Genomic DNA, 60,948 nt, shown 5'->3' with positions numbered 1-60,948 from the left:
GTTGTCCTCAAGAAGTGTCCTTGGCAGCCATCGGTATCGTATGTACCTTCCAAGCTAAACAAAAGATCATGCAGTTGAACTACTGCTGCAGGGGGGCATCACCCTTTTTACGTGGCATCGTTCACACAGGTAGCATGTGGTCACCAAGAAATAGTAGCTAAGAGTAAGGTGAAGGGAGAGAGAGAGAGAGAGAGAGAGAGAGAGAGAGAGAGAGAGAGAGAGTGCATCAAGGTTGATCCCTAATTATTATATCGTTCATGTAAAATGCCACTCCCTAATTATTACATAGGATTAAGCCTCCAATCTGTACACTTTATAAAAAGAAGCACAGTTTATTAGGAGGAGGTGCAGAGCTTATGCCATTATTTAATGTCAAAGACAAGCCACTTGTCCCTTGGATACAAACTCATCCCGGTCCCGGTGGCTATAATCCAGGAAAAATAACAAGTTGCAAAGAAGGAATCTTTCATGCTCCACCAGAGAATACGGAGGAGAGGATAAGAAGGCCCAGCAGATAGAATTTCTCGTCATATGTCAGGCATGCATGCCTGCCTGCCTTTGCCTTGGATCCTTCTCCATCACCTCAAATTTAATCTGCCTCATCAGATGCTTTCTTTCAGTCAATAAAAAATTCCAATCCGTATTCAACTTCATTTTAGTATCTCGTCCTCCAGACAAAGCCAATCATGCGTCATATATACATATATAACTCCTGTTTTAATGTTTTTGTTTTAATGACACCACCTGACTCCTTGGTCTCATCAGTGGTGTCTTTTCTTTCCTTTTTCTTTTCCTTTTTCGTTTTTCTACTTCCTTCTGAAAGCAACACGTACTTTCAGGGATGTCAGATTAATAATAATAAGAAGATAGATAAAGAGAAAAAGAAAATCCAATAGTCTCCACTCTCCAACATGATTAATGTGTGGGATGATATCTTATCGGGTCAAATTTCGGCTCGGTCACATCTGACAGAATTCTGGGATTCAACTAAACCAATAGGCTCGGAGTTCGTGGGTTGAAAACTGGCCAATTAGCTCCGAGCACGGAAAAAAGTCAATCGTCAAAAGAAGGCAGCGATCATGTCAAACAATTGTGTCACGTCACTCTTCCAGTCCAACGAAAGCTTCTTTGCTGGGAGTCAACACGTACAATCACCTCAAATCATTGCCATTACCATCCCACGTATCCACCGGACCATGTGATGTTAATTTGGTTTGGTTTGGTTCAGTGCAACCCAACCCGAAACCACTTATTGTCCTTTACTTGTTTGGTAGCTTCACCGCACCCGAACCAGACGAAGCACGCCAACCACCCAACCCAGCTCCGGGGGCACCATTTATGGCGGACAGACGACACGTGAGTCATCGATGCCGCATGCGGGCGTCGCTCTCAAACCTCATCTCCTGACCCGACCAATCACGAGTCACAAGTAATCAACGCAGTGGGAGCAGCGTTACTGCTCGGTAAATAGACTCGACCACGAGCCGCATCTCCCAAATCGTTTTCTCCCACCCGGACTTGTAGCCATCCCTCGTCAGACCGCGTAACGCAACCCAACAAAGAACAAGCACGTGGGTTGGCGGGCTCCTCACCCCCCTTTTCCTCACTCTCTTTCCTGGGAAGTTGTTTGCATGTAATCGATCGACTCCCCAACTCAACGAAATCATGACGCCTCTGACTATTATATATATATATATATATATATATATATATATATATATATATATATATATATATATATATATATAGAGAGAGAGAGAGAGAGAGAGAGAGAGAGGAAATTAAAAGAAAAAGGAGCCTGACTTGTTGAATTCAAGCCATGGTCACATCAACTTCCTGGTGGTAGCGAATTAAGGACGCTTACGAACCTGGAGCCCACGGGATTCCGCTACAGTCTCCGGCGGTGCTCCAGACTCTTCGGTGGCGGTCACGCAACCCCGTGACGCCGTCGCTCGACGCCCAGCTCACCCCTCCCTGGCAACCCTACCGCCCCTCTTAACTGAGCCGTGACGCGACAACACACAGCCCCGCCGCGTGTCGACCCCACAGCCGCCCGATTCCATCACGACGCTCTTCCGGCACGCCGCGTGGCCGAACCGAACCTGCCACCGGCGGCGGCGGCGGCGGGTCTGCCCCTCCGAACAGCCAGTTATTTCGCGGGAGTTACCTGACCCGTCCTCCCCACCATCGTCCCGCCATATCACCTATTTATCGTATATATCGCGATATATTCTAAACCGTCCGAGAACGGACTTGGCGGTCTCCTTCGATGATCTTACCAAAATAACCCTTCACGGGGTTCTGGAATCTGGGGTATAAATGTTATTTGGTAACGAGCTTGGCCTGGGAAACGCGGTTCCGTCAGGGCTGGCGTTTGGTGGAACCACCAACAACTACCGCTTTCTCGCTTTTTCAATGCGGTGTTACAAAATATTATATTGCTATTGGGAGCATTATTTTATGGGATAACTATAAATAGGCGTTCTTTTCATTGTTTCCGGTTTTCCAAGAACTCGCTTCCGTTTCCGCACTGTTCCGGTTCCGTTTTCCCCCACCTTCGTCCTCCGTCTCCTCTCCTCGCCGGAAACGTCCTGTTTCCCTCGCCGGGAAACCCATCCTCTCGCCGCCGTGTCTTTCCTCCCACCCGTCTTTCGGAGGCTGAGGGCTCGCATCCTCTTCGTGGATTCTCTCGGTGCGCGCGGTGGGGTGCCGTGCGATGCGACGAAAGGTTCGGATCTCGCCGCGATTCGGTCTCGGAGGGTAATGTGGGCTCTCTGATCCCTGCGGAGCGTTTCTCCCGCGGGGGATTTTTGGAATCCTTCGTCGGGTTTCTTGATTCCAGCGCCGGACGGTGGAGAGGACAGGACGGATCCGCGATCGGTATGAGATGGTAAGCGGCCGACAAACCTGGAATTCTTGGTTCCCCTTCCTGTCGCAATTGCCTGGGAAATTCGATGATAATTATTCCTTTCCTTTTCTTTCACCACGCGGGAGTTGTTTGGGGATCTTGATTTGCTTTTCTTTATTCTGGGAGGAGTCTTTTTCGCTAATTATAGGGTTAATGTTAAATTCACTGCCTTCTTCCTTTTTCTTTGCCCTTTCGGCTCTTCTGCTTGTACGAATGCGACCATATTGCGGTTTCCTTCTCTTTCGAAATGTTTTTTCCTTTCCTTTGAAACGTATTTTTCGTAATTGATTTCGTTACTATTTCGTATTTGCCTCCGTCGATTCTTGAAAGCAAGATTGTTGTCTCGTCTCCGCTAGCCGGAGCCACAACTTAGTGCTCTTGATTTGAGATGTCCTAATATATGTGAGAATACAGTAAAAGTGATCTAGATACAGATGTAGACTTCAGTGGTAGAGCTTGGTGCAGACAATAGGACGGCATTGCACTCAGATTTGCCGTCCTTTTGTGAACCCGGTAGGTCAAGATAGTTCTTGTCGAATCAGACGTCGATGACGAGGTTTTATTCCTTTTCTGGACTTGGATGTCATGAACTCCGGCCTTTTTGTTTTTGATCAGCAACAGGAGCAAATAGGAAAAGAACGGCCTAGATTGGAAAGGAAAGACTATTTTCTGATTCCAATCCGTTGAAGATGCTTGAAAACAATTTTCATGCTTCGACATTATATTGGTTTCTTGGTGTTTGGCACGTTGTATGACATTATATTGGTTCTCAGACGGACTGACCGGCAGTTTCACCAGAGTTGCATTTGACCGCTTCAACTTTCATTCTTTTTTAAATATGTCTTTTAAATACAACCTCCAACAGGCCCGTTGTGTCTTTGTGCTAACATTAATTCTTCATTTGAGTGTAAACTCCTTTTTCTGGTTTTAATTATCTAATTTTTCATTTTCAACCTTACTCTCAGCCATATTCTCCATATGATGTGACCGTTGAGTTCATCAGATGGGCATGCTGTGTGAAATGGACTCGGGATTTAATACTTTGTGCTTGTTTCCAGTTGAGCCCATTATCTTCCCATAGAATAATTGTGCCTTCCGTATGCCTGATGTTGCCTGGTTTTATCATAGCTGATGATACTTAACCTCGTTTTTCATTAACTGCAATTATACTTTCTTGTACTTCTATATGAAGATTGTTACAGTTTCTTGCCTGCTAAATTGTTTTCTTTTGTTCACTTATTCTACACAAAGTAAGAGATGTTTGTATGGTTTCAGCTCCATTTGTACTGATCAGTTATCATTGTCCATTTGTATCTTATCTTGTAACAGGTGGAAGGAAGGTCTTGCTTGTCTAGAGAGGTTAAAAATGGGTTAGAAATCTTGAAAAGAAAAAGGCTTCAGCAGACAAAGTCTGGCTTTATACCTGAAGCTATTAATGCAAGTAATACAATGTCCAGAAGTGGAGGGGATGCTCTAAGAACTTCAGCATCATGTGGTACTAGAATGCATAGGAATGTTGATGCATTTTCTCGTGTTAGTGTTTCTGTAGAGGATGCTTTTTCCAAGCACCAAGTGAAAAAGTTTGATATGTCTGACTTAGAATGGATCGAGAAGATCCCTGAATGTCCTGTGTTTAGTCCCTCGAAGGAGGAGTTCGAGAACCCCTTAGATTATCTTCAAAGGATTGCTCCTGTTGCTTCAAGATATGGTATGATGATTATTTTTAAGCAGTCATCTTTTGTGAAATGACACTATGCCTGCACCTGCTTTCTTTATTTAAATTTGTTACAGAATCTGTCAGTTCAAACCTGATGTAAAACAGTCATTGAAAGCTAATCCCATTCAAAAGTCTTGTCTGACCTATTCTTTGCACTGCTTAAGGTGGTGTTAATTTGATGAGCAAAATGAGAAAGCGTCTCCTCATTTTTTCTAGATGGTTTTCAAATTGTTTTCTTCATAAATTTCTCAATGCCCATATGGTCTGCATGAAAGCTGTGATATTGTGTGTGTGTTCTTTTACTTGTAAATGCTTTATGACCTCTTCCAGAAATGATTTGCAGTATGATGCCTTTACTGTCTAATTACAGTCCGCACTTGGTCTCAGAAGGCAGCCCTTTTGTATTGATAGGTTGTATCCTAATCTTGATTAAACGAAAGAAAGATTTGGCCATCTTTTCCTTAATGTGCTTTTGGAACAAAATTGGCCAATTTGACTGAAATCTAAATTCTGATGACCATAGCCAAGGTTTCAGAAACGTTAACACTAAATAGTCTCGGTTATTTCTATAGAAACATGTTTGAATTTCTAGTCTTATCAACAAAAGAAATGTAACTGACCCATTCAATGTGATCGGAGAATTGTAGCATGTGTATAGCTCTTCCATTTTTAATCAATCGTCATGTTTTAGGCACATGTAAGCCCATAAGTGTAACATCTTTCATTTTTGAATTGTTTATGATATTCATAATTTTTTTATAGTGTAAGATCCTTCATCTTTGTATTGTTTATGATATCCATGATTTTTTATTATTTTAATATGAGAAATTATTTAATATAAATAAATTATAAATAAATTATCATATTAAAATAATAAAAAATCATGGATATCATAAACAATTCAAAACTGAAGATTATTACAATAAGTGCTTCAGCAACTGTTCTCTTTTCAAGCAAATGCCCTCAATTTCCAAGCACAATGGACTCAAGCATGTAACCTGAGTTAATCGTGCTGTGCAAGAGGAGGAAATTATGTAATTCATATTATGGATTCATCTTTTATTCAATGTGGTTAGGTTATCTTAGCACACACATCATCATATTTATTGTACCCCAATGTGGTTTCTTGATGCATTGGTCACTTAAAATACTTTTGTTTATTTGTAACCTATTGACATGCTTCAGGCATATGTAAGATCATTTCCCCTATAAGTGCTTCAGTTCCTGCTGGTGTTGTTTTAATGAAGGAGCAAGCGGGATTTAAGTTTACTACCAGAGTGCAGCCTCTACGTCTTGCCGAGTGGGCTGCAGATGACAAGGTCACCTTTTTCTTGAGTGGAAGGTTAGTTAACTGTTGGTATATGATTCTTGAATTTTTAGCTTGCATGTATGCCAACAGTTGGTGGTTTCAGGAAGTATACATTTCGGGATTTTGAGAAGATGGCAAACAAGGTATTTTCTCGAAGGTATTCAAGTGCTGGATGTCTCCCTGCTAAGTTTATGGAAGAGCAATTCTGGCATGAGATTGCATTTGGCAAGACAGAGATGGTTGAGTATGCATGTGACATTGATGGAAGTGCCTTCTCATCATCTCCTAGAGATCAACTTGGACAAAGCAAGTGGAACTTGAAGGTGATTGTGATCTGCCCAGTCTCTCTCCTCCCATCCTCTCTTTCTCTCTGCCTCTCCCTTTCTCCAATTTTGGCTGTAGTCAGGCTATGCAGCAATAGTATTTTTATTCGTGATTATTCAGGGACCTGCATCTACCTTTCCCACCATCTACTGTGAGTGAGCAATATCAACATACCAGGAAGAGTGGCTTTCACTGCTTTATACTTGGAAATTTTGATATTTGATGTGGTTTAGTTTTTCATGTTGGTATCATGTACCGATTGCCTCTCTATATCTTTCATTACCTTTGTATTTTATTTACTACCTGAAAATTTTTATATGTTGCAGAGTTCTTTCTTACCGAATTATGTATTTCGGAAATTTCTATATCTTTCATACAGAATTCTCTGTTTTGTAACAGAGTTTCTGATGGAACCTTAAGACTTTCATGTAGCTCTGAATACTTATATGTAAATTGGTGAAGAACATTTACACTATAATATGCTGATTGTTATTTTAATAATGAATTCTGTACGATGCATAATATTTTAAAAGCATTAATTATTTTGAACTCTTCTGAATCTAGAAAATATTTTTTGCTTGGTTGTACTAAGACAGCCTTTTGTGTCCAGAGATTTTCTCGGCTACCAAAATCTGTACTTCGGCATCTGGCAAATGCAATTCCAGTAAGTACCAATTGTTTTTCGGTAGTCAAGCACTTATTATACATTTGATTTTTTGTAACTGGTTTCCGGTCCATTGTAGGGTGTAACAGATCCCATGCTTTACATTGGAATGCTTTTTAGTATGTTCGCTTGGCATGTCGAAGATCACTATTTGTATAGGTATTGGCTGGAACTGTCAGATCTTAGCTATCGGGTTCTTTTTCTCATGACATAAAAGAGTTGTCTGATATATGGTTTAAACTATCCTTCCAGCATTAATTATCATCATTGTGGAGCTTTCAAAACATGGTATGGTATCCCAGGCCATGCTGCTACAGATTTTGAAAAGGCGGTCTGGAATCATGTATATGATTCTGACATTTTGCAAGGTGAAGGAGAAGATGCAGCTTTCGATGTACTTTTGGGAAAGACCACAATGTTTCCTCCAAATATTCTACTAGAACATAATGTTCCTGTTTATAAAGCTGTACAAAGACCTGGAGAATTCATTATTACTTTTCCTCGGGCTTATCATGCAGGCTTCAGTCACGGTGGGGTGATTTTTGCAGCCTGTGGCTGTTCTTTTATTATTTTTGACGTGTGTTTGCTTTCTTTACCATGAGATGTTATACTGATTCAAGCTTTATCTGAAGTTTCTTGTTCTTGTTTGAATCTCCAGGATTCAATTGCGGTGAAGCAGTGAATTTTGCTGTTGGTGATTGGTTCCCACTGGGTACTGTGGCTAGCCAACGATATGCACTTCTGAACAGGATGCCATTGCTCCCTCATGAGGAACTTCTTTGTAGGGAAGCAGTGTTTTTTTCAAAGATATTGTTAAATCCTGATTCTAAAAGTCCTCGCCCTTCAACTGAAGACTTTCACTCGCAACGTTGCATTAAATTTTCTTTTGCGTACTTAATGCGCTTCCAGCACCGTGCTCGTTGGTCGCTCATGAAATCAGGAGCCTGTGCATTTATTAACACAGAGACTGTACTATGTAGCATCTGCAAACGTGACTGCTATATTTCTTATGTTAGGTGTAATTGCATCAAGGATCCAATCTGTCTCCGCCATGGTATGAAGTTGATCTGTATTACCTCTATTTGTTTTTATTATGGGATTCAGTACAATATGATTTGACTTATTTGATCTTCATTATACTGGCAAGAGAGAGAGCTTAGAAGCTGCCTTTGTGGCTTCGATCGTACTATATTCCTGAGAGGGGACATTCTGGAATTGGAGGCCATCTCACGGAAGTTTGAACAAGAGATTGATGTACTAGAGGAGGTTCTAAAGCAAATTCAACAAGGTGATGACTTTTATCTAGGGACAAGCCCGTTTTACAACGCTGAACATGATGGATATGTTCCATACTGTGAGATAAAATTTGAGTCAAGCCCCGATATTAGGGGTGACAATCCGGAGCGCTCAGGAGTTTGCATCTTAGAGGGCTCTAACAAGGATGTGGCATGGGAATCTCTATCTTCTCCTGGAACAATGACATCATCTGTGCGGTTAAGTGGAGGTTCCTTGCATATTGTACGTCATTTGGTTGGAGTCCTATTTACATGCTTTTATGTTCATATTTGGGTATAAGCATATTTTTGTTTCATTTATTGTTTTAATTATGTTCGGTATGTGTTTGCAGGGTTATGCAAAAACTAATATAGGAATAATATCTTGCTCCGGGTCGCCCAGTTCATGTCAATCTGCTGTCCTAATTCCAGAGAGGCGTGCAGCTGCATCTTCTTGTCAAGCTGGTTCTTCTGATACTTCAGTCATGCAAAACAGTGATGACTCTGACTCCGAAATATTCAGAGTCAAGCGCAGGTCTGCAATAAAATTAGGGAAAAGATCTACTGGTGATGTAGACTCAAACCTCCCGGAACACCAGGTTTGTTTTAATGGATCGTGATATCTAATGCCGGCTTGCAGTCTCTGGCATCACATGAAACATGATTTATTGGTTGATAAATGCATTTGTAGTTCCTTGGTTTTGCCAACATTAGCTTTTTTTTATTGCGTACATTCTTTTGGTTAGGATTAAAAAATTCACATCAGTTTGGTGCTGTCTTCTCTATAGCTTCTTACCTTGTCTACTGAAAAATATGCTTAAAAAGTGCTGCTGGCAATATCTGTACATTAGGATTTTGCAGTGGAGAAATGAAAGATATGTTTGTTGTTCTGTTGCAACAGAACTATCAGATTCGTTTATCACTTAAGCAGCAGTTTTAATTAGTGGAAAAAAGAAAGATATTTTTTGGTTGCATTTAATTCTTGATTTAAAATTGGCAGGGGCTAAAGCGGTTGAAGAAGCTCCATCGAGAAGGAAGACATCTGGCTACGGCAGACCATCCTGCTCCAGCTACTAGTGGTTATTTTCAAAAGAATTTTGAATCGGGTGTTAGCAGGACCTCCAGAGGCATGTTTCCAATGTCCTCCAAAATCAGACCCGACGGCGGCCAAGTTGGGGTGAAGCTAAAAGTGAATCTTCAATCCAACTTACCCGACACCATTGTGGCGGTGGAAGATCCACCGTCCAGTGAACTTAAAAGTTAAAGAGGGCCCTCTTTGTCATCAGATGGAGCAGCTGAGCTGTAAATTTCCTTCCTGAGCCTCCTAGCGTGTGCCATCAGACTGATTACTAATGTGAGGTTTTAACCGGGCGCTAACAATAGAGAGCGAGAGGGAGAGATTTGAGTTAGAGCAGGCTTTGATTCTTTGTGCAGGCCCTCAAATGAGGCGCTGGCTGGACACGATTCTTTCCAGCCGCCTGTTTCCATTTATTTATTTTTTTTAATGGCAGCCATGTTAATTGTATTTCATTACACTGTCATTTCAAAAAATTGTTCATTTTGCTAACATTTAAGTAACTTGTATAGATTATGATTCGGTCATACCTTGAACAGTTACCAAAGTAAGTGATTGCAGCAGTGTGTGTGTACTTTCGTAGTGTCAGTCAAGGAAGCTAAGCTTTCAAGAATTGCAAGTATCAAGTATGATGTGATCGAACATCTTAAAACTACGACTACATAAAGAAATGATGGTGGTAACAACTATGACCAGCAAACTTCAAAGTTGAAATGATGCATCCCTATCCCAAGGGCAAATGTTCTGCTGTTTTTACATCATGTAAGTTTGATTTCTCTTCTTATTCCATGAGTTCCATAACCCTATCAAGCTGTTTTTACATCATTCTACTTGCAGCTTCAAAAATTGGAAAATCTGACTCCAGCATAATGACATGCGAAATCTAACCTTGTGTTTCAGCCAATTTGTCTTCAATTATCTGCCTCGACTACTTCTTTATCTTTATCTGCTGGTGAAGAAGAAAAAGGTTATGCCAACAAACTTTGACATATTATCAGCTGTTATGCAAAAGCATTTAAAGAGATACCAAATCATTATCATCGTCGAACCCGCAAAAGCAAATAACCAACAAACGAATAAACTAAGTATGTAATATTTGAAAGATCCATATGCATATATCTAAATATCAATAGGAGCAAGTTTATCATATTAATATTATATGTGGAGAATATTTTGTTTGTTAAGAATGATCTTGATTTATTATATCAAAACAAAAAAAAATTCATGAAGAATTTTAAAATATTGATATGAATGAATTAAGATAAATATCAATATCTATCAATATCTTATGTTATTGATATTAAGATATTCAAGGATAGATTTGAATGATTATTATAACCATATTTATCAAATCTTAGAAAGATTTAATATGTAACTTTGTTCAGTAATTAAAAAATAAATATTTTAGTCAACATAATTATTTTTAAAATAACTTTAAAATAGATAAAAAAAAATTATTTAGTATATTACATGCTCAAACCTATATCAGACCAAATATCAATTTGTCAAAATACTTGATATATATTAAATTTATCTATGAAACCCTAAAGGGCTATAAAAATAATAATAAAATATCTTGAGGGGATGCTCACATATATGAAAGTAGATTTGCATAAAATTATAGTATTTTCATATTTTGATTTTATAAATTACCTTGATAATAAATAAAATCTACTTTTATATTTTTATTAGTTAGATGGATAATTTATTAAAAAATATTAAGCATTGTATTATTACATTATCAATAATAAAAGTATATTTTGTGGTATGCCTTGATGTCACTAATCGAACTTTATAATTATAAAATTTTATTTTAGGACTCAGTATGACCAAACTTAATTACTAAGTCACTGAAGATATTTTATAACATATCGTAGTAGTTTATTTTTCTAAAAATTATAAATACTCTAATAGTTTTATGTTATATGTATTATGATATAAAATACTTAATGATTATAGAAAGAGTCTAAAAATAATTAATGTTAATTAAGAATTTAAATTTCATTATATTGATTGTTGATCCATTCACTAAACCCTTACACCCTAAAATATTTGAAAGAATATGTTTTTATGATTAAGTTTGTAAGTAACCCATAAAAGATATAATGATACATGCTTCAGTGAATATTATAATTGATATTTTATTTACATAATTAAAGTTATTTATTTCTATTATCTTGTTCATATTTATGTATCTACTACAAAAGTCATTTTGTGATTGTCTAAAAAGCTAATAGTTTTATTATCTTATTATATATGACATAATGACATATAATTGCTATGACTCACATTGATAATCAAACTTAATATGATATTATTATGTTCATTAGATTTATTAGCTTATTTATAAAATTCTTATGCTAATATAAAATATTTTTTAAAATTTTATAATCTAATTAAATAATATTATTCTAAAAATAAAATTTTATTTTATTTATTTTAATTTTAAAAAATTTATATCTTACTAGACAAGTGAAAAAATATTAGATTATGTGACTCTATTTAATTAAATAAATAATATATATTATAAATATGATTGGATTCTTATTATGATTTCGATCAATAAAAAAAAAAATCTAATTATGATATAATTCATAACTATTACTTATCATAAATTCTCTATTTTAATTTATAAAAAAATAAGATCTCAAATAAAGACACGAAAACTGCCTAAAATTATCCTCAGTATCATAAAACTTGCTATCCATGTCCTTGCAAGAACACTCGACACCTGAGTCCAAAGAGAAGAGGGACGTTTACAATTTAGTCTATTTTTACAAGTAGAAGAACTACAATCAACAAAAAGAAACAAAAGCGAACCCAATATATGATCATTTATTAATCATAAAGAAAAGTCCTTTTATTACAGAGTTTTTAATTGCTGCTAAGAAGCATTACGTATATATAGCTCTCATCAAATCATTATTTATCCAAGAAAAAGGAACATTGCATAAAGAAAAATAGATGGGCAACCAACAAAAGTACACGCATCATCTTCAGTAAACACAACATCAAATAGATGCACATATCAGAAAACATAAAAGACCAGAAACCTGAGTACTGAAATAGTAACAATATATAATCAATCAAAGAGAACATAGGAGAGGACGAGGAGTTGTTTACCTTTTGGGAGGAGCTCTTCCACCGAGGAGACCAACGAAAACGCAACAGGGACGAGGAGATGATGATATCGCAGATGGTGTGCCATGGACATGCATAAAAGCTATATTTCTAATGGCTTGTGATAAGAGCGGGTGTCGCCTTGGTTCAGCTTTGCGAGTCCGTGATGGAATAGAACTACCAAGTAGGAATCAAAAACACGCGCACGTGCAGAGGCCGAGACAACGATCCCGCCCGCAAATTGGGCCAGTTGCAGTAACTGGGCCGGATGTCGACCTGCTTTCATTGTCCGCCTCGATACCAACAAGCCCAATATTGACCGTTCAAAATCACGGTGGCAAACGGAGCACAACGGAACCGCTCAAGGTCTCCTCCGATGAAGCCCCACCGATCGCATCCTCCTCTTCTTCCCTTTGTCCAAAAGAGTGGCAGCCTTCTCTCCCCGTCGACAGACGCCACTGCCACCTTCCCCGGAGGCCGCCTCCCTCTCCTCGTCGCCGGCGCTTCTTTTTTCCTTGCTCCTTCGTTTTGTGCTTTTCGATGACGTCGAACCCTCTCCCGTGGCATTGGGTCATCGAAACCCTAGCAAATTGCAAGCAAGTTGACACTTCCGTCCTCGGGGGTAACCAAGTCTGCGGTTTCTACAGTTTCCTTATGCTCTAGAATTAGCTGCTGATCATTAGGGTTGAATTTTTTCTTCTTTATATCTCACCTCTATTTGCAGATTTGATCTTGAAGGACGCGGAGATCTTAATTGGCGCCCCGGTACCTGTGCGGGAGAAGGTCGCTTTGAGGTACTTGGAGAAACTCGTGGATGTAGATCGAGAGGAGGGTCCCTCGGAGTGGGCCTCTTCCGGTAAGATCGATGTCAACCGATCATGCGAGGAAGTTCTTTCCCAGGAGATGCGGAAGGTATTCTCTTTGCTTTTCCTTTCGTTCTGGTTCATGTGTGGGTTTGTCATGGTTGTAGCTCTTGGAAATTTTCTTTTTGACGTGAATCCCATGATTTGCGTATCTGTTGATCTTTCTGTATGCTATTTCATCTTTAAATTTCCCCTTGACCCCTTTTTTATCCTTGTGTAAATGTAAATGTATACTATTTTCTTTCTGTTGGTGACTATGGCATGCTGTGGCATGATTCAAACGGCCACCTTGTGTCACACCTTGACCAAGGCTCACGCAGATATTTGCTGTTTGGTAGGATTCACATCTTGAATAAGGAATCAGATATGACTTGGGTCTGCTCAATCCTACAAGATCAATGTCTAGGGTGGTGATGCATGTTTTATTTTTTTTAAATTGCTTTCTTTGTCTGTCTAATTAGTTTGAATTTGGTGAATATCAGAGAATTTTTTTTTGGAAAGTTGTTATAAAAAATTTCCCTCTAACTTATGAAACTCACCGAACGAAATATATATTTGTAACGTTCTATGTTGGTTCCAGTATGAGCACCTGGACCATAGTCAATTATTGCTCAATAGATAAAATGTAATGTAACTGCATATTTTAATTCACTAGTTTAAGTTGCAAAACCGAAAACTAGGGCTTATAATGCAAATTTGAAGTATTTATGTAATAACCCCAACATGGAATCATGGACTACACAAGAAAGAATGTTGTGTCACTTCCTTAAGCTTGCTTGTGCTTTGGTTAGCTGTGCCTTTTTGTTAAGTTTCTGTACTTCCTAAGTATGCCTTATAGTACCAAAGAGCATTAATATCTAATTATCCAATGCATTATTGTTTGGAGTTGTTTAGGCATTGTTGTACACTAAAATTTAGAGCATAATTAGTTGATTATTTTGCCTCTGACAAAATTGATTTTTTGCTCTCTGAGTTATTTTCCTTCAGTGTCATATTGTTGATAGAGCAAAACCAAATCTCCAGTATCTTTGATGAAATTTTATGATTGGTGATCATCTTGATGTCAAACCCTTAAAGTAGAGACTTCCTACCCAAAGCAAGTTTATTAGAGAGATGAACTCGCATTAAAATCCATAATGCTTGTTAAGATGGAAGTTATACTTTAAAAGTTGCTTTTAAGCTTATACAACTAGGATTCAAAACTTCCTTGCACCAGAAGATTTTGGGAGAAGGAATGATGAACTTTGTTTTGGGAGAAACATTCATATCCAAGTCACAAGCCAGTAAGCCAATTCAAAACAACTTTTAACTGTTGTGACAAATTCTTGTTGATGAGCAGGCCTGGTTCTGGACTATCTTTTATGTTGGACTTCATATTGTCAAAGAAATAATGGGGAGCTGTGTAGGGAATGGAGAGGGTGAGATGAGGAAGGTTAGAGAAGGTGGGTAGATCGACGTTTCTTTATCTTGTTGTTTCTGATTGAAGTGGATGCACAGAGGGTGCACCTAATGCATGTGGCTTCCAGGTGCTAGAAATATGGTGTCTGAGATGTTTATAGATGATTGTCCATGTCTATGCATGATAAGAATTGCAGGTCGACTTATTATGACCATGTACATTAAAATTAAGTTCTGCCAAGAACATAGACAACAAATTATGCTTTCCATCATGTATGTGAGGTTCTCTCATAGACAGAAAGTTAGAGGTACTTTATGTATTTCTGATAAATATTTTTAGATCAAGTGTTTGAGAAAATATATAATGAAGTTGACAACCTTTTGGATAGATCTTAATATTGCAGCTAGTGCTTTCCATGATTAACATGCTTCTTATTTTATATAATTAAAGTTAGTTGTCAAGCTGTTATATGCCCCTCTTCTTTAAACATTATGCATGCATTTCTTTCTTTTTTTTCTAAAGGTAGATGGCCATTTCTGTTTCCTAGTCAAATTTAAGACTTCCTACTTGTTCATCTTTTTATTGTAAAAAATTACCCTAACATGTTTCAGACCTTTATAATTCTTCTACAAACATTTTACACAGTTGAAAGAAAAATGTAAATAGATGGAAAACCAATCTGAATATTTGATCATGTTTGTAATGGAGTAGGCTTAAGATTCCAATGAATATTTTGCAAACAAAGTGCACTAGATTATGGTTTCATATTTCACTGTCTATTTTAGTTTGGGTTTCTTAGAGGATCTTTTAAAGTTATGCACTCCTGATTTTAGTCATGCTAAAATCTAAATGCTTGCTATATTTGTTTCATCGTTTCAGTGCCTTCTAACTCTTTTTTATTGTTAATATACTATCAGACAGTTAAGATTTGTGTACAGTTTTTTCAGGTAGCAAGATTGTTTAATCTTGAAAAGGATAAGGTAAACCTGCTCACTCCTGACCTTCACAAGTTTATTCTTCAAAAGAGGGCTTCCTTATCAGGATCTTCTCTTGACAAGGTATGTTAAACTTGTATTAAATTGAAGTGCACAGGCAATTTCTCCATGTGAACTGTCTAATATTGTCAAATTTATGTGTCAGATAAAGGCAGCCATTCTACAGGGCCATTGCCAAGCTCTCTTGCCGTTGAAGGAAATCAGTGGCTTGCTAGTACAAAATGAAGTTGATAATTTTCAGGGCAAGGTCAGTGATGAGTCTCAAAGGGCAAAGAAGCTTCAAGTAAGCACATACAACACTGAAATGGAATCATTGAGACAGAGTCCAGCTGCTCCTGCACCTGATGGTTGCAATGGACTACTGCAAGAAGAATGCACTAGATCTATACCGCAATTTCCAAATCAGATTGTTGAAGGCTTCAAGAGGATGCTACAAGGAGATGGTGTTAATAATGGTGGCAGTTATCAAAATATCAATGAGTTTACTGGGAACGAAAGGAAGAAGATTAAGCTAAGCACTAAAGATTATCATGCCCAGTCAAATGAAAAAGATTCAGGTCTCCTTGCCCCTGGAAGTAATACTGTCATATCTCAAGAAGATGCTTCAGAATCCATGGAGCATTTAGTTAAGCTAAATGTTACTGCAACTAATGATAAAACTATTATACAGGGTTCCATGTGTGAGCTGCCTGGTCGAGAAAACATTGATGCTGGTGGCATCCATATGCCACAACCACAACAGATTTCATCTTGTCCAGTTCCTGCTAATATCAATATAATCATGCAAGAAGATTCTCCCAGAGTTGGACAACGTTTGCCCTTGGATGTTTTTGTTATGGATGATGATCATGCTCATTTGATGAAAGATGCTACCATTACCAAGTTACCTTGTAACGAAGGTGGAAGTTTGCAACATGTATCTGTAGATGGAAGTGGAGAAAAGATGAATTCTGCATTCTTTGAGAAAAGCCGTTTAAATGTTCAGCTTAGTGTTACACCAGAGATAGCAGGAGATGGGGATGGCTCATGTAATGTGCTTTCTGATGCTGAACTACATAATGATATATTTGCTGCTGAGAAGCACCGCCTTTTGAGCTCCCAAGTACATATCAATGATGATTCTGCCATTGGTGGTTGTACAGAACAAGGTTTGTGTATTAAGTGTGATAAAGGCGGAGAATTGTTGACTTGTGGTGGCAATGGCTGTTTGATATCTGTTCATGAATCATGTTTAGGGTCGTCACCAATTTTTGATACATCAGGACTTTTTTACTGCCCCTTCTGTTCATATACAAGAGCTTCTATTTCATATAGAAAAGTGAAGAAAAATTTTATTCAAGCAAGGAGAGTCCTTTCGGAATTTATTGGTGGAAATTTTGTTCGAGGACATCGAAAGGTGTCACCATCAGGTGTTCATAAAGAAACAAATCAAACAAGAGTTGTTGACAATTCATGTAGTGAACATAGTGCCGGCTCAAGTCAGTGTAAGGGGAATAAGCTCAATGAAATTTCAGTAGAAGTCAATGAACATTCTCGAGTAGACGGTGAATGTGCTTGTGATAATTGCACCTCTCTCATGTTAAATGGTAATGCTGACCTCAGCAAAGTGCATATTGTTCCACAAAGTAATGGTGAACAAGTTGAGGTTGCAGAACACCAGCACTTAAGAGAACCTTATGCTGCTGCTGATAACTGCCGAGGGGATTCATGTCATGCTAGAGACATTGATGTCAGGCAAGGCGACATTGTGATGATTGAGGACCATTCTAATGTACAACAGTTGAAGACTCCTGAGGAAGAAGGCCTCATGTTAAATGGTAATGCTGACCTCAGCAAAGGGCATATTGTTCCACGAAGTAACAGGGAACAAGTTGAGGTTGCAGAACACCAGCACTTGAGAGAACCTTATGCTGCTGCTGTTAACTGCCCTGGGGATCCATGTCATGCTAGAGATATTAATGATGTCAGGCAAGATGACATTGTGATGATTGAGGCCCATTCTAATATACAACAGTTGAAGACTCCTGAGGAAGAAGGCCATGCTTCTGTAGACAAGGTATCAGCTGGTGAAAAGCATGGGAAAAGACAACTAGAGGATATCTTGGTAGTTGATAACAATGGTAGAAACAAATCCTCTCCAGCCAAATCTAAAAGGCATATTTCTCGGGCCAAGCGCTAGTAAGTTACCTTATGCTTTTATCATATCTGGCATTTTCTTCAGGATGCAATTGATCATATAAGCAAATTAGAATGCTCTGGCTTGTTCTATAGTTAATTAGAAGCTACTAATTAGAAAGCCTCCTCGGTGGTAATGGTGGCTTCCACTTGCCATCGGATCAAGAAGAGAGCTTAAGGGCATTCAAACTTCAATGAGTGCTTAATCAAAAGTGTGGGGAAGAACGAGTGATTTGAGGGGTATTTATAGGGTTTTCAGATCTCTTCCTAAAATGCCTCCAAAACTAGTTGTTATTTAGCTGTTGGAAAGGGCAAATCTGTTTTTTTTTGGAATTTTTTCATTTTTTTAGGAGATTGCTATTTACAATCTTGATTTTGTTATTTATAACCACGTGTTAAGAACTTTAAATATTCCCAAGTTATCCCCTTGTAAATAGACATATATGCACTCAATTTATAACTTAATTCCAATAAAATCTTTTCATTCCTTATCTACAATCCCTTCTTCCTCTTTCCCCCTTCTTCTCCTCCACATCGGATGAGGTCGGCAGCGACGGAGTGGGGAGTGTCGGCAGCAGGTGGGTGGGCTAGGGGCAACGATGGTGGGGGGCAAGCTAGGGGTGGTGATCGGTGGCAACAATCTGTCACAGACAAACTTCTAAACAAGATATTTGATGTAATGCTTATGTATGTCCGTGTCTATTGGTATGTTCATACTTTGACTAGCATGTAGAGGGACAACCGAAGGCTTAATAGTCTCATTTTAGTTCGGTCTGTAGTGGACCATTTTAACCTTTGTTGTGCAACTATTCAGAGCTTGTAAAATCTATTTGTAATTGCTTTATCTATGAAGTGTTTTCGGAAATGTTTGCTTGTGGATCCCGAATGAGGTATTTTCTTTAACCCGATCTCTCTTTTGTGGGTCCTAAGGGACATGGGAGGCTTCGGGGAGGCTGACCTTTGCGGACGGACATGTTAGGGTGCCGCACGACTTAGGCAAATCCAGCTAAGTCCGTGACAGATTGTATCAGAGCAGGACAAGCACTCATAGAAACACTTAGCATGCAAATGTGGGGGACTTAGCGGGGCTGCGTTGAGGGCAGTCAGCACACGCGCGACCGTTTGGGGGAAAACGGGCATGGAGATGTAGGTAAAAGAAGTCGCTCGGAGGAGCGAGCATCTGAGATTGGCATTCAGAGGAATGGCCAACCCTTCGCGCAAGAGGCACAACGAGAACAGGCAAGCCTGGAAGAATGCGGAGCGCATAAAGGTTGGGATGGTTGAGTTTGAGCTACGGCTCAACATTGATAACTATACTTGATGGTGCTCAAGGCAAGCGAGACGCTTGGTAAAGGATGAGACCATGCAAGGTGGAATGAGTTGCTCAGCGACCGTAAGAGTTGTGCAAAGCTCACGGAGGTGAGGGGAATTGCTAACTCAAAGAATTCGGTACTCATACATGGGCTTGTATGCGGACGATGGAATGTTCGCGGCCATCCCAAGGCGACCGAAACTCGGCGCCATGGAGCATTGAAACTTTCTCTTCGGCATGTGAAGGATACGTCCGTAGGGGGCTGAAGGGTGCAACTAGTTCAGCATGTTGCTAGGCCTTGAGGGGTGCAGCGGGCGCTGTGTTGACGTGGAGTCGCAATCTAGCAAGTGCGTTTGCAGGAGGCAGAACAATACACAGTTTGTTCAACAGATCGGAGTAGTCCAAGGGGATGGTGGTCTCCGAAACGAAGAGAGATGTTGCTCCAATGGGATAGTTATCCAGGAGGGATAAGTCTTGGCTCTCCAGAGGGAGAATCATGTGGGACGGACCTCACAAGTTGAGGAGTACCTCAACAAACAATAACTCCACGAAGCTCAATGGACTGAGCAAGCGGCGAGGAGTCGTCGCATGATCTCGCTCGAGAGAATGCATTGGTAGATGCATTGCGAGATCAAGTGGGGGAGCGACCCACAACAACTCAAATGAAGGCACACTTGGAGTCGATATGGAGATCGAACTCAAGGGAGGGTTGACCCGTGGAATGGTGGGCGCGAGGGCCACCATCGACTCAATGCAAAAACGAGGAGCGGAGCAACTTGGGTGTAACTTGGCGAAGTACCCAAGCCGCATGAAGGGAGCCAGCATAGAAGATGGAACATGAAGCGGAGGCATAGTGCTTTCTTTGGACAGAGGTCAAGGACATGAACTATTGTAGAGGCAAGAGTAGGATCATGTTGTTCCATGGGTCCTTCATTCTGACGGAGCGGACTCATCTTGCATGGTGCCAAAGACGAAGGGAGCTTCTGGGCACATGCACCTTATCTCGGAAAAGCATGTGATGGAGGAACTAAGGCGACTCAATTTGCGGAGGCGAAGTTGGGTTCGGAAGGCCTTAGCACGGGGCAAGAGGACGTAGAGGCGGGTACTCTTGAAGAATATGCCATAGTGTTGTCATTCAAGTTGCCATGAAGGAAGCGATGCGCAGTGAAGATTGTGCTGGTAGGGGCAGAGGCCTAGGGTCCAAACAATGGTGCACTAATTGCAGCGAAGTCGGGGGACTTCGGGAGCTACTAGGCGACGGACTGTCCTAGAGCGGTGCTTCATCTAGGTGTGACCCAAGAGGGTGGATGAAGGTCGATTGTCAAAGGAGCGAATAAAATCGAAGGTGGAAGAGACCCTGCGATGTATTGGCAGAGGCCACACATGGAGGGACCATAATTCGAGTTCATCCCACAAGGATCAGAATGTAATGGAGATGTCATCAGGAGGCGACATGGTGCAGCGGATCGTGGTGGAACAGTTCGTGGCAATGCGATACACATAAACTAGTCCCGTGAGGGACTAGATCATACGGAGGTATGATCGGGAGCTACTGGAAGCTCCAATTCGGTGAACAACACGACGGCAAGAAGGGCTATGGATTCAAGGAGTGAAGGCCATGGTACCGTAGAGGCGGGTCTTCCGTGCGTGCATCGAATTTTGCATCGGATGAAAGCCTTGGTCATCAACATATGGGGGCTATGTTCCACCAAGGGAAAAGTTCGAATGCAAGTACTAGTGAGTCCCATGGGAGGGACTTGATCATACAGAGGTATGATCAAAGCAGCTGGAGAGTTGGACTGCTCCAGAGCTCATATTCGCTTAAGGGAGCCTGGCAAGTCAGAGGACTAGGTCGAGTAAGCGAACGTTGCTACCAAGGAAGCTAAGGAGAACAGAATCGGTGCAAATCCTATAATGCGATGGCAGAGGCCATGCATGGGAGTTGCAGTCTGTCTTTCCATCGACCAAAGGGAGCTGCTTGGAGAACACAGAGGTGTTGAAGCAAGGGGTCGAAAGGGGAGAGGAAGCGACGATGAGTCCAAAGGGACTTAGCTACCCAAAATCAAGCATCAACTAGAATGGAGGTGGACTAGGAGGAATGCCACAGAGGCATATCTACTGATTGTGAAGAAAAGGGATGCAGATGCGAGGCGACGGATAGTAGTGCCATGGGCATGGCAACGCCATGGTGCCGTAGAGGCGGGACTTTTGTGAAAGTCATTGATCCCTTGCTCTCATGGAGGGAGAGCGCTTGGTCGTAAAAGGGGCCGAGGAGGCGGAGCATGCAGAGGCAAATCTCCAAGTACCGAGACAATGCTGAAGGGCAGAGGCCAAGGAACTTCGTAAGACCGGTGTCAACGAGTTTCTCATCAAGATAGCCGAAAGTGAAGGACTTCGGGTCATGCAAGAGTGCATAACCAAGGAACGAAGTAGGCAGTACGCGGTACTGTACATTTGTTACTCAAGGGAGTAGGCGGCAGGGTTGATGGAGAAGACGGTACAATCCCAGAGACGACCAAATCTATTAGAGAATTACTCTAAGTTGGGGTGAAAACTTCTTGCATTCCAGAAATTCGATGGCATTGAGAAGGTGAATCACAGTAGCTAACTCAACGCAAGGAGTGCAAACACTTCATGTGCTTCAGAAGTGTGAGCAAAGAGCAGGCGAAGGCCAGTAACCAGCTCGATGCATGGAGTACAACCTCGAGGAGGCGGGCGAAGTCAAGTAACCTTTGTCTTCTCAATCCTTAAGAGAATAGGCGAAACCGAGTACCCCAATTCTCTTATCTATCCAGCAGAGGAGCTCTGCACAAGTTTAAAGACTCTTCGAAGATAATGGAAGACAATAGTTGTCAAATCCTCGCCAACGGTGATCAGTACTACTGTGAGTAGATTGTCCGCTTCATTTCCCAACGAAATGCCAATCGAAAGCGGGAGTGATGCGAACCTACTCGGAAGCGACAACTAAGTAAAAGAAGAGTCAATGGGCAAATTTTGTGGAGGAAGGACCCAAAACTTTAGAAGTTTGCGAGACGATGCTCGTTAAAAGCTCCAACAAGCATCCACCCAGTTCAAACAACATGAGTCATTTGAGAGACTAGCGCAGTAAGGATGGTCTTTTCCTTCATTTGGAGGATCCGCAGAAATCAACAGGGATCAACACAACTCAGCCAACCCCACACCAGAGTCAGAGTCATTGGTGAGTTGAAGCAGCATGGCGGATCAAAGGTTCGACTACTCAAAAATAGCAGCGGAGAGCAGTTGGGAGCCAAGAGGCGCATTGTAGCTAGAGCAGAAGATTGAAGACTCAGCAAAAGGCGAGGAGTTGCAGTGTCGACAAAGGCTTCAACGAGGACGTCGAAGGAATAAGTGGCAGCATGGCAGATCAAAGGTTCGACTACTCAAAAATAGCAGCGGAGAGCAACTGGGAGCCAAGAGGCGCATTGTAGCTGGAGCAGAAGATTGAAGACTCAGCAAAAGGCGAGGAGTTGCAGTGTCGACAAAGGCTTCAACGAGGACGTCGAAGGAATAAGTGGGGGAGAATGTCACGGACAAACTTCTAAACAAGATATTTGATGTAATGCTTATGTATGTCCGTGTCTATTGGTATGTTCATATTTTGACTAGCATGTAGAGGGACAACCGAAGGCTTAATAGTCCCATTTTAGTTCAGTCTGTAGTGGACCATTTTAACCTTTGTTGTGCAACTATTCAGAGCTTGTAAAGTCTATTTGTAATTTGCTTTGTCTATGAAGTGTTTTCAGAAATGTTTGCTTGTGGATCCCAAATGAGGCATTTTCTCTAACTCGATCTCTCTTTTGTGGGTCCTAAGGGACATGGGAGGCTTCGGGGAGGTTGACCTTTGCGGACGGACACGCAAGGGTGCCGCACGACTTAGGCAAATCTAGCTAAGTCCGTGACAAATCGGTGGGGAGAGTCGGCGGCAGAAACAATGTGTGCGTGCGGCAGGGAGCAATTGGGGCAGCAATTGGCAACATGGAGTGGTGGGTTGTAGGTCGTGGGTGGAGATCAGTGGTAGCTAGCGGTTGGGAGAGTCCGCAGAAGCAATGTGTATAGTGGCAAGAAGCGGTTGGGGACAACAGTGTGCGCAGGCGGCATGGAGCGACAGGGGACAGGCTGGGGGCGGCCATTGACGATAGCGACCAATGGGAAGAGTCACTGGCAATCGGGTGCGTAGGCAAGGGTTGTGGTGAAGAAAAAAAAAAAAGAAAGAAGGGTAAAAGCAGAATTAGAGGGGCTGTGAATAGTAAAATATTATTATATTAAAATACTATTAATTTTTAAATAGTAAAGTAAGGAGGCTCTAAATAGTAAGCTCCTTTTATTGTAAAATGGCCAAAATACCCCTGAATATAGCTGTTTACCTGGCTGTTGTGAGGGGCAAACTTGTCATTTGCCCCTTCGCCAATCATTGGGCCAAGTGTGGACTGTTAAGCCTGACCGTTTGAGTCCAACGGTCAGTCAACAGCCTATTTGACTGTGCACTTTTTTTTATAATAAAAAACTGCCGAACCGGTGGTTCCGGTTCTTGAACCATCGGTTCCGGAACTGGCGGTTCCAGTTTCCCAAACTTGGGATTTAGAATCGAAACGCCACTCGCCGGTTCTGGTTTGGTTGGAACCGGCGAACCGCTGGGCTGGTTCGGTTCCGGTTTGAACCGAACCGTGGTTAGGGCTAATCTGAACTTTTGCTGTTGGTGCAGTTTTACTAAACCATGCATGAAGTGGTCTGATCCAACAGGATTCGATCATCCACAAGGTTGGAGGATTGAGATAATTGGAATCTGATAGGTAAGATGGAGAGATCTAAGGAATACTGGCTAGAATAACTAGAGATTGACAAGGAAATCGAGGTGGAGGGGCTGATTTCTATAGAAGATATTCCATTAAGCTTGATGTGTAGATTTCAATTTTTGGTGTCGATTTTTTTGTGAACTTGTCTTGAATATGTGTGGAGTTTCATAGATTAGGTTAAAGTTGGGCTTAGGGTTTACTCTTCTACAAGGAAATTGTGAAACCAGTAAATCAGCATTTGGAATGGTCAACCAATCATTCTGCTGTCTGGATTAATTGGTTTTGTTTAGTTCCAGTTTTCTCTTTGTCATGGCACAAGGCCTTATTTTTAGCACTTGCTGGAATGAAAATGTCAGGCATTCTTGTTGTGATTTGGTTGATGTTCTGTTATTCATAGAAGCTTTCTTGCAGCATCTATTAATAGTTCAGTCTACAGTGCACTAGAAACAAATATTATGTGACCTTATAGTATGACTAATAATCGAGTAGATGGAGGTTTTGTGCAGATGGAGTCCAGAATTAATCTTCTTACCGGAATTGGGCTTCCGGTAAGAAGATTCTTGTTTTTCATCCATGCTGAAAATATCTTCAAAACAAATGAAACATTCTTGTTGTTCATCTTCCAATTCATAATTTTTCTAAGCTTCTGAAATATCTTACTGTTAATATATTTTTTTCCTGCTAGTAGTTTTTTTATTTTTGTTGAAATCCTGAAAGTGGTATCCTCTTCTTTGGGTACTAGATGCAGTTACAGAAAAATGAATGCTTTCTCCTGTATTGCAGCTCAAATCCGATACTCCCTCCTACTAGGCGAACTAAACTCTCTTGGACTCCGGAGGAGGAGGAATTTCTAAGGGTACACATTCGCTGTCATTTTCTTACCTTTGTTATATTAGACAATCTAATTTCTGAGATTTCATTTACTGTCGGTTATTTTGGTACCATTTGCTATATGGGGCCACTTGTGTTGGTAATGGTTTCAAAGCGAGTTTTTGGTTCTGAGAGTAATCTTTGTTGGTTTTATTCAACTGATCTAGTAATTAGTTTGCCCAACTTCTCATCCATTAAAGCATTTGAGTTGAATCTTTCAAAAAGCAGCTGGCAAAATTATCATTGGGAAGTGCTTTTGCTTGTGCAGGAGGCAGTTCATGAATTGGGTGAAAAAAATGATGGTATCATCCCATGGGTTAAAATTTTAGAACTTGGTCGCCATGTAATTCATAAGACTCGGCAACCAGGGGATCTCAAAGATAAATGGAGGAATATGAAGAAGAAAGAGGCATCAAGAACTCTTAACCGTTAACCCCATCACCATCTCATAGGGTTTGTGAAATATTGGCCTAAGCTGTGGTATCGCACTCCTTGGGCTTTGTTTTAGGATAGCTATTGTACGTGTGCGCATCAGCTATGTTGTACTTTTTTTTACGCTACTAATCTCATCCTCACAATGGCGAATCTGTTTTGTACAAATATAGCAGCAGGTAAGCGTCATGTGAAAGACCTCTTGGAAGAGAGTCCAGGTCATTCCAAAGTCTGGGTGAGAATATTCCATGAAGCGTTCTGCTCTTTGATAACCAATTTGCTGTCGACGCAGCGATGATGAGATTGTTTCTTTGTGCATCTAGGCTTATGATTGCGTGTATCGAACATTCTCAGTGTTGCTGTGCATCGTGACGTAATTTTTTCTTTTATTCGAAAAAAGCCAGGAATTTTAATTATGATTTATTTACACAATAAAGTTTATTTGCCTGCATATGCATGTAATAATGGTATTTGTTTCTTCACACAGCTCTTATTCTATGGAGAGAGAGAGAGAGAGTCAATTTTTACCCTTTTTTTCTGTTTAAAGGGCGCATTTACTATTGTCATAATTTTGCAGAGTCTGAAGTGCTTTCGATTTAGCATTCATTATTCACAAACAGAAAAGTAGCAAGATTGCCCATCTAAATATATCTCCACAGCCTTGGCTTGCTGATTCTTTGCTTATCTTGCATAGGTGCTACAGAATTGTCTTCTGATCTGCTCAGCTTGTGGAGCGTCAAGAGCACAGCCCTGGCGAAGTCCATTGTTCATGGATATAGCATGCACACATGAAGATTTTGTCAGCACTGGGTTCGAATCCTATCTTAGCATGCACATATGCTTTGGTCCTACAGACACCTCATAGGACCAAACCATGTTATACAACCCAACACAAACATCTTAGCATGTACATATGTTTTGGTCCTACTGACACCTCGTAGGACCAAACCATGTTATATACAACCCAACACAAACATCTTAGCATGTACATATGTTTTGGTCCTACTGACACCTCATAGGACCAAACCATGTTATACAACCCAACACAAACAATGACAGGAATCCATGCAAAAAGGATTGACACGGTCGTTAGGTTCCCTTCGTCTCGCTACCATATAACCTGAAGCTGTGAGGCTCTGTACGATGGGAGACAGGATGACTCAGAAAACATACGAAAACGGTGAATCAGCAGGATGATTCCGAGGATCTCAGAACTTGAGATCAAATGACAAAGTAGCAAAAAGAAAAGGAAAAAAAAGCTCAGGCAGCAACCATGCCCACCAAGTCTCTTTGTAGAAATATGGTTACATATGGTGTTTCTCATATTGTAGAAGCATACTTCCAGTACATAACATTTGTACAACGCCATCTTTGAGAAAGATGGCTGCCGTGTTGCAAGAAGGGTGGCATCACAGCTTCTTTCTTGCACATCTTGTTCTTTCATTTTTCCAAGCCGTTATTTGGTCGGGCATGGTATAGTATAAGACTTGCATGATTTCTTTTCCTCCATGTCTGATGAGATCTCTAATACTGCAGAAACATCTGGTCCTCAAGCGTGATTATCTAATCAAACCCAAAAGCTCCAGTGGAAGATACAGAATCATCCCAAAGACAATACTTGTAAACGAAAACTAAAGCAATGAGGTGTATGTTGCAGCAATTGGAATCAGTAGATAGAGTCTGTGTCACAAATCGAGTGTTCGATCATCTATCATGAAGTCTTAATTCAACAAAATGACCCTTTAATAGCATACCGTCAGAAGCATCAATGCTCACAACTGGTTCAAGACATTGCAATTAAACAAACAAATGAAAAGCTACACATATTGGATTTCTACTTACAAACTTTATCCTTCACCAGATATAATAAAACTTGAGAGTGGGTCTTGGTACAATAGTAAGATTGCTCCTTTGCCAGAGATCAAGATTCTAGTCACGGAAATAGTGTCTTTAAATATTTAAAGGTAAGACTGCGTACATTGACCCTTCCCAGACTCCACATTAGCGGGAGCCTCATGCCCTAGGTACGTCTTTTTGTTTAGATATAAGAAAACCCTTATAGAATCAATCTAACAAAATCTTAACTTCTTTTGTACCAAATGAGAGGTAAGTTAGAGACAAGTTGAGTTGCATCTGTCATAAGTGAGGATATTTCACTTTAAAAAACTGAGTTAATCTAGTTATCCAGTCAGAAGTAGGACAATTTGTACCTCAAAAAGACACGTACAGCCTCCATTGGGTTTCCTGCCAAGGACAAAAGTTGGCTTAGCTTTGACTTCGACATTACTGAATATTTTACTGGAGTCCTCTGTATACAAGGGACCTATTACAGAAACAACACCAAAAAGAAGGCAACATGGTGAAACTATGAAGCATGATACCAGAATGGGCAATTACCTCAAAAGCGCCTCTTCTGTTGAGGATAACCAGGATTCTGCATTCCCATACTTGGATCTTTTCGTCTCAGCTATTCCCAAAAGGATAATGTATAAACATACAAATATCCATATTACAGAAAATATGCATTAAAAAAAAAAAAAGGAGTGCTGCAAAGACTACCTGCTGCTGATGGGCCTGAACTGCGGCACCCCTTGGAATAGGAATATTACCAGAACTTGGAGCACCAATGCCAGCTTGGGGTGCAACATTAAAAGTTGACATGCCTGTGTTTGGCATCCTTTGCATTCCAACTACATGCATAGACCGAGGCATGGATCTTGAAGGGGCAACAGATGCAGCTGCTATGTTTCCAGAAGCAGCATTTCCAGAAGATACCTAGTAACAGAATCATGTTATCACAATAAATTAAAGGAACCCAATCAGTTGCAGAATCAGATATAGGAGTGTCCACAACTTCTTGTTTCATGCAACTTAATTTTATATGTTATTAAGTATATGATACAGATTTTTGGGCCTCATCAAGAATAGAAACTTTTGACATGTCTTCCCATTATGCTTTTCTGGCATTTATTCCAAACTTATCGATTTTAAAATTTGAACCTAATTCCATTGTTGGAACTCCAAGTTAAGTCAAACCAGTTCAGATAGATTTCAGGTAATGGATATCATTTTCTGAAATCCCTTTTCATGATTTACACCCTTTTTGTTAGTCAATCTCCTGATTTGGCTCAGTAATCTTTTGAATTGCAATCAAGGTATCAATCTCTGCTTAAAATAATTTTAAAGCCTGGAGACACCATACAAACATGGTTTTGATGTTTAAGTATTGCACTAAAACCAACTGGACAGCAAATCAGGAGATTGACTAAACAAAAAAAACAACTGGACAGCAAAACAAAACAGAGAAAACTGTGTATGGCTTCATTAAATATCCACAACTAAAAGTCCCAGTCCTTGGTACCTGGCGTGGATATCAAATATGGCAGTAAAAGGATTTCATTACGTTTGACTGAAGTTGCTAACTATATTCAGAATCTGATTTTGATACCGGTTGAGAAGGTTGAACAGCGACTGTTCCCTCAAAATCTGCAGTGGTGTCAACTGGGCGAGCAGGGTAATTAACAATTTTTTCTCCTGGTTGAGATGGTACTAAAGCACTGAGAAAGAACAGCAAATTTTCCTTGTTAAATTATGATAAAACATAGTTGAATGTACATTCATAAATCATTTATTGTCAGGCATTTATAAAAAAAGCACAAGATGAAATGATTTGTATAACTAATTGAAGAAACTAGATGTAAACTAGTCTCTTCAATGTGACAAATAACAACAACAACAACAACAACTTACTTCCGTCCTGGCAGAGGATCCATCCGGAAGTACCTGAAAAAAAAGTTCACTGTGAATGTTAAAATCAAAAGAAAAGGAAAAATGCCTAAAATCCAATCAATGCATCCATAAATAAATGAAGAAAAAAGGACACAAAACATCTCTCGAGAAACCTAATTATATGCACAAATGACTCAAGGAGTGCATTGGATAACATTTTCAGTAACTGCAAGATACGAAAATGATCCAGTAAAAGCAATATGAAGTTTTCGAATAGTGATTTTGTTATCCTACAGGATTGGGCTGAATTTCGATGAACAACCCTTTCAGCACAATCTTTTAGGCAGATGGTCTCACATTGGACATTGCTGATGGGTTAGATTCTTACATAAGACAACAACACAATTACCAACTTGGTTTATGCATTTGGTCATGTGACACAAGGCCCATAACCCATTCAATCTGGTTATTTCTAATAGGTTTGTGGAGTTAAGATGTAACAATTATGGTATCAAATCAACAATAGAGGATGTTTGTATTACTAATCTAGTAGGAAATAGCTACCTATAGATAATGCAAGAGGCATGTTACATTATGGAACCCCTCTATAGTACTATATTCCACATCACCTGCTAGGAAATGAATTAAGCCATGTATGCTATTGTTGGGCCTGAATAAAACATCACCCCTTTTGGTAAAAGAGATTGTAATACCAATTATCCACATACGTAGTTGATGATGAGTTAATAAGACTTAATTTGTCCATAAGACTTAATTGGTCCATCACCAGTAACATTGGCTCAAGCATTATCAACCATGCTCTTTGAAACCTATTATATTCAAGTTATTGGGCTAGCAGGTCTAACAAATTGTAATAACCATTAATGATATGTAAAATCAACAGTTTACACCATATTGACAATACAACTCCCTGCTAGAAATAACTAAATACATGGTGGCATCTTTGTCACATCGTCAAAGTATTCATTAAAATAACTGTCATGAGCATTGAAATCCATCTTCATAATCCATCTTCATAATCTTTCAGCATTCACATAGTGGACAGTAAATAATCATTGTGATGTCGTAGTTAGTTACCCGGCACACGATTAAGAACAACACATTGAATATCCACTTCATTCTGCTATAACTGGTTATTCAGCTATTAATTCCAAATAACAATTTCAAGAATTATTTTGACCTGGATTACTTTAGAATATTTGGCCATAGATATTCAGGACTAGAACCCTTGCTATAAAAGCCTAGATGACACAATGCAATATTTATATAATTCAAATGCACCATTAAATTTTCTTTAAGTTCCTCCATATCTAAATGGCTACCTGCGGTAACCTAATTCATCTAAAATTATAGGCTCATGCACCTTTTATGGACATTTAATAATCAATTAAAAGACATGCAGAAAATACACCAACGGTGTTCTTAACTCCTAAGAATGGATACCTTTATGCATGGAGAGCATGAAAAAGTGGTCAAGCAAAAACCAAGTGACTCACAACAACCAATCAGTATAAGCTGAAACTTTAGCTATTCCAAGTTCCCTTACAAATCTCAAACAATTCTATGCAAAAGCACTGAACTTGACCTCTTATAACTAATGAAGATTCAGTCTATTCAGATCTACAAATAATTTCCCAATTCCAATGAGGTAATGAGCACAGTTAAGCCCCAGCAGCTTTTCAGCATTATAAACAAGCCATGACAAACCCATGCAGGTAGAGTTTATCCCATTTTCCCATTAATTAACTCTCTAAGTTCTTTTATGGTATATTTTAGACAAAAGCCACAAATGATATGACAAGCACTTGAATTCTATTCATGCTAATTACAATCCTAAATATTTATAGCCCTTCAAAGTTCAATAATCTGATTAGACATGAACAAGGTTCCATCAATGGCACTGCTTGGAAAATTCTGCAAAATGAATTAAAAGTTACCAATGTCATTAAGAAGGTAGATATGAAATAAAACATTTACATGAAATTCTTGCCAAATGTTATTAAGTAGGTACAAACAAAATTAAATTTGTATAGAATATTTCCATCACAATTTTTATAGTAAATTTACAAACAATGCCAATGAAAAGGTTCAGTGAATGCTATTCAATACGAGTGGTTCCTTTTATAATTTGCAAGGACTTCATAAAATTCATGAACTGTTTTCCAAAATTACTTATCATAACAAAACACAATGGTAGTATGAAAACATGACAACCTAGAGTTGATTCACTTTCTAGAAAATTATTTTTCATGTAAACTCAATTAAAGCTGAGAACTAAAACTTCAACAGCACATTAGAGCACATAAAAGAAAAGCATGCAAGGCTTTCTAAGACTTTTGGAAGTAGGAACTTGCTACTTTTAAAACTTCAAATATAATGAAGGCACTTCCAGGAAACAAAAAACAGAATAAGTTTATGAATGTTAATAAAAGCAACAGCAGCAACGTGCACAATGGCCCTAAATTTCTGGCTCCAACAGACTCGTCTATATGGATGACTGATGCTAGTCACCATGGCAGAAGAATAATCAAAAGCCACTTCAACAATGACAAAAAACAAAAGACAGAAAGACAGTGGATAATTTGATAAAAAGAAAAAAATCAATCTTTACTCATGCTCCAGAGCTTGCGTTGCAGTAATACGCTTTCGAGAATCATATCTGCCAAAATAATATGTTTCAGATGAGTCTGTGATACGAAATTGCAAGAGTTTTCAGTGAAATTTGATTTCAGGAACATGATACAATTATCAGCAATTAATATAGCTGAAAAGAACCTAAATATGGAACATTTCACAATCCTTGGATAAAAAATAGAAAAAGGAAGAGAATCTGCCTTGGTTGTCATTACAATAAGATGTCAAAAGAACAGTCAAAAAATGATCGATGATGGATTTGTGCAGTTCCATTCAGTAATTAAAGTAATAATTGAAATCATAAACAACAAAAGTAATACCACAAAGCAGAGTTGCATATTAAATTAAAAAACTGAGACAATGTCAACAATGAGTTCGCAAAATAATACGAATATCAAATGGCAATCTATCACAAAATTGTTTGATAAAATACAATCAATGAATGAAAAATGAGACCATAAAGAGAACAAGCATAAATCATTAGAATAATATAAAATATTCCAATAGAGTATATTTGGTTCAGTTTGAGTTTTCTTATGATGAAAACCCCAAAAGAGGCGACAAAATGGAATGTTTGGTCCAACTTGCATCTAAATGTTAGTTATCCACCATTATATTTTAGATTTAACAAAATTGAACCATTGGTTCTCACTTATCCAAATTTATCCTGGAGTTCTTGGGCCACAGGATGCATTCTAAATTTGTTGATTTTGCTAGAGGTACCGTATATAAGACTATTCCACATTTGTACTATCCTCCTCAAGCCCCATGTAGTTGGTTGATTACTATTTTCATTTTTCTTAAACATCTCTCCCCCCTATATTTCTTCTTCACATTTCTTCTTCCATCACCTCTAATCCACCTGTCTCTCTCCTCTCATTTTTCCTCTCCACATCTCGGTCCTAACAATTTTTAATCATCCATCAATCCCAAGCTCACCATCTTTGCTATTATATCAACCACAGAGGCTTCATTAGTGACAGTTGAATCTACCATCTCTTCAACAAAACCACATAGATCCAAGTCTTAATTCTCATCGGATTGTGAACAAGGACTATAAACTTGGTCCAGTACTGATAACTATCAGTGGTAGGATATCGGTGCTCCACACAGTATACCGAGCATCAATTCAGGTCACTTGGGTCTCGTGCCAACCGAACCATCAAAAGTATATTATTATAGAGAAAAATATATGCAGCAGAATGCAATAATGTGGAGTGGGACAGCATTTTGGTAACGTGATGTCACAATATAACTGTGGTGACACATCTTGGCATTGGTTAGCTTATCGTCTGATAAACTTGGTACGATAAGCCTACCATGTGACAAGCTCAGCTCTAGACCAAATCAGGTGAAATTACTATGTCCTCTCAGTGGCTAGTTATTGGATAGATTAAACTGGTCCATACCAACAAACAACCGATACAGTAAAAACTTCAATCCTTGGTTGTGACTCCATGCTGAACACGTGTTGAGATAATATCTTAGTTGTCCTTCAAATACCAAGCAACCAGACTGACTTTGTATACTTTAATTTTGTGTTTCTTGTATTTTGGTTTGGCTTCAATTCTACAAACTAGATAACTAAAAGTTAGTTTTCATTCAATATATTTGCAGTAAAAATCACTAATACAAATTACAAAATACACCTCTAAATGGGTAAATGATCAAGAAAAATGCACAAAAAGATGAAGGAAATTGAGTCAACCCCAAATCACAACCAAGAATAAGTTTACAACCATTAAATCTGTGATTGACTAGTACCCCCTTGGAGGATTTGATTTTGAGGGCTTCTGCCCGATCAGTTCTAGCTTTGCCAACATACAGAACTCTATTCATCGATGTTTAGATGTACATTAGAAAAAACAATTAACACAATGTAAATAAAAGAACTAGCAATCGAGACCACCAGGACAAGATGCACCTTAGTGAGTAAATGGTAGAACTCAATTCTGTCAACATTTAAAATATATAGATTGGATTTAAACACTAATACTCTATTTACAAGTTTCATAAGATGATGAATTCATTATCCTCCAGCCAATCATTTCTCACATTAAATATTGACTAAACAATAAAAGAAGAAAGACAAAATAAAATCTTTGAATGAAACTACCACATAATTACTTTAGATACATGAATGATGTAATTACTACAAAAGAAAACTAAAATTATATTGACCAACAATGACAGCTAATGTAAAATTAGAGGGAATAAACTAAGAAAAAATAAATTATGCCTACATCACATGAACTCACAGGAATCATGATAAATTTATGGAAAGAGTGAAACAATCCCATCAAATGCTTTTCCTATGGAAAGAAGTTCCCCTTTGTTAATAAATATTATGAACTTCAGAATCTTTGAGCAAAAATAATGTTCTAGAAGAGACTCTGTTCTTCAATAATCGAGGAACCTAGGTTTGTATAAAAATAAAGAAAACAACAGACCTTGGTTAAAGAAGTTCCAGGAAGCCATGAGGTACAACTAGCTACTATATCTATCATTTCCTAGATGGTGTCTAAAGCTAACCTTCCACATGTTTTTTTAGAAGAGGCAGAATGGGAAGTTGAACACAACATACATGGTTGGCAACAAATTAGGTTGCCAGAGAATCAGATGCACAAACACCATCACTGCTTTTAACAACCTTGCCAGCAAAAGATCCTAAATGACAATTATCTAAGGCCTAAAAGACCCATACTTAAACAGGCAATGAACGAGAAATCACTATTATACATCTATTTAGATCTCAACAGCATGGAGTTATTATGATCATCTTCGACAGAAAAAATATTCAATGTTTTATGATGGTAAAAAGTCTCCAATGTTTTAGAAAAATTACATACTCCAGCATCTTCGATAGAAGATCATATGCAGGACTTTTCTGAGGCACGGTAACAAAATTATGTAGACCATGGTTATCACTGCAAAATAAAAGTCCAAAAGAACTTACCTCAGCCAATGACTATTTTATAAGAAAATACATACCCCCCTAAATGTCAAAGAGAGATGACTCACTACTTATGGCCCTGAATATGCTGCTGGTCATTTTGCCAATATGGAAGATTAACCAATGTAGGCCACCTTTCAGGTGTAGGATGCCCTGTAAAATATTTGCATATGATTTTTTTTCTGTAGGAAACATAGAATAATTAAAGATTTTTTTTCTGTAGGAAAGATTTTTTTTTCTGTAGGAAACATAGAAGATTGACTATTTTTTTTCTCACCTAGTACCTTGAATATCTTGTCCAATTGATCAAGCTGAAAAAGCATTTCGGAGTATAGAGATCAATAAGTAAAATTGTAAGGTACACTCGACGTTATATAGAACAGCCCATCTGATAAATGAAGTTTAAGCAAACAAGGAGCCAAAATTTAAAAGTTGAAATCTAAACAGTTAACACCTGAAAAGAGTTTGGAGTAGCTTTGGCTTCAACTCCTTGGAACAATGGTTTCAGAGTCAATAGCTCAGCAAAAATGCATCCGACAGCCCACATATCTAAATGCAATTTAAGGATCTCAAACTTAATAATACGACAAGTCTAGATCCAGAACATACAGTGCACCAGGATACCAACAGCACTTGTATAGTGCTTTGCACCAAGTAGCAGTTCAGGAGCACGGTACCAAATAGTTACCACAACCTGTCCAAAGAGCAAGTATTTGACGACTCATTAAACTCATGAATCTGCAGTTTGGCTGATGCATCTGATCACTTGAGTATAAATTATGTGATTCAAAAATTATATTGTAATAATATTATATCAAATGAATCTAGAGGCATTAGTGTCTTAAATCACTTGTAGTAGTATGTTTGTACCAAAATGTTATACCTTGTTAATTGTGTGCTTGTGGATTTTGTAAATAATACTTTGTATGAAAATGATATGCAATCTTTCTTTATTTGTCATTTTCCTTTCCAACAATCAGGTCATGATGACATGATTATGCACCGTATGCATACACATGATAGAGATAGCCCTGACTTAAAGAAGGGTCTAGGTTTTATTTAGAAGGTTTTAATAAACTCTGTTGTCAGATCATAAGGTTGGGATGGAAAGCAACAGTATCAGCCCAATGGAAAATGAGCATGAAGACGAATAATATGAACACGTAAGCAAGCAACATATCATTTTAACATTACCAGGTGATAAATCATATTCATGAACTAGCTGTTTGGAAGTGAGAAGTTTTGCATGTGATGAAGGCAATTTTTACCCCGTTTTCATATAATGGCTTCAGTGGAGCTTGATAGATTCGAGCAAGTCCAAAATCAGCAATTTTTACAACTCCATGTTCCTCTCCATCTCCCATAACCTGATTCAGATCCAACACATGAAGAAACATTAAGAAATCTTAATTTCTTAAACTTAGAACAGAATGTATCCAAGCAATACCAGAATATTTGATGGCTTCAGATCACGGTGTATAATCCAATTACTGCAAGCAGAAATGGTACTTGACAATTTCAGCACCCCACCAAACATTTTACAATTTGCTATTCGTGCAATGACAATAGTGACACCAGAGCATATAATGTTTAATCAGACAAGAAACAATGAACCCATTGCATGTAAAACTCTCACCTATGAAGATAGTTTAGTCCATTAAGCAGCTGCCAGAGCAACGACTTTACAGTATATTGATTAATACTGTGGCTAAGCTTTTCTCGATGATGTCTGATAATTTCCTGTAGTGCACAGGAATAAAGGGAGGAACAGTGATGACATAATAAATCAAAATCTAATAACTGAAAATACTGATAGCATACACAATGTAGTAAGTTTCTTTATTGGCTTGAGTTAATTTTTGCAATGCCCAAGCTCAGACCAATTAAAACTGGGCAATAAAAGAGGATATTACTCTTAATGTCCAATTCAAATGATTTACCTTGGACACTTTCATCAGTTTGCATCATCTAAATTTGTTTGTTCAACTATGATATCATCTTTCTTTTTTCAGGTTGTACCACTACGTTATGGAAAGTGATGCATCTGTTCTGTAAACCCTCACTTTCATTTCTAAATAACCTTGTATTTTGTGCAGTTGCTAGAACCAAACAACCAAGGTTTTATAAGCAAAAGCCAATCATAAGAAATATGCAGCCTGCAGGTACCTATTTTCTGTCAAATCTAGAATAATATATCATCTCAGAAGCATTATGTACAAGTAAAGCATTGAGTCAAGCAAAACAAGCATGTGAAGAAAGATGAAGAAGAAGACAAATAGGTTGTTTCTACGAATATACACAACATCACGCTCAAACAAATAGGTTGTTTCCATGAATTAAACCTTCCACAATAAAGTCACACAAAAGCAATCTTACTGGTCTATACCATATTGAATGTCAGTGGATATGAATCTCTCTAAATACTACTTGCAAATATTCCTATAAATCAGTAAACTAATATGTATATACCCTGTTTTATTTCTTAATATCACTTGATTTAACGAATCACATGCTTGTTATCCAAAAAATATACTTTCTGTTAGAAACCAGTGATGTTGGTATGACAGAATTTCTTTTACAAGGTAATTAGAAATTTAGAATACTCACATAGAGATCATACTCAGCATAATCAAATGCTAGATAGAGAGACATATCCACATGATTGATGTGTACATTCACCAGTTTGACAACATTCTCATGACAAGTTTCTCGCAGTAGCTGCAATGACAACAAAATAGATTGAGAATATATATGAAATATAACCTGGTACACGGATCTTATCTCTACTACAACAATAGAAAAATAGATCTACTGCAATGTTTAATTTTTTCTTTTTGTAATTTTCTTTTAGACCATATCAATTGTTTTATGCACATGCACTATACCATGAAGAACAGAACAACGCAGAATGAGTCAATCAGTGAATGGATTAGTAATGTAACAAGCCATCAAGCATAATTTACCAAACATGAAAACATTCATCACATAAATGTTTGAACGGCTCCTGTGTTAATCTTTATAATGGTGCTCTATCAAACTCTGGTCGGCACCAGTGCTCCTTAAGGATGGCCATAATCAATTTGCGACATAGAAGAAACCACATAAATCTTAAAATGAAGAAATCCATATAACTCAGTTGCTCCTTCCCCTTTCAAGAAAGTTGTGTTTCTGTAAGAGTAAGATCCAATTTAGTACCAGACTCCACCTCCACTGAGATATTTCAAGCTACAACAGTTGTCTAATCCTTGACCATTTTTAAGAACATCCTTTGATTAGATACTAGTTATTTCTATACTCCTTTTTTTCCCCCGGAAGGTGTAAATAATTATTTGCAAGGACCACAATGTAGCAAAATCATGTTAACCTTAATTTGTTCCAGGGTCTACTAACCATCACCTGCCCATCCCAAATTAGACTTGTTTGTATGACGGGAATCATCCACGACACATTCTTATAATACGGAAAACAAAACTTACTAACTTATCACATAAAACAGTTGCCCCTAACCAAATATCGCAAATGAGGAAATCTCATTTCATTCTTATAATCGGAAAACCTAACTTACCAACATATAGTCGTCTCTAAGACATCATCAAGGAGGGGGGAAAATAACGTTTAGATTTTGGGCCTTTGAGGACCAAGATCCATGGATCCACAGGCCATAAAGGAAAGATACGCACCATGATCTCTCGGATTGCGGTGGGAGAGACGCCATCGCCCTCTTTGGATTGCTTAAATTTTTTAATGGCAATGCAGCACTTACGGAGGCTCGTCCGCGCCAAGAAAACGAGGCCGTAGGTGCCCTCCCCGATCTTCCCCACGAGGTCGTACTGCTGCAGCCACGCCGGCCGATTCACTCCTCCGCCACCGCCGCTTCGGCCGTCGCCCATCTCTCCGCGCCTGCCCTCCTCCTCCCCCGCCCCACTTTTGTGTCCTCTCGTTCTTTCACTTTATTGTCACCTGTAAATGTCACAATAATATTTATTGCAGTTTTGTGATGATCACTTTTGTTTACGCATCAGAATTCCTCCACTTTTTAATAATATTTATTATCACCCAAAAAAATAATAAATTAATACGTGTGAGCATAATGTAAGTATAATTTAAAAATATATTTTTTATAAAAAAATAAAATAAAATAATTTTATTTATTTTTTTAGGCTTCTGATGGATGAATTGTCTGAGTTACTAAAAGATTTAAAATATATTTTTAACCAGCTATTTAAATTTAGTATTTTAACAGAAATTATTCATATTAGACTTTTTGATTGAATTTGCATATTTTTCTTTAATTCTAAGATAGTTTTAATCAAGAAACGCTATTTTTTGAGTTCAAGTTATTCACAACGGGATCAAAAATATTTAATCGCAAGTGAATGGTATTAAACCTATCTCCTCCCAATTTTAATTAAAATGTCACAATTAATTAGGAACATGAGTTACAATTGACAAAGTCTTTATTAGCAAATTTTAGTTGTATAACATGGAATCTAGTTGAAGTTCCAATCTTATTCCCTCTATAAAATGATATTATCTACATACGTTCATTGGATGTTTAAGTTAATTATTTACTCGAATAAGTAGGATAAATCAAAGTTAATTTGTTTTGTATATTTAACCCTCTTTTATAGTAGAGGTTTGGAGTCATTATATTTATTTATTGTGTGATTCGTACTGTACTTGGGATCGTATAACTCTTTTACATATAGTATTCATCGAAGCTGTAGTCGTGGCGAGTGGTCGGCCAAGTGGCTCCATTGAGTCAATCACGTGTGATCGTTGGTCGGTCACGTTGAGCTGATATGTTTTCCATGTGAAACTGTCATATCAATCAGATGATCCTAATGTATTGATCAAATGGCTATATCGTATTCGTCACGTCGAGTCAGCGTCAGCGCATAAGAAGAGAGCTGACGGGTGGTGCTAATATGTCAATCACATCATTTTCATCATAACATTAATTAATATCTTAAATATAACAAATGAGATATACGATATGGTATGACTAATATGTTATATTGAAATATTAACTAAAATAAAATAGATTAAGATGATAATTAACTATGATGGACAAGATAAATTAAAATATTTTATATAAGTGTGGGTAGACTTGTAAAGGATTAATTGTGTTATCCTCCACACATGAAATAAACGGACAATAGAGAGAACAATAGAATTACTTAGGTATATCAGAAAAGATAAGCATATGTAACATCGAAGGTCGCGATGAATGCAAAGTCATAAAAACGAAATGACTAAATGGAAGATTAAAAACTCATATAATTCTTTATCACTCCTCTTTTTCTTTTTTCTTTTTTCTTTTTTCTTTTTTCTTTGTATGTATTTTTTAGCTCATCTGTGTCAGCCAGGTAGGAGAGCATCAAATATTTTACGAAGAGAGCAACATAGTGCAGAGTGTGGATAGAAATTAAAACTCATTTTAGTACTGATATCATTAATTACTACTAAGGACTATCGAACTACGTATATCGATGACTCATTAAAACTCAGGTCATCCAAAAACTTATAATCTACGTAAAAGGACGAGCGAGACCCATTCAATATTAAAGGGTCAAAATCTCACTTATAACGTTTGCGTATTGCTTTTTTTTTATTATTACTATTCTTGTCGATCAAAGTCAAATATTGAATTTATAATTTTTTTAGCATTAAAGAAAGTAAATAATCTTTTTGAGGTATCTAAAATTTTTTATATGATCTAAAAAAAACTTACTGGCCAAGCTAACAAAGTTATGTCAACCTATACTTTAAATTATGTATTTCTCTGTTCGAATCGAAGCATCAACCAAAATAAATCAAAAATCTTGTTCCTATTAAAAAATAAATGACCTTTGATGTGTTTAAATTAACATAAGAGTCTATTATCACAGAGAAAATTTTAAATAAGATGTTTGATGTAATACTTATGTATATTCATACTTTTTAGTTTGTTCATGCTTTGCATAGCATAGCATATAGAGGAACTGTCGAAGGCTTAACGACCCTATTTTAATTGGGTTTGATGACATTCTTAGGCTTGTAAATTAATGTTGTATCATGTGGATACTTGTGAAAGATATTCGGTTTGTAGTGGACCATTTTGATCTTTTGTTGTGCAACCGTTCAGAACTTGTAAAGTTTGTTTATATTTTGCATTGTCTATGAAGTGTTTTCGGAAATGTTTGCTTGTGGATCCCGAGTGAGACGTTTTCTCGAACCCGTTTTCTCTTTTGTAGGTTTTAAGAGATCATGGAAGGCTTCGGGGAGACTGACCTTTACGGACGGACACGCAAGGGTGCCGCACGACTTAGGTAAAACCAACTAAGTCTGTGACTCTATGTCAGCCCATCTAAGATCCCGATTAGCGATCAAAATTCTTTTATTAATAAAATATTATTTTATTAATAAAATAGGTAGGACTTATTAGCCGCAAAATTGTGTCCTCTTGCATAAAAACATCCAAAAAAAAATTAAAATTTAAAATTTTTTTTTTTTGAAACAATGATAGTTCTTATAACAAGCTCAATATTCTTAATTGGGATTGTAATACTTCCATTAGGGACTCCGGGGTCTTGATGTTCGTGATATTCATGTTGTCAAAAAGTTTCTTGACACTAAGCGCATTTCACCTCTTCTCAACAATCAGATAACCTATGATCTACTTTCTTTTACCCAAGCAAGGATCTAACTCGTCTCCTCTTGAGTATTTATTACCGAGGGACTTTGAATCTTGATCGATGATAGTTTTAAGTATCAATATTTGGGATGAATCTTGATTTTTCTAGCATACCACTTAAATCATTGGCCTGCTTTTATTAATATAAATGGGGTGATGAATTGTAACATGCGTTCTAATATATTTCGAAATGGAGCTTGGAATGTGTTTTCTCTTCATATGCTTTTTCACTATTCTAAGGAATGATTATAGAAATAGAATCGCTTGATATGCTTTTATTAACAGAATCGCTTCCCTGCATCCGACACCAACGGCTATATTCTCCAGCTGTCACAGGAAGCACAGAAGGTAACCTAGCCGTTAGGTATTTGACCAATAAACGCCGCGCCTCTCCCATCCTCGAGTTTGTTTTATACACGCCAAAGCATTTATACATCGATCCACCATACAAACTCACTTACATCGACGCGGTCTGCACCTCCTCGTCTTCTCTCTGGGAACAAGAAAGAACCAGAGGAAGGGCATCTTCGTCTTCCTCCGCTCTGCAAGCGATCTCGCAATCAATCAGCCCTCGCCGTCATACTTATTTGATTTTTGATCTTGTTGCATATATAGATCCTATTAGCTTTGTTCTCGAACCGTGTTTTTGGTTGCAGGGGCTGCCTTCTATATCTAATTTGTCTCGTTCAATTGGTTTTTTCTGTTCTATATTCCTTTTTTGTGTCGTCTGTTTTCTTGGATTTCTTCTAATACCATGGATGCAGGAAGCTTTTCTTCTTCCGTATCTTCGGAGAAGGGCCGATCGGCATCTCGTCGATCCGCTCTTCGGGATGTCCCCTCGAGGCCGTTCTTGCCTTCGATGCATACCTCCTCCAGGAATCCATCTTCTTGCCAGACTGTGAGCCCTGTTCTTCCCTGCAATGAAACTAATAATGATGTTCTTATGGATCATCTCTCGTTCTTGTGGCTTGCTGATGTTCCCATCATCAATCCTATATTGTTTCTTTAATGGATTGTCTGAGTTTTTGAAGTTACTGGATCCTCCTAATTGAGATTCTGTAATTGTTGTTTTTTGGGAAATTACAGGGAGACAGATTCATCCCTGACCGGTCAGCTATGGACATGGATGTGGCGTACTACCTGCTGACGGAGCCAAGGAAAGAAAAGGAGAACGCGGTCGCAGCTTCGCCTTCCAAAGAGGCATACAGGAAGCTTCTTGCTGAGAACCTTCTAAAGAACAGAACCAGAATTCTTACCTTCAAGAACAAACCTCCACCACCATCGCAGCCTTTCTTTCAGGAAGTCGATATTTCATCTCATCACCTTAAGCCTGCGAAGCAGCGGAGATACATTCCCCAAGTATGTTCTTGCTCCTCTTCCCGGCCTACGCCTCCTCGTTGCTGGTTAATTCTGCTGCTTCGTCGCTTACTCGTCCAAGTAAATTCTTTTCGATGTTTGCAGTCAGCGGAGAGGACCTTAGATGCGCCCGATATCGTGGATGACTACTACTTGAATTTGATGGACTGGGGAAGCAGCAATGTGTTGTCGATCGCCCTCGGGAACACCGTGTACTTGTGGGACGCTTCAGATGGGTCTACTTCCGAGCTTATGACTGTGGATGACGATGCTGGCCCTGTCACCAGTGTCAGCTGGGCTCCCGATGGGCGACACATCGCGGTTGGCTTGAACTCCTCAGACATCCAACTATGGGACTCAAGCTCCAATCGCTTGGTCGGTGCCTTGTGCTCTTCTCCTCCTCTGATCGTAGTTAGCGAATCAGATTCTGACGTAGTGTTTTATGACCCGTCGTGCTACAGATGAGGACTCTGAGAGGCGTACATGGATCGAGAGTTGGTTCTCTGGCGTGGAACAACAACATTCTGACCACAGGAGGAATGGACGGCATGATCGTTAACAATGACGTGAGAATGAGATCTCATGTTGTTCAGAGGTATCGAGGCCACCAACAGGAGGTGTGCGGTCTGAAGTGGTCCGGATCAGGCCAGCAACTGGCGAGCGGTGGCAACGACAACCTTCTGCACATATGGGACGTATCTATGGCCTCTTCAAACCCATCTCCAGGTCAAAACCAGTGCCTCCACAGGTTCGAAGATCACATGGCCGCAGTAAAAGCTCTTGCTTGGTGCCCATTCCAGAGCAATTTGCTTGCCTCCGGCGGTGGTGGAGGCGACAGATGCATCAAGTTCTGGAACACGCACACCGGTGCCTGTCTGAATTCGGTGGACACAGGATCTCAAGTTTGCGCCCTGCTGTGGAACAAGAACGAGCGCGAGTTGCTCAGCTCTCACGGGTTCACTCAGAATCAACTCACCTTGTGGAAGTACCCTTCCATGGTTAAGATTGCCGAGCTCACGGGCCATACTTCTCGGGTTTTGTTCATGGCCCAGGTAGGTTAAAGATCGATGGTTTTCCTAATGGTGATATAGGACGAAACAGGTTTTTTATTAGGTTGCTGATGGTTTCTCGCTAAACTTGCAGAGTCCAGATGGCGGTACTGTTGCATCTGCGGCAGGAGATGAAACACTTCGATTTTGGAACGTGTTTGGAACTCCTGTACCACCAAAGCCTGCGGCAAAGTCCACTAGTACAGGACCTTTCAGCAGTTACAATCACATCAGGTGAACGAAGGGTGTCCGCGAAGGGTTCTAAGCGGAAGTTGAACCAAGCAATATAGCCTCTGCTATTGCCCAGATCGAAGAAACGACCAGCATCTACAGAAAGGTAATTTGCTCGTAAATTCAAATTCATTATTGATCTACCTGTCTTTTATTTATTTGTTATCATCAAGTTACTAAAATACAACGACAACAAGAAAGGTGTAAATCTCACCAAGATTCATGTTCATGAGATCTAATATAATTTTACCTTTTTTCATCCGATTTGAAACCGGAATTGATAATATTAAACACCAAGTTTCTAAAATATTTGTCTAATGGCCAAAAATTTGTGGAAACATCTACTTGCTGATCTGCTGACACTTCAAGGGGGGATTTCTACCTATTAAAATCAACATTTTGCGTGTAGGAAAGAAGTAGTGTTTAGATTTTTATAGTTTTAATAGTCAAAATTCATTTGCATGGCGAATTTACAGTTTAGATTTTTACTCGATTTGCTTTGAGGCTCGATCCCTTTTTTATTTTATTTTACTAGAGTTAATTAAACACCTGCTTTGCTTTTATTGCACTTGCAGATATGCTGGAGGATGAAACTGCTTCCAGAACTCCCGGACCTGCTGTTTCTCTCTTGTGAAAGGCACTTGTATTTGTGAGACTGATGTAAGTTTTTGCGCATGGTGGGAGTAACTTGCTCACTCTGCACATCATCATCATGTTGCCGAACCACTTAAATCTTTGTCTGGTTCTGTGATTCTTTTCTACTGTTCTATTTATAATTTAAACGATGACCACAGCGATGTACAAACAACAACCACAACAACTGCTACTGAAGAACAAATCACTCTACACTCCTAACAAGGACTGGTCATTGTTGCTTTAGTAAATCCAATTACTGGATCAATCGACTAAATCAAAAGTAAATATGACATGCACATAGTATACTGTTGGTATCTATCATGTTCCGGGCAGACAGATGAGAATCAAACTTGGATGATTCGATTTCGATTCTTGATTTTTGGAACCGGAGTCAGTAGTTTCAATTCTAGTTTAAATTGAGGGTTTTAAATTTTTTCAAAAATATATAATTTTATTAATTTTTATATTATTATACTCGTTACATGTATTGAATTTTCAAAGTGACATTATGTGGAACTGATGGTTCGAACCACAACTATATGTGGAACAATGTCTAGCTGGGATGGGTCACCATAATTGGGCCGGGTCGAGCCTGATTCGTGGGTTGTGAACTCTTGGGACATCAGAACACGGGCGAGTCCATGGACACGATTCACGCAGAAGTCCGTGCCACAGGGAAGCCATGGAAATGACTGGTTCCCTCGAAAAGAGCACGGACAGAACAGTAGTCACATGGCAGCACATGCACGTCTCCATTCGCAGCCGTCGCTCTCCCATCATCTAACAACTTTGGGGACCAGAGAGGGGCATCCATGATGAGCCCAAGACGGTTAGACGACACACCATCACGTTGCACTCCGCTATCGGCTTTGTCTTCTTTATTATTTCGTTGCTCATCAGCCATGCCTTGTTCTCATTACCTTTCTCGAGCCTCGCCACAAAGCTAAGCGCAAAGACCTCATCCTTTTCCCGGTAACTTGTTTCGGCTTCTTCTTTCCATCGGCGTGGCCAAGCGGAGAGATGAGTAGCTTGCAAGCGTTGCGAGGCCCACTTCGTCCGTGTTAACGTCAACCATGATGGAAGAAAAAGAGAAACACTCCGATTAACTAACTGTTCCCTCAGCTCGTTGCTTGCGACACGCTCATCTCTGTTCATCGTAATCCTTGTCACAAAACACTGAGATGTCCATTGGATCCATGTATTGCTAAACGAATATGTATGTTGAGTGGAAAATGAACATGCAGTGGAAAACCGACATGCACGTGCAGATAGAGAGACGGGAACCGATGCGTGACGGGCACGGAATCCGACCCCTCTTAATGAAGCGAGTACGAGTCAAGGAAGCGCTGGAAAGTTCGTTCCGTCACCGATTCCTTTCGTATCGTTAACCTCTTAAAACTTTGCTGAGAAGAACCCGTAGCTTCCTCACCCGTTTCCATACTCTCTCTCTCTCATTCGCCTAATGTTTCTTACCCGTTTCGTATGACCGTATAAGTAAGCTCCGTGTTCTGAATACGTCCATTTCGGGTCACCTGCTGCAAGTGAGTGTGGAGCGCGAGGCCCCCACCGACAAGAGCCAGCTGTTAACCAAATTAGAAATCGAAAAGATGGAACTGCTTTCTCTCTCGGGCGACTGTTTCGGGTTATAAATGGCAGTGACTCCAGCGGAGGGCTTGGCGGTGGTGCATCAACTATTCTTCGGGTGGACGGAGTTCCCCTTCCCTTCTCTCTCTTTCGTATCATCCGTAGACGGAGAGCGGGTAGAGAGCGAAGGGGCACCACCAGCATCGAGCGAGAGAGGCTCTACCCAGGTACGCTTTGTTTCTCCGACTGATGGCGTAGGTAGATCTGACTCCCGATATGGCTTGCGATTTGGTTCCTGCTAACTTCGAGTTTATGTTGTTGCTTGAATCCTTCCGGGGTCTGATATCTTCATCTCGTTGTCGGTATACATTATTTACCCAGTCAGGAACTTCTTGGCTTCTCCCTGGCACGAAACCTTAGATCGCTACTCCATTATACCGATCCGGCAGCTCCGCTTGCCGATCCTTTTGGCCTTCTCTGTCGTGTAACCGAATCGGGCACTCTCCGTCTCTAATTGTGGGGTGCGAATCGGTTTTAAGTCATTCTGTCGCTGGTTTTATGGAATGGGGTTTGAGGGCCCTTTCCGTCGAGAGGTTCTCAAGTGGAAAACATTGCTATTATCTGTCACTCCAGTTTTCTGTTATGGCAATGCTGTTAACCTTTAATTTACGTCACCTCTACTCATTAACTATAGCTCATTAATTTGGACTTTCCCCCCCTTTACCTAAAAAAAAAAGAGGAATTGCCACGTGGATCTATCTACGAGCTCCACAAATTGGCACTAGATCTATGCCAGGAGGTGACTGGCTCTGTTTTAGTTGATGATTTCTGCAGTTTAACGAGTTTTGCAGTATTGCATCTGTTGAAATGTATTTGACATTTGCTTTCCCAAAACATTTAACAAGATCAAAGATCCTTTTCATCTCTGGAAGAGTAGATCACTATATGATGTTGTACTTTCAGCATAATGAGTGAGGGATATTTCTGGGTCTCCCTGAAACGAGTAGAGTAGTAAAACAGTGTTAAATGGTTTGCTTAACTGAAAAACAATCAATTTGCGTAATTCTACTGTTTCCTTGACGTTGTACTCACTGTGCCAAGAAATATGCGATTAAACATGCCCATAAACAAAAGCTATGCTGGACCTCTTTTATGTATGTTGTTTTAAGACTTTGACAAATAGATTTACATTTTTCAACCAGAACACGCTTGATTACTTAACAAGATTTACATTTAACAAGTCTTTTTGACATGACTCTTGCATAGAAAGTCCTAATCTTCTTTTGGTTGATGTTTATTTGGTGAAGTGATGACTTTTATTGTTAGGTTTTTCATCTCATGCATGGGAAATACGTTATATTCATTATAATACATTTCAAAACTTACGTTGTTGTGCAATTTCACTGGAATGATCATAGTTTTTGGTTCTGATATCCTTACATGTTTTACTATGTTGCCTTGTTTTGTTCCAATCCTTTCATTTCAGGAAGAAAAAAAAGAATGAAGAATAAAGATTCTAAATCTGCAGCATATTCTGATAAAAGTTCTAGGATCATTCCAATGACTCTAATGCTCATTGTACTATGTGGATTTTCGTTCTATCTTGGAGGCATCTTTTACTCTGAAAATAATAGATTCTTAAAGCAAAATGTTGCACCTGCAATTCAATTGCGCAAGCAAGCTGTGGAAGCCCCTCATCAGATCGAGTCTGTTGAAGTCCCTGAGTGCAGTAGTGATTATCAAGATTACACGCCTTGCACAGACCCCAAGGTATATCCAAGTTCTGCTTTCTAGTGATTCACACCAGTTCACACACCAGATGTAATACTATCTGAGACATCAGAACTTAAATAACACGGTGCAAAATTGTGCTTACTTGGGTCAATTTCTAAAAGGATGTGAATGATAAAGTTTGACTCATTCTGCCAACTTATCAATAGATAAGTGTTGTCTATTTTAGATTCATTTATCTCAGTTCCACTCTATTAATATTAATGTTTAATCACTGGTTAAATAGTGGTTCTTTACCTCAACCATTTTCCTTGGACTTTGTCAATAACATCCTTTAAGTTTCTCCTTCTTTATTAATCCTGGATGCAGAGTAGCATTGTCTGTCTATGGTACTTCATATTTCATTTTGAAATTTCAATTTTCAGACATTCAACTTCAAAGAAATAAGAAAATTAAATGTGTATGGTTGTTGCCAGCATGCTGAAAGCACAACCATGATAAGCCTAACTGTCTGCAAAGGCTTCTCATGGAAGTCACAACTTCTTTCTTTTCATGTAGAGATGGAGGAAGTATGGTAATTACAGGCTTAGTTTCATGGAGCGCCATTGCCCGCCAATGGTTGAGAGAAAAGAATGCTTAGTGCCTCCTCCTCCTGCATATAAGGTGCCAATTAGATGGCCGAAGAGCAGAGATCAATGTTGGTATAGGTATTCTTTCTCTTTCCTTCTAATCACATTCTTTACTGGGTCCTCATTTGCTTATCCGTGTATTTCTGCAGAATTGACCATTTTCATGTTTATACTTGGTAAAAATGAAAGCTTTATTTTCTTCCTTTTTTTTTGCAAATAATTCAGAAATGTTCCATATGACTGGATAAACAATGAGAAATCAAATCAGCACTGGCTTAGAAAAGAAGGAGAAAAGTTCATTTTTCCGGGTGGAGGTACTATGTTTCCCAGTGGAGTTGGTGCTTATGTTGACGTGATGCAGGATCTGATCCCTGGAATGAAGAATGGAACCATCCGGACTGCCATTGATACTGGGTGTGGGGTGAGTGCTCAACATTTACATTCAAGTGAAATTAACAATGATAAATTTCCTAATGCCTTTCCGCATAGTTTATGGGTGCAAAAATGGCCAGAACTGGCATACAAATGTCTTTAAAGGAGATTCTAATCAATGATTGATTGATTGCTTTGATTTATTCTGGCTTTAAAATTTCAAGTTGAAATTTGGTCAGTGGGCTATGACATCAATTATGCTGGCATGTATGTACATGGTTATTGTTCTAATTGGGTAGAGAAGCTTCATTCTGGTATATATTTTTATCTCTGCATTATTTTGTATATTTGAACCTAAGGGTAGAAACTTGAGAAAATGGGTGAATTGTAGTGCTCATCATTGCTTTTCTCCCAGATCCAACATTACTTAATATAATTTTTGTTGTGATGTGGGTCTGAACCTCATGTGTGGTAAGAAAAATCAGGAAGCCAAATGTTTGATGTAGGAAAGTTTCACGGCAAGTAACAAGGACATGATGTTTAATCACAGAATCTTTCAGTGACACCTTGTTGTATATTGCTATTTTCTTCTTTAAGTTTATACTGTGAAATTACACAAGTGATACATTTAGTGGTCATGACCAAATGAAGTTGCATATTTTCTGCAATAGGTTGCAAGCTGGGGAGGTGATTTGTTAGACCGTGGAATTTTAACTGTTTCTCTTGCACCCAGAGATAATCATGAGGCTCAAGTACAGTTTGCTCTGGAACGTGGCATTCCAGCAATTTTAGGCATCATCTCTACTCAGCGCCTCCCATTCCCATCAAATTCATTTGATATGGCGCACTGCTCCAGATGTCTTATTCCATGGACAGAATTTGGTAATTTTCTGGCTCGGCAATAAGCATATATTTGTGGTCCATATGTGGTATTCTGTTTTTGGTTGTAGGTTATGAGATATCATAGGAAAATTCTCTTATTTTTTATGTTTTTACATAGAAACTAGGAGATACATTAAGAGTTTAACCTTCTTGAGAACCAAGAAAGAGGGTTTATCAGTACATAGTATTCCCTACTCTTTAGCCATGTTTTTCCATTATTTATGTTTTGGTAAATTGCATAGAACTTTTATGTTTGATGTCTATTTTTCTCATTAAAAAAAATTCATGCTTCACACGTCTATAGATTTGTTCATATTTCATTAATTAATAGTAAATTGCAGTTAAAGTGTTATAACATTGTTAAGCATTTTAGGTGATCATCGAGGTATCCTTTTATAAATTGTTACTTCTGAGATGTCCTTTTTCCTGATATGGAATGGCTGATTATTTCTTTATACCAAAATATATACCCTGTTCTTGTCATCTCTGGCAATTTAGATATGTGGTACTCATAAAGGAGTGTTTACTTTTAGTCTGATTACATTTCAGATGAATGATCCTAAATGTTAACAATCATATTGCAGATGGACTTTATCTACTAGAAATACACCGAATACTTCGACCTGGTGGCTTCTGGGTGCTCTCTGGACCACCTGTAAACTACGAAAACAGATGGCGTGGATGGAACACAACAGTGGAAGAGCAGCAAGCAGACTTTGAAAAATTAAAGAAGTTGTTAACCAGCATGTGCTTCAAACTCTACACTATGAAGGATGACATTGCTGTGTGGCAGAAATCTTCAGATAGTTGCTATGATCAACTGACTCTAGCTTCTTTTCCACCAAAGTGTGATGACAGCATGGATCCAGATTCAGCATGGTATATACCACTTCGAACTTGCTTGAATGCTCCAAGCCAAAAATTGAAGAAGTTGGCACTAGAATCTGCTCCAAGGTGGCCTGAAAGATTGCATATAACTCCAGAACGCATTGCTATGGTTCCTGGTGGGAATTCTGGTGGATTCAAGCATGATGACAGCAAGTGGAAAGTGAGGGTAAAACACTATAAGACATTGCTTTCAGCCCTTGGAAGTGATAAAATTCGGAATGTTATGGATATGAATACACTATATGGAGGTTTTGCTGCAGCACTCATCAGTTATCCTGTATGGGTAATGAATGTTGTCTCCTCATATGGTCCAAATTCCCTCGGTGTGGTCTATGACAGGGGACTAATTGGAACCTACCATGACTGGTAAGTTGATAACTAAAAACTCTAATACTTTAAACTACCTGCTGATACAGATTACTGTGAGTAAATCTAGATCCATACATGATCAAATGTGATCTAAGCAGGTAAATCTTTTCTTCCTTCTGGAGGCAGAAGATGACACAACATGGCATACACATAGAAGTTATTAATCAAAACAATGCTTATGGAGTTCTCAAATAAAAAAAGCTCGGATGTCTTCATTACCAAATACTATCTTTGACTTTGAATAATCTGCTGAGTTCCCAATTTCCTCACTATATATCATGTCAGAGACTATCTTTTGCAAGTGCTTTCTTTGGTGTCTTCTCTTCTTTGTTCAAGTCTCAAGAAAGTGTGTAATTTTCCAATAGAACCAGAAAAAAGATTGTTACATCACTATGTTGAATGCAGAAAAAAGAAATTGTAACATAATAATGTTTGAGTGCATAAAACTTAATGCATAGCATGAAACAAGTTAAAAGATCTCTAAATTAAAATCATTAGAGACATAACCTATCTGGGATTGTCTTCATGTTTTTGCTTTCTGAGTACCATATGTGGAACTTTTGCAAAATGAGAAGGCTCTGATGAACTGATGTCCTGAAACATGAATGACAAATTTGTATCTGTGTTCTACTTTTGCTCTTGAATATCTTCCATATTTTAAGTACTCTTAGCTTTCTCTTTCCATATCATTATAATCCTTTGATTCACTGTCCTTACAATAGAAGATTTCCAGGTCAGCCACATAAGTAGCCTTTTTTTATTGGATTTGTTAGTGGAAAAAATAATGCAGACTTCAGTATTCTCACTTGTCAACCTACTTTCTGAAGTGTTGTTGAATCTACTTATGGATCTTGCTCAGAACTTATCTTTCTAATATTCTTGTATCATCTATGTCCGGAACTAGTAAATGCTGCCGACATAAGTTTAATTGCACTTTTGCATATTTTATTGGCACTTTGCCGATCATTTGCATTTCTATAAACTATAAAGTGCAAAATACATAGTAAAGTTCCATACATTGTAGTTAATGTGCAAGAAGAATTCTTGAAATTCAACCAAATTGTTTGACTATGATCCCTGAATGTTTGCATGTAGGTGTGAAGCATTTTCTACATATCCTCGGACTTATGACCTCCTGCATCTTGATGGTTTATTCACTGCTGAAAGTCACAGGTAAGTACTTAGTTCCTGACGTTTTCCCTTGTTTAGCTGTGAGCTAGTGGCTTCTCATATTTCAACCAATGCTTCAAATATGCCCCAAGAAATTGAAAAAGATCATATACAATTGCAGTGATCAACGTAAATTGAAAACTGAAATATATCACAAGTCCACAACTTTTTCTCCAAGTCAAGATCTGATATTGTCATGACAGAACCACACTTCATTAAGAACTGAGAATTGAGGACATGTCATTGTGTCAAATTTTCATGACTAGATCTGCTGAAGAGCCATTAAAAATTTATGCATCTTAGGGCAGTAAAAGTGAGAAAAGACACAAGCAAGTTTGATCATTATTTTCATATGGTTTTCATTGCAATCATTTAGAGAAGTTTTTCATTTTTTTATTTAACCTGTTTATTGATGGCTTCCACATAACAAACTTTGGCTAAACATATATGCAATGCTCCTTTGGTGTTGTAGAGAAAATAATTGAGCAAGAAATCTAAAGAAGCATCAAGAGATTCTTTTAGTTGACACTGTAGAGACTACTGAAGTGACTAGGCAAGTCTCTCCTTGTAGCAACAATTTTTGACGGACTAAGAAGTTCCTAGTTTCTACCATCCCAAGGTAACAGTTGTGTTCATAATAGAAACCGAGCAAACAATGTGAAGTTTGTCTTACACTTTAGAAGAATAAACACTTTAATGGTTTTGAGAAAATTGTACTTCATGGTGGAAGAACTTTGTTCATAGCTATGATTACTAGACTGCGACAGTATCTTTCCAGATCTCTCCTTTGAGACATGTTTTATGGCACCAATTCTGAATGAAGATGTTAGGACACTAATGAGGTACTGTAGAATGTTGATAATCTGAAATTAACTTCAAGAGGGAGAACCCTTACTGTCTCGTCTCTTTTGTGAATATACATTTGTTCCTGACCTAGGGCTGTTGTTGTCTTCACACTTGTATTCCTAGGGAATATTGATGCCTATTCTTCTATGTGAGAATCTCCTTTTTCAGATCTACCCAGAAAATGGCCCAGGGTTGGGATCTTAGACTTCCATTTTCCCCCTCAAAAGACCACCAAATATTTTTCCCTTATCTTTGGTCATTTCTCTTTTTTTTACTTAGCCATGCCAAATGATTCTTAAATGAAGAGTCTGTGGATGTGCATTGGTGGGGGTTGTGAGTTATTTGGCCTACCACAAGATGTTAACATTCTGTCAACTATTCAGCCTCATAGAGAAGCAAACCTATTCATCATTGCGACAAATTTCTATGCTAATTGCTAATTTATCTTCTTGAATTTCCATAAGTTTCCATAAACAGAACTACATGTTCATCATTTATTACGGGCAAGGACCAAAAAGTGTTGGATATATATATATATATATATAAGACTAAATGCAACTTTACACATGCATAAGCATGTATCTTGACATTTGTCATCTTCCTTTCAGATGTGAAACAAAATATGTGCTCTTTGAGATGGATCGCATGCTGCGTCCAAATGGGTATGTGATAATTCGTGAATCAAACTATTATGTGGACTCCATAGCAGCCATTGTTAAAGGGATGAGGTGGGGTTGCCAGAAACATGACACTGAAAACAATGTAGAGAAGGAGAAGCTGTTAATATGTCAGAAGAAACTTTGGCATTCCAAGCGAAGTCAGCAGTAAGACACCAAATCATATCATGCAGCTCTGGAGTAGAAACATAACAAAATTCATCAATTTTTCCAAGGAATATGCAGATTTCTCACATCATGCATGGCTTAGAAAAAGTTTGCTGCTCGTAGTTGAGATTTGTTACATGGCATCCAGAGAAGTTTACTGGAATAATAGTTTACTCAAGTTTCACATATTCTTTTTAGTAGGATTATAAATTGTTTTGGTGTATGGAAAGTCAGGGTTAAAAAAAGCATTTCTATTGTGTATATCAGATAAGTTTGTGGGCTTCGAGTTGGATGAGATGAACTCAATTACATGACAAAATGTATGTTCAAGGTGAAATATAAGGTGTATCTTTTGGCAACCATGTTTATCACTGCCTTGTTTACTCTGTCTTGGTTAGCTTTGTTGTGGGGGACTGCAGTCTGCTCAGCTCAAGGAGGGATTTACATAATCTATTCTCTGCCAGAGCGTTCGATGTTATAATAAGCAACTATCAGAGATCATATTATTGGTAAATATTATATGAGAAGGTGAAGATTGAAAGAGGAGTAAGAGCATAAATGTCTATTATTAAAAACGAAAAGAGTTGTAAGATATATATTGAATTTGTTGTATAATTTAATATGTTTAAATTTTTTGGATTGAATTAGTATATTTATAATATTATAAAAATAATTTTTAAAAAATGTAGTTAGGCTTTTAATCTTTATTTTTAAAAATTATATATTTTTTAAATATTTTTTAAAAAGTTTTTTATTTTCATTTTATTCTGAGTAGAATTTCTTTTTCATTCAATCATGTGAAGCATCACTTATTTTCTGAGAGGTACAATTGCTCCTCGCCTTCGTCTAATCTGTCACATTCATCAATGTCACCCATCACTTATTGCAAGGCTTATGGCCCTCGCCTCTCCACAACTCTTTCTTTTGTTACATTTGGTTGCTACTTTTATCTCTCATTGTCTATGAACTTGAGATGAGAGATAATGACACTTTTTGGCTTTTCACGATAGTGTTGGATATGCGAGGTGACACTCTCTTATATAATGAAGCCTCAAAAGCAAAAGGGTGAGATGTCTTGCTAGTGGCCCTTACAAGATAGAGTGGAGGATAGCAACAAGGACACGAGTGAGGAAAGACGAAGGTGATAGTCAACGAGGGCGACAAAGGAAGAGGGGAGAATAGGTGAGGGCAACAAGTGACAACGTGGGAGGGCAATTTTGTTCTTTAAAAAATAAGAGGATTTTTGTAGACATAAAAAATCATAATACCCTACTGTTACACAAAAATTTTAATGTTAGGACTGAAATCAAATAACAATAGATTAGATTTATAATGCATAACTTTTGATGCCATCTAAAAAACCCTTAATCTAATCTCTAGGGGCACTGTCCTCCGATTTGAAAACCATAATGATGTCGATCTGCAATGAGAACTAGAGTCACATTCTCTTATCTTCCTATCCTTCACAGGACCATTATGATTGGTGGATTAGGGACAAGGAAAGATGAGAGAAGAATTGTAATCTCTCAATGATTAGCTCATGTGACTAAGGGGACATAAGAGAAGATCTATAACCTCTCAATAATATCATATATCTACATCTCCATATATTATATTTTTAGTCCCTAGAAGTCCTATCTATTTATAGGAAAAAGTAGAGGGTCTAGAATATGTAATTAGGAGAGTCCCTTCTATCAATGTCATCTCCTAAGGAATCTTGTCATAATTAGAATTTTATTTTATTGGCTGATAATCATTGTTAAAATCCAATCAGATCTATAATATATCTTACTTAATTAGATATACTAGATACTTTCACATTTTCCCACTTGGCTCATTAATTGGTAAGATATAAAAAAATTAAAAATTTTGATTCTTAAAAACAAGCATTAAAAACAACTTTACCAAATTTGATTTTTTAAAATTTTGAAAAATATTTTATATATGGTCATAAATTTTAAAATAAGTAATAAATCTAATAAGCATAATAATACTACATTAAGTTCAACTAGCAATATGAGTTATAGTGATTATATATCATCAATGTCATGTTTTTTTTTATGTACCACAAATTGTTAGTCTTGCCCAATATAATCCATAATGACTTTTAAAATTTATCTTATTAAGATAATCTTATTATTATATTCAATTATAATATACATAAACATAAATATAAATAGGATAGTAAAAATAAATAACTTTAATTAAGAAAAAAATCAATAATAACATCCACCTAAATATACATCATTATATCTTTTATGACTTGCGAACTAAACTTTAGTAAATGAATCAGTAATCATCAAAGTGATGCTTAGGTTCTCGATTGATAATTATTATTTTTTGATTATTTCTTTAACCACTAAGTACTTTATCTTGATGTACTTGGAATTACTAAAGTACTTGTCACTCTTATAGAAGAAAATTAATATGATATTATCACAAATTTTTTCAACGGTCCAATAATTGAGTTGATCACACCAAGTCTCAAGATGAAATTTTACAATAATAAAGTTTAATTTGTAGTCTAAAAGTATATCATAAATTCAACTTCCATTGTTGATAATATAAAAAATGATTGCTTTGTATATTTTTAAGAAATTACCCCTGTTAACATGAATATAAATCTTGAAATGAATTTCCTAACAAAATCAACATATGAATATTTCATCACTTCAAACTGATATGATTTTTTGTATGTGAGCATATACTATTTTATCTCCTATAGTTATCTTATTACTTTCTTTGTAGCTTCCCAATGTTTCATTTCCGGGTTGCTTTGGTATCTATCTAGCATTGTAACTATAAAATTGATATCTAGTCTTGGATAGGTTTGAGCATATAATAGACTTTCAACTAGGCATATATAAGGAATATTCTTCATTTGATTCATTTCTAGGTTATTTTTTGGACACTAGTTTTAACCGAATCTTTCACCTCTACTAATATATATATTATTAGCTAAACAAGACTACATACTAAATCTTTGCAAGACTCGATCAATATATTCTTTCTGAGATAGTCTTAATAATAATTGAGATCTATCCATGAATCTCTCAATATCAATAACATATGCTGTCTCATTTATATCAACTATCTTATAATTTTTAATGAGAAATATATTGGTTTCATACAATAAACCAAGATCATTCTTAGTAAGCAAATATAATATCAATATAATGAATTTGCTCCCACTAACATTCAGATATATGCATTGATTAATAATATTTTTCTTAAGTCTAAAGAAAGTAATGATATTATGAAACTTTATATATCATTGCCCGGAAGTTTGTTTAATGTCATAAATAGATTTCCTAAGTTTACAAGCCTAATTTTTTCTCTCTTATGTATGAATCTTTCATGTTATTCCATATAGATTTTCTCATCTAAATATCCATTTAGAAATATTATTTTCACATCTATTTGATATAACTCAAGATCATAGTGAGCTACTAGGAATCCTTTTTAGAAACTAAAGAAAATATCTCATTATAGTCGATGTCTTCTTTTTGAAAAAATCCCTTAACCATAAATCTAGCTTTATATCGAATCGATGTCTTTTTTTTGAAAAAAAAAAACCTTTAGTCATAAGTCTAGTTTTATATCTTTCGATATTGCCCATTGACTTATGTTTTGTCTTAAAGACTCATTTGCAATAAACTCTTTTACAATTATTAGGTAATTCAACGAGTATCCAAGTAACATTCTCGTCAATCGATTTTAACTCTTCTTTCCTCATATCATATCACTTTTTAGAATCATTACATTCGATAGCTTATTAAAACAATAAGGAGTCCTTTTTCATCCCTTTGTCATAATTTAATTCTTGTAGATATACCATATAATTATCAGAAATGACATATCACTTTTTCCTTTAAGATCTTCTTAAAACTACTGGTTGTAGTTGTTCTACAAGATCATTAGTGACGACATCAATATTATATAAGCGTCAATTAATCTTATTTTGTTGTTTGCCCTGATTAATTCTTTCAATAATTTGATCTCTCGAATAAGAGATGATAATCGAGAATTAATCTATACTCCTCGATATCAAAATTAATTTTTTAAGATTTTTCACTCCTATTGATTTGATCAATTTTAGGAATATTACATAATCAGATTCTACTATCATCATATGATTAGAGCAATAAAATCTATACCCCTTAAATTTTACTAGATAACTAATAAAAAATTTAAAAATAATTTTTGGATCCAATTTCTTTTTATGTGGTTTGAAGACTCTTATCTCTGTAGGATACTTCCAAATATGTAAATGTTTCAAACTAGATTTTCTACCGGTTCATAACTCAAAATTGAGTTGATGGAATTGACTTACTAAGAACCTTATTCAAGATATATATAGTTGTCCTAAGAGCTTCAACTTATATTGATTTAAGTACAAATGAATAGCTCATCATGCTCCTAATCATGTCCATAAGAGTATAATTTTACCTTTTAGTAATGTCATTATGTTGTGACATACCTGTTATGGTATACTAAGCACAAATACCTTATTTTTCTAAGAATCTAATCAATATTCTAATCAAATTTATTAGATTTGTCATAAAATTTATCACCCAGATAATTTTAACTTTTTTATTTCATTATATTTTAATCTCATTTATATATACTTCAAGAGTGTTAATAGCTTAAGAATTTTCATGTATTAGATACACATAATCATATCTAGATATGTCATATATAAATATGATGAAATACCTTTCTCTACTAAAACATGATATATAAAGTGGTCCACATATTAGTATAAATAATTTTAATGAGTTCTTTACTTCTTGTAATTTTTTTCTTTGTATCCTTAGTCTGCTTTCCTTTAATACAATCTATGCAAATATCAAAATCAGTGAAGTCTAAATCTTTCAAAATATCAACCTTCACTAATATTTAATTCTTTTCTTAGAGATACGCTACGATCGTTTATGTCATAATATAGAAGAAATTTCATTATTGAAACTATATATCGAGCTAACATTTGATTGTAGGGTCACTAATGCCTTTGCAAACTCAAAATTCAAATTAATTCTATATAAACCATTACACAAAATTTTAAAACTAATTTTTCTTAAATCATGAAATATATTGAATTTACCGTTACCAAAAGAAAGACAATATCCTAACTAATCAAATGACTCGTCTCTAAGCATAGGTAATAAGTTTCCACTAATATCACTTTCACTTTGAGAGAATTTCCCACAATGATGGATCTTTCATATTTTTTTAGTTTTTGATCGAAAGAAATCCCTACATATTATTAGCAACATAAGTTGAAGCATCAGAATATAATCAACTGTGTATTAGAAGAAAAATTTTGTAATGTTTAATTCCAGTGTCCCTTATATTTAATGTAGTCCCTTTTCGAATGTTCTTTCTTACCATGAAAGAAATATTTTACTATGACAACTTTCCTTTCATTAGTCAACTTAATATTTCTAGACTCGATAAATTTATTTGATATATGACGCTTCAACCTTTTTTTCTTTTTACTAGCTTCTTGAATAAAGGTTAGAACATTATGAGATATTTTTTGTCTTAATATTAATTATTCTTGAACACATATATTAATTAGCTCATTCAAATTTCACTTATCCTTATTTATATTATAGTGAATCTTGAATTGATCAAATTGAAGAGAAAGAGAATTAAGAATAAATTGTACGAGGAAAGACTCATCAACATTCATATATGATAAGTCATATTTTATCCTGAGTTAAAATGTTGTTGCATTAGTGTCATTCACTAGGGAGCCAACACGACATGTTTTGGTCTCAAAAGTGAAGATCCGTCCGAGAGGCTTTCTTGGGGGTGATGGTGTGACTCGAATAGGGGGTTAAGATAGCAGGTGGACTCCCGATGTGTTGCTGGCTCACAGTGATGGTTCTATGATTGTCTCGAGGTGCCGCTTATCTATTAAATGGAGCTTGGGGTCGTCCTGAGGTGCAGCTTGTCCATGCCTGGGAGCATTCGACCTCACCTCGAGGTGCTTCTTAGATGCGTTAGGGACCTGCACAAGTGGTCAACAGTGAGGGGTTTCCTACCTCGATCTCTCTAACTCTCAAGTTAGTAATCTAAGATTCCCAAATATAGGTTCAAATAGTTTAAAAGGATTGAGTTCTCCTTCCCTGTTTATGATGTGTTTTTATAATTTAAAGGAGGAGAAGAAAGTATGTAATGTCCTTCCTTGTCATAAAGGAAGAGAAGGGAGTTTAGGATTATTTTTCTTATCATAAAGGGAGAGAAAAATTACTAGTTATGGGTGCCCTACAAGCCAATCACGTGGGTGATGGCATGTGTAAGATGATATATTCTCTTTTTGCTTATTATTTATTTAATATTTTTCTCATTTTATATTGTCTATTGCATGTATTGTGATGTCCATGAATCTATGCAATAGGAATCAGATCATGTTGAGATCATGATAATGAGATCAATTCACTTTTAAACATAGACCATAAATAATCTTAGTCATAGGTCACGCGAGAGGGACATTGAGATGATCGGATAGACTGATGTGTTGTATACCTATCCATATGCTAGAGGCGGCTGGTCTCAAAGCTGCTTGTGTGGGGACACTAGAAATACCACGTAAGTGCTCATTGGAGAATAAGTTCACTGATTGATCCACTCACGTAATGTTGGATGGTTGATGAAGTTTCATTGTCACATGGTGATTTCATCATCCCGGTGATATATCTGGTCCTTAGACTTGAGACACTAAGAATATTCTATATAAGTAGTCTACTCTTTGATACCAAACTTATAAGTCTAGAAGTTTCAGATCTAGAACAACTGAACATCAGGAGTGACAGCCAACCTTACGAGGGCTATTAAATGTCGATACAGGATCATCCACTTTTGATGTTATGAGAGAAATATCTCATGTGTTTTTGCTTAAACAAATCTTTGGCCACAATCATTCGGATTGAGAAAAAAAGAGTTCTCTAGGAGAATTTGATTAAAGTGAGACTCAAGTAGAAACCGTATAGGCTTAACAACACCATGCCCGGTATACGGTCTTTAGGATATTAGATTGATGAGGTGTAGAAAAATCTAGGGGTGACATCGCATGCATAACATAAGAACAGAAAATAAAAATCCTAAATTT

At 37.7% G+C, this 60,948-nt stretch overlaps 5 protein-coding genes across 13 annotated transcripts; 4 read left to right on the top strand and 1 right to left on the bottom strand.

Annotated features, from left to right (window-relative positions):
* Positions 1–2,378: 2,378 nt before the first annotated feature.
* On the top strand, positions 2,379–9,822 carry LOC135612694 (lysine-specific demethylase JMJ706-like). Of its 2 annotated transcripts, XM_065109280.1 has the most exons (11): positions 2,379–2,890; positions 4,238–4,616; positions 5,811–5,967; positions 6,038–6,257; positions 6,869–6,922; positions 7,002–7,081; positions 7,175–7,452; positions 7,581–7,976; positions 8,070–8,440; positions 8,550–8,795; positions 9,197–9,822. In XM_065109280.1, exons 1-11 carry the CDS (start codon positions 2,888–2,890, stop codon positions 9,458–9,460), a joined length of 2,448 nt encoding a protein of 815 aa, XP_064965352.1. In that variant the 5' UTR covers positions 2,379–2,887; the 3' UTR covers positions 9,461–9,822. The 2 variants fall into 2 exon arrangements, with proteins under 2 accessions (XP_064965352.1, XP_064965353.1); XM_065109281.1 differs by lacking the exon at positions 2,379–2,890 and having other exon boundaries at positions 4,477–4,616; positions 5,873–5,967.
* Positions 9,823–12,723: 2,901 nt separating this feature from the next.
* Positions 12,724–25,733, top strand: LOC135612693 (uncharacterized). 3 transcript variants are annotated; one of them, XM_065109279.1, is made up of 6 exons: positions 12,724–13,013; positions 13,130–13,303; positions 15,592–15,711; positions 15,794–17,826; positions 24,733–24,805; positions 25,088–25,733. In XM_065109279.1, exons 2-6 carry the CDS (start codon positions 13,295–13,297, stop codon positions 25,250–25,252), a joined length of 2,400 nt encoding a protein of 799 aa, XP_064965351.1. In that variant the 5' UTR covers positions 12,724–13,013; positions 13,130–13,294; the 3' UTR covers positions 25,253–25,733. The 3 variants fall into 3 exon arrangements, with proteins under 3 accessions (XP_064965351.1, XP_064965350.1, XP_064965349.1); XM_065109278.1 differs by having other exon boundaries at positions 13,116–13,303; positions 15,601–15,711; XM_065109277.1 differs by having other exon boundaries at positions 12,725–13,013; positions 13,116–13,303.
* Positions 25,734–26,500: 767 nt separating this feature from the next.
* On the bottom strand, positions 26,501–38,531 carry LOC135612695 (cyclin-dependent kinase E-1-like). 6 transcript variants are annotated; one of them, XR_010487049.1, is made up of 17 exons: positions 38,269–38,531; positions 37,196–37,306; positions 36,225–36,328; positions 36,036–36,078; positions 35,857–35,955; positions 35,213–35,282; positions 35,043–35,137; positions 34,866–34,899; positions 34,657–34,741; positions 34,485–34,562; positions 31,613–31,660; positions 29,002–29,034; positions 28,700–28,808; positions 27,811–28,026; positions 27,649–27,718; positions 27,462–27,559; positions 26,501–26,814 (listed from the first exon to the last, which is right to left on the bottom strand). XR_010487049.1 is itself a non-coding variant. In XM_065109283.1 (17 exons), the coding sequence occupies exons 1-15, from the start codon at positions 38,476–38,478 to the stop codon at positions 27,650–27,652; spliced, it is 1,404 nt and encodes a 467-aa protein (XP_064965355.1). In that variant the 5' UTR covers positions 38,479–38,531; the 3' UTR covers positions 26,501–26,814; positions 27,462–27,495; position 27,649. The 6 variants fall into 6 exon arrangements, 5 of the variants coding, with proteins under 5 accessions (XP_064965355.1, XP_064965356.1, XP_064965357.1 ...); XM_065109283.1 differs by having other exon boundaries at positions 27,462–27,495; XM_065109284.1 differs by lacking the exon at positions 26,501–26,814 and adding an exon at positions 26,949–27,384 and having other exon boundaries at positions 27,462–27,495.
* A 3,169-nt stretch (positions 38,532–41,700) lies between these two features.
* LOC135612692 (cell division cycle 20.2, cofactor of APC complex-like) lies at positions 41,701–44,651 on the top strand. The gene is made up of 6 exons (XM_065109276.1): positions 41,701–42,162; positions 42,351–42,623; positions 42,726–42,995; positions 43,082–43,672; positions 43,764–44,006; positions 44,476–44,651. Exons 1-5 carry the CDS (start codon positions 42,019–42,021, stop codon positions 43,905–43,907), a joined length of 1,422 nt encoding a protein of 473 aa, XP_064965348.1. The 5' UTR covers positions 41,701–42,018; the 3' UTR covers positions 43,908–44,006; positions 44,476–44,651.
* Positions 44,652–46,189: 1,538 nt separating this feature from the next.
* On the top strand, positions 46,190–54,190 carry LOC135612691 (probable methyltransferase PMT21). Its single transcript, XM_065109275.1, has 8 exons — positions 46,190–46,347; positions 47,607–47,890; positions 48,410–48,558; positions 48,706–48,901; positions 49,524–49,734; positions 50,319–50,988; positions 52,087–52,164; positions 53,616–54,190. Exons 2-8 carry the CDS (start codon positions 47,621–47,623, stop codon positions 53,833–53,835), a joined length of 1,794 nt encoding a protein of 597 aa, XP_064965347.1. The 5' UTR covers positions 46,190–46,347; positions 47,607–47,620; the 3' UTR covers positions 53,836–54,190.
* Positions 54,191–60,948: the final 6,758 nt, after the last annotated feature.

Source organism: Musa acuminata, chromosome BXJ2-5 (genome assembly GCF_036884655.1).
Source record: "Musa acuminata AAA Group cultivar baxijiao chromosome BXJ2-5, Cavendish_Baxijiao_AAA, whole genome shotgun sequence".
Lineage (NCBI taxonomy): Eukaryota > Viridiplantae > Streptophyta > Magnoliopsida > Zingiberales > Musaceae > Musa > Musa acuminata.
The sequence above is the reverse complement of the archived record's forward strand: the minus strand, read 5'-3'. Positions and strand labels throughout refer to the sequence as shown.

Excerpts from the sequence above, each read along its gene's own strand:
- LOC135612694 (XM_065109280.1), top strand. Across the intron at positions 6,258-6,868 it reads AAAGCAAGTGGAACTTGAAG|AGATTTTCTCGGCTACCAAA; the intron begins GTGATTGTGATC and ends TTTTGTGTCCAG. Across the intron at positions 8,796-9,196 it reads CAAACCTCCCGGAACACCAG|GGGCTAAAGCGGTTGAAGAA; the intron begins GTTTGTTTTAAT and ends TAAAATTGGCAG.
- LOC135612693 (XM_065109277.1), top strand. The coding sequence starts at position 12,932 with ATGACGTCGAACCCTCTCCCGTGGCATTGGGTCATCGAAACCCTAGCA. Across the intron at positions 17,827-24,732 it reads ATTTCTCGGGCCAAGCGCTA|CTCAAATCCGATACTCCCTC; the intron begins GTAAGTTACCTT and ends CCTGTATTGCAG. Across the intron at positions 24,806-25,087 it reads AGGAGGAGGAATTTCTAAGG|GAGGCAGTTCATGAATTGGG; the intron begins GTACACATTCGC and ends TTGCTTGTGCAG.
- LOC135612695 (XM_065109283.1), bottom strand. The coding sequence starts at position 38,478 with ATGGGCGACGGCCGAAGCGGCGGTGGCGGAGGAGTGAATCGGCCGGCG. Across the intron at positions 36,079-36,224 it reads GGACTAAACTATCTTCATAG|TAATTGGATTATACACCGTG; the intron begins GTGAGAGTTTTA and ends TTCTGCTTGCAG. Across the intron at positions 35,283-35,856 it reads AGCCATTATATGAAAACGGG|GTTGTGGTAACTATTTGGTA; the intron begins GTAAAAATTGCC and ends CTCTTTGGACAG.
- LOC135612692 (XM_065109276.1), top strand. The coding sequence starts at position 42,019 with ATGGATGCAGGAAGCTTTTCTTCTTCCGTATCTTCGGAGAAGGGCCGA. Across the intron at positions 42,624-42,725 it reads AGCGGAGATACATTCCCCAA|TCAGCGGAGAGGACCTTAGA; the intron begins GTATGTTCTTGC and ends CGATGTTTGCAG. Across the intron at positions 43,673-43,763 it reads GGGTTTTGTTCATGGCCCAG|AGTCCAGATGGCGGTACTGT; the intron begins GTAGGTTAAAGA and ends CTAAACTTGCAG.
- LOC135612691 (XM_065109275.1), top strand. The coding sequence starts at position 47,621 with ATGAAGAATAAAGATTCTAAATCTGCAGCATATTCTGATAAAAGTTCT. Across the intron at positions 47,891-48,409 it reads CGCCTTGCACAGACCCCAAG|AGATGGAGGAAGTATGGTAA; the intron begins GTATATCCAAGT and ends CTTTTCATGTAG. Across the intron at positions 48,559-48,705 it reads AGAGATCAATGTTGGTATAG|AAATGTTCCATATGACTGGA; the intron begins GTATTCTTTCTC and ends CAAATAATTCAG.